Raw genomic sequence first — 72,089 nt, 5'->3', positions numbered from 1 at the left:
CCCCTCACACGGGAGGCAAAAAGCAGCCTGGATGGCACCGGGCACAGGCAGATGCCGGTTCCTGCAGACCTCGAGGAGGGTGGGAGCGGGGTCAGGCTCCAGTTGTCACCGAGGACCCTGGATTCAGAGCAACCTCCCGTAGGGTGTTTGCACCAGTTGTTTTCACGCACCAAAGCGCAACAGGTCCTGCCGATAAAGCTTCTGCTCTCACCGGTGTTTGGGACGGGAGCAGAGACCTGAATGTGGAAGGAGGCAGCTCCGTGGTGCAAGAGGAGGAGGAGGAGGAGGAGGACTGGATGTCCCCAGCATCACCCTGATGCAGCAAAGCAGACACCCGCCCCAGACATTGCTCCTGCCCCTCGGCAGCCACATCCCTTGTCTTGACCCTCTGTGCAGACCACGAGAGGGCAGGACCGAGACCCCCTGTGCCCATTCTCTGCTGATTCCCCTTAGCCCCACCTCGCCCCGTCCCCTGACCCCACAAAACAGCAGGAGAAAAAAAATCATTGGCTCCAGCTGCCACCCACCAGGAGCAGAGCCCCAGGAGGGCACCTGGAGGTGGCACGTACCTCCACCCATGGAGGAGGCACGTACCGCTGCCCAAAACAAGGGCCGTGAGGGTAAAGGTGGGAGGCACCCGCTCACATCTCGGGGAAGTTTAGGGCTAAGCTGAATGAGAGAAGCCATCACTGAGGGTTCACACGTCGTCTTTACAGGACTGGGGTTACACCAAAGAAGCTCCTGAGAAAAATCGAAGAAAAACAACAGCCAGGAGCATCCCTTGCAGTGTCCCGAGCGAGAAGGCAGCTGGGCTCGCTGGGTTTGTGCGTGACTCTTGTTTCTGTCGAGCCTCCTTGCAGCCCCCGTCCCTCCGCAGAGCCCTCCGTACCGCTCCGCCTCCCCCTTCTCTCTCGCACGGGGGACGTCGCTGCCACGGCTCGCAGCCGGGCGCCAACCGCAAGGTGCTACCAAATTCCGGGATGGGGTCAAGAAAAACCACTGCCGGCCGGCACTGGAAGGAAGGGCAATGTGCCCCCTCACTGCTCCCATGCGTGGCAGGACAGACACCCACCGTACGTCCCTTCCCGAGTCCAAACCGGACTACTGCACCACCTGAACCCGCCGCCAGCCTCCCATTCTAGCCCCTGCCCTCTTCCATGCTTCCCCAACCTCTGAAAGGCTTCTCTCCCCAAAACCCTTGCGTGACAACCACTTGTCCTGAAGACACGAAGGACCATGAAGGAACAGGCTCAGCTTCTCCCAAAGCCAAGCGTCGTCGGACCAGCTGCAGCATCGCCTGTCCCATTGCATCTCTCCCCCCATGTGCAGCCCTTTGGAGGGCTCTCCAGCAGCTTCCTAAAAGCCACCGGGCTTTGCTGCTTCACCCGACACCTATAATCGCTGGGACAACTGACTGAAGCAGCACACATGAGCCCTGAAAAGATGGTAAATCTGATTTCTTGGTGTCTGCTAATAACAATCTGCTTGAAACGCCCAGGATCCAGAACCCAGCATCCGAACCCAGCTCCCACCAGGGAAAAGAGCAGCACCCACTCACCCAGATCAAACCCTGGCGTGGGGAAAATTGCTCAGAGCTGCCAAATCTGGGGGTAAAATCACCTGTGGCATCAGCAGCTGCTGCATGAGTCTTTCGCTCGCCTTCTGCTCACAGGGGCCGGGGAAACATTTGTACTAAATACAAAATCGGTTCCCGGGAGCTGCTATAACACGCCAGGAATTTCTGGAACAAATCTTGCAGGCTTTAAGAGCTTTGTTTGCATTCGGGGTTGCAAACACAGGACCGGCAGTTGTATAGGATTTAGTGATGAGTCCCTACAAGTGCAGGTGTTTAACTGGTGGTGTCCTGAGGCGAGGAGCTCCAAAGTCAGGTGGGCTCCAGGGGGGACTGGGTAAGCCCATGGATGGTTACTAAACACATGGAAACGACATATGGCTAAGGAAATCCTGTGCTGACAATCACCAGCTTTGGGAGAACATTGCTACATCCCTGCCCCGGAGCTCTGTCCTGTGCTGGTGGCCACTGGAGACCGGGCAAGAGGCTTGGAGGGCTTTGGTTCTCACTCTGCCTGAAAAGCACTTTTTTTTTTCCCCCCTGAGGTGAAGCACAAAACCACAAATCCCCCCAGGGCTGAGAGATGTGCAATGGCACTGAAGGGCCACGGTTCCCCCACCGAAGGGTCCCAACCTGCTCTCACTGAAGGCATCTCTGAAAGCAACCGGGGCTTCACGCTGCAGGAGACAAGGGGCTACGACAGCTTTATTGTTTCCCCTGATGAGGAAGGAGGAGACCCACCACCTTCTCGCGTGGGAGCAGCGCTGAAGGGGAGAAGCGCTCCGCTAGACGGATGACTCATTTCCATCGCCACCTCCTCCTCCACTGCCAAGCGTCCTCAGAAATGGAGAACAGGAGGCAATCCTTCCCCTGCAGGCTCGCTCCCTCTTTGCCTACGAGAGGAGAAAAAAAGAAAAAAAAAAAAAAACAAAAAACCAAAGATGGAGCAAAAACCCCATCCCTGCAGCCACGAAGGACGCGTGCCGCTCCCCAAGGTCAGCAGCGATGGGGCAAAAGCTCTCAGGGCATCACCTGCGCCCACTGGCTTCGCCCTTGGGTGCAGACTCGGACCACACCAGCAGCCACATCGCCGCCCCCATGAAAGTGATGTCCCAGCCCCCCGCCTCCCCCACAGCAGCATCCCAAACCAAGAGGACGGGGGGACGACCCTGCTTACGAGCAGCAGCATGGTCTAGCCCCCCGAAACGGGCTCCGCAGAGGCACGTGCTGGAGCAGCCCCCAACTCGGGCTCCGTGTCATGATGCATCTCTGCCCTGGGCCAGCTGTTGATGAGGAAAACCTCTCTCTTCGTTACCGAAACAACTGGAAAAGGCAAAAGGGGCCGTAATTAAGAGTAGCCCCCGCGTTAACGCCGGTCACTGTTATGGCAGCCTCTTGCTGGCTGCGGGGCCAGGAGAGCCGAGACAACAGCACAGGCTGATCCTGAAACGTGGATTTAGGCAGTAAAAGGTGAGCCTGTAACACGGATATTAAGCCAAATGTAAGAAAAAAAAACATGCTTGGATTTAGCCACCCTTGGGGCATGTTAACTGGAAGTTAGGAACTAGCGCTCCTAGCCTTACGGGTTAAATACACATATACATCATATATATACACGTATGCATCGTCCATATACGTATGTGTATAGACTCATTCAGGTTGGAAAAGACCTTTAAGATCATCGAGTCCAGCCATAAACATAACACTGCCGGGTCCCACGAAACCATGCCCCCAAGTGCCACATCTGTCCCAGATCAGACCAGAGCCCCAGCGGGGGCAAGACGTGCTCAACAGACAGTCGTGGTGGGACCCTCTCCTGGTCTCAGCCCCGTAGGATTTGCCCCTTTACCCAGCTATAAAGGATGAAATTGCTTCAGCTTCCGAAAGGAAGCGAGACACTGGTTACGTAACGCTGCAAACAGACCGGCCAAAAACCCCCAAATACGGCAAGTAGGGAGAAAGAGGAGATGGGGTGTGTGCGTGTATATATATCTAAAATATAAATAATAAATCAAATATTTGTTATACACATATACACACACACATGCAAATATAGAAGTTTGCCTTCCCCGAGAGTCACATTTTCAGGGTTTTTCCCTACAAACACTTATTGAAGAGAGGGGTTGGATTCTCCCCACACACCAGTAACATCTTGCTCTTGCTGCTCTTTCCTCATCAGGTATCAAAAGCGCTTTGAGAGGAGAAAGGTATCCGTTTCTCCTTACTTCAGCTGGGGGAACGTGAAGCCTACGGTAACGAAATACCCTGCTGGGTTGGGCACGGAGACAGATCCCGCTGCTGTCCATGCAGCCATCAGGTTGCAGTCTCCTTAATCCAAGATTATCACTCTGTCACAGGAGCCCAAGAGCTGGAGATTTAGGAAAAACATCCCACAGGAGACAACTTACTGTTCAGGAGTCAAAGTCCTGCCGTACAGAGCTTTATAACACCAGGGACAAAGGACATAGACTGGGCAGCTTGCAAAACAACTGTTTTTTGCCACGTCTAGCGACGGGGTGGAGGCTGGTGGTCCCGTTCAGACTTGCTGAAGAACCAGCAAAGCGTCTCAGCGAGGCTGCGGGGGAAGCAGCACTTGTCATGTCGGCTGTTGTGCGTCCTCAGCCAATTTACAACTGCATCCATGGAATTGATAATGACCAGCCAGGGCCGGCGTTGCTGATACGAACCCACACCCTCTGCTCCAGAAATATTTATTGATTTTAAAGAATTATATCCCAGCGCCTGATTCAGCTCAGGTTGTTTTCAATAGGGTTGGGTTAGGACAAGCCTATTTGCTTAAGCAAGAGATCAGACCTTCAAGGCGGCATTAACGTACTGCAAAAACAGGGCTGGCTCTCAATATAAGCTTTGAGACGGTCTCAGGCTGTTTCTTCTGCGCACTTTAAGGCTGGTTGAGGGGGTGACGGGTGTTTTACCCAAACGGGTGCTGCGAGAACATCACTGAGCCGGCAGTGTGCCCAGGTGGCCAAGAAGGCCAACAGCATCCTGGCCTGTATCAGCACTAGTGTGGCCAGCAGGAGTAGGGAGGTGATTGTGCCCCTGTACTCAGCACTGGTGAGGTGACACCTCAAATCCTGTGTTCAGTGTTGGGCCCCTCACTACAAGAAGGACATTGAGGTGCTGGAGCGTGTCCAGAGAAGGGCAACGGAGCTGGTGAGGGGTCTGGAGCACAAGTTTGATGAGGAGCGGCTGAGGGAACTGGGGGTGTTTAGTCTGGAGAAGAGGAGGCTGAGAGGAGACCTCATTGCTCTCTACAACTACCTGAAAGGGGGTTGTGGCGACGAGGGTGTTGGTCTCTTCTCCCAAGTAACTAGCGATAGGTCAAGAGGAAATGGCCTCAAGTTGCGCCAGGGGAGGTTTAGATTGGATATTAGGAAAAATTTCTTCTCTGAGAGGGTGGTCAGGCATTGGAACAGGCTGCCCAGGGAGGTGGTGGAGTCGCCATCTCTGGAAGTGTTCAAAAAACGTGTGGATGTGGCGCTTCAAGACATGGTTTAGGGGACATGGTGGCGCTGGATTAATGGTTGGATTTGATGATCTTGAAGGTCCTTTCCAACCGAGTGATTCTGTGAGAGCAAAGCCCATGAACCTCCCCCCGGGTCTCGATCCATCTCGTGGCTTTTGGTCCCACAGCGATATGAACGGGACCCATGGCTGTATTTGATGGTGTCTATCTGCTGAGGGCCAGCCCGGAGAGCAAAAGCCCACCAGGACCCCTGGGCCCATCTGAGCTGGGTACTAACTCCAGATCTCTAGAAATTAACAGGATGCAATTTATTAGCCTAAAGCCTTAAGCCGTTTGCCTGGCCCCCATCCCGCATCCGCGGGGCTCAGGTGGAAGTTTAGGGGTTTGGGTGGAGCTGGAGCTACACAAAAGCAAGCGTTAATGCCCGAGCGCCTGTCCTTCCCGCAGAGGAAAGGTAAACCTCTGGCCCTTGCCCGCGCGGTGCGAGAACAACGTGGATCAGTGCAAAAAGGAGGAAAAAACCATCTTCAGCAACATGGAACAGGCCCCGCTCGAGGGCCTGCGTTGCCCCCCAGTTTAATTAGCTCCTCAGCGATGCAGAGCCAGCTTCCCCAAGGAGCCTGAAGATGTATTTTTAGGTGCAACCGTTCCAAAAAACAGAAACGTCCCCGCAGGAAGCTGAAAACAGCCATCGAGGAACCACGTGCGGGTCGCACTGTGGAGGCACCAGCTGGAAGCACAACCTGCACCCAGCCCAAGCGCAGGGGAGATCAAAACATGCTCCCTTCGAGCAGGGACCTCAGGACCTTCCCAAATATATGCTTGCAAAACCAAAATAAAATAGCAAAAACAATCAGTCTTTTGTTCAAATCTGAGTCACATCCCACCAGATCCACCCCAGAAGGGCCACGGTTTCTCCCGGACGTCTGCTGAAGGGGGGGTGAAGTGCCGCAACACCGCACGCCGGCGCTGACCCGCAGCAGCAGGAGCTGCCCGGCCAAGGCTGGGGGTGGCAGGACATCCCTCATCCCTGTGAATGGTGGAGAGCGGCTTAAGGAGGAAAATGCTGATGGCTGGAGCGTTCAGGTTGTTTAGAAAAAGCTGTTATAAATCGTCACTGCAGGTGTTTCAGAAAGAAGATGTCTTCTTTTCTTTCCTAGAAAGGACATCAGACATGAAGGAAAAAAAATAAACATAACTTTTTTCTTCCTCTTCCAACGGAAGAAGAGGAATTCAATCTTTTGAAGGGTTGGGGGTGGTTTAGGTGTTTTGGCAGAGTCATTTTTCACTTATAATTGTTTTCAGTTGACTTTTCATTAAAAGAGAGCCGCACCGTGGAGTAAAAAACACACGGGTGAGTTCTTTGGTCCTGACTGCAATTTTGTTTTCTTCCTGGTTTAGAGAAGACAGAGTTTTGGGGGAAAAAAAAGAATTCCATCAGCCTGGAACGACTGCTTTCCCAGCTGCTGAGACCAGGGATGCCTGCGACACCTGCCCCTCACGAGGGTTTTGTCACTGGCTCGGCAACACGGGCTTGGCTCGGGGGAACGGCTGGTGGCTGGGAACGAGGAGAAGCGGGCGTTGGACGGGGACACACCACGAGTGAGCTCCGCCAGCAATAGCCGAGCAAGTCTCGGTGTCCCCACGGGTTGTTCCTGTGCTCCCGGTCTCTCACATAGGAAACTCCTCCAGGCCCTTGCTGACCCATATGCTTAGGTGGAGTCTTGCAGGGAACATCCCGATGAAGTTGCAGCTGGCTGAGGCCACCCCTCGTCTCTAGTCCTGCCCCTGCAACAGGCAGAGCTCTCTGCAAAACCAGCACAATTCGTACCGTCAGGAAGCTGGTCCAGCCTTATTTTAACCAAGTCTGGGAGGGAGAAGATGTCCTCCATGATGAGGGGAAAAAAAAAACCCCACCAAAAAAACCCCCACAACCAAAAGACACCACTCACTGAAGGCGCTTGGCTAAACCTCCCCCCCAAGGAGCACCCCTCGCCCGTCACTCCCCCCGGGACACGGCAGCAGCGGGGCCCGGCCAGGGCTGAGGTGGGATCCACGGAGGCTTGTCAGGGCAAGCGAGGTCTCCACATGGAGGTGAAAGACCACCACTGCTTTTCCAGCCCTCGAGCGATCTCCGTTTCAGCCCAAAGCTTTTGGAGAATTCGCATCCTGTAGTGTTACCAGAGGCTCCTTCTCCCCAGGACTTTCCCTCTCCAGCCAGGGCACAGGCCTGCCCTGGACCCAGGGAGAAGAGTTTGCCGGACGATTATGTTTAACCAAACAATTCTGAGTACATCAAAGGGTCCAAGCAACGAAGGGAAGCTCCTGCCTGATGTCCACCCCTACCCTGGGGTTGGATTGCCTCCTTACTCAGCATCCCGGTTAAGTTTAGCCACGATATTGAAGCCAACACCACAGGCAGAAATGGCGTTTTTCACCTTCCGGGTGCTCCCTCAGGAACTCCCACCCGGCCAGCAGCAGCTCTCCCCCCTCCCAGCTTCCACCACGACCCCCCAGTATAACCCCACCCTCCGAGGCCGAAGGCAGAGCCCTGCCAAAACCAGCCTGGCAAGAGCCTCGGTGACCACCAAATGATTCAGGGACATTCACAGCCGGCTGCAAACAGCGCTGCAGAAGGCGGCCAAGGTCACGCACCGAGCGAGGGGCACACGGGGGCATAGACCACCGCGCGCCCCACGGCACCAGCGGCCCCGGGGGGAAGGCACAGCCGCGTCACTGCAACGGGGTTTTGCGGCAAAATTTGAGGCTGAATGAAAGCCGCGTGAGATTTCTTTTTTCATCAGAGTACTAAATGGCCGAGCGAGTCATTGCCCAAGAAAACCCAACAGCGGAGGCCGGCGGAACACCTTACTGCTCACGTCCGCCGGGCACAGCCGGGAAAGGCGGCAGGGTCCTGCTCGGGGATGGAGAAGAGGCAGCACAACTTCGGCAAGAGCAAAGAGAGCACGCCGCGCCTTCCCCTGCGCCTCTCGTTTCCGTGTTGAAGGGGCTGACTGAGAGCAGCAAGCAGGGGAAGCTGTCTGGGTGTGAATTCGGCTCAACGCCACTCGACAGCCAGCGCCGCGTCGCGCGCCGCTTACGGCGCACAGCTACGGCAAATCGTCCGGGCTTTGCAATTAAAAAAAAACCAAACAAACCCACAATTAAAAAAAGGCACAAATCCACTGCCGGCATCTGAACATCCCGGTTTGGGCTTCTTTCCAAGAACAGCATCTCCATCCGTTGGCTATTGTCTCCCTCTAGCGCGGGCAGGGGCCCAGCTGCCTCCCGCCGCGGCTGCGGCTCCCGGCCTGGCTGGAGACCGAGGGCTGAAGCTCTGCGGAGAACCAGGGGCTCGGGGCGGGCTGGGAAAACACGCCGAGCACCAGCTCTACCTCTGCATTGATGAATCAGCTGGTTTTTCAGGGGTTGGTGGTTTTTTTTTTTTTTGGTCTTCACATTTTATGTCAGCAGATGCTCAGAGCGGGAGGGATTTCTTAACTGACCAAATCAGCAAGCTAAAGCCTTCCAAATCTGAGGCGACTGCCAGCAGCAGGGCTGTCAAGGGCTGGAGAGGACACTGAGATGAAACAGCATCCATCCCCCTTCCCACTGCTCCTGGGGAGCCATCCTCACCTCTCCTCACCCTTCAGAGCACAGACTGGGGTTTGCTCAGCTGAGCTTTTCAGGGGATCTTTTCACAGCCGCCTTTAACACCTCTGTACATCTCCTAAAGCAAAATAAAAACCTGCACTTAAATTTCAAAATGAAAGGTCTGACATCCTCTCCTGGGAGGATTTCTGCCAAGAGAGGAAGGGAATGACACTGCAAATCTCTCCTCTTTTAAACTAAGCACTGCAGCAGCACCTCCACCCCCTGCTCCACAGCTTAACCCAACAGTGAGTCAAGAGCCTGGAGACATGGCCAGGTTTCCATCTCCACGCTCACCTGCCTTTGCCCCTCCCAAGGTCGCATCCAGACGCCCTTCAGGCACAGCTATCCCTTCCAGGAGTGTTTCTTCCTTGGGTGTGACACCATCAGCATTTGCAAAGCCATCTTTTTGGCGGAAAAGGGGAAGTCACTTTACCTGGAGACCCCAGTTTTCATCGGGACATTACCTGTGCCAAGCTCCAGCCGAGCTGTTGGAGAGGGAAGCAGGGTGAACGCAACGCGCTCTGCCTTCACAACACCGTGCTGGGGAGGAGCGGGCTGCCTCCAGATACAGGTACAGGTGAATCAACCCTGCTCCACTCGGTACCTGGGCAACCTGCAAGTCACCTACCACCAGCTTTCCCAGGCTCTTGCAAAGCAACTGCCCCACTCAACACAGGGAAGGAGGCCCACCACGGAGGGAATTCACTGGTGCCCACCTGCATGCTCCCCAACCAGCAACGCGTATGCACACATCTGTGTTACCCACAGATACTGGGAGAATGGGTATCTGGTGAGCTTGAGGAGAATGGGAAACAGCTCCTTGTGAAGATTCCCTGCTGTTCATTGCCCTCATCCGTAAGGGGAAAGGAGAGGAGCAAAAGACACAGCTGAGACCCAGATGCAGAGGAGCCAAAGGAGAGTATCTGATACAGGTGAAGGTTGAGCTTCTAGCCAACTGCACACCAGAAAGCAGGTATGATAGCAGAAACTCAGGTCTGCTCTCCAGCACAACCACCACAGCCAGCACTGCCTCCACAACCATGTATTTTAGGAAGTGACAGCTCCAAAGAAGAGCAGCTTTCCAGCTGTGATGGCCATGGGGACTTTCCAGATGGGCAGGACTGAAGTCAGAGCAACGCCACAACACCCCCAGCCCAGGCTACCATCGCTAAATCTTGTGGGTTACGTTCCTAAGTAGTTTCAAAACAGTCAAACCTGCATGGATCTATGAAGCTGCTACTTACTCAAAAAAAAAATAGGCGTCCAAGACATCTGCCAAAGGATCAGCCTCTGACCATGACCTGAGCAAGTGCAGAGACCCTCCAGGGCTCACATTTTCCTTACATCTAGTTGCAGGGGATGTCCCTGGCACTAGAAACACTTTCTACTTCAAAGCATCTAAAAAAAAGAGGTAGACTAAAGACATTTGGGTTTTTACTCAATGAAGTAACATCTCCAAGGAACATGACAGCTTAATGGCTACACAGTTGAAACCTAAGGGCAGCTTTTGTACAGAAATGCAGGTTTTTCAGTTTTCTTTCCCTCTTCTGAGCTATTTCATAGCTCTCAACAGGACTTGCATCACCCAGGAAACGACTGAGTCTACATAAGAAACTTCTTCACTGCCTGTCCAGTCAAGGGCATGGGTGATGAAGGACTGAAATATTAACAAAAAAATCCCACAAAGGCAAGAGTGAAAAGCTCAGGGTGAGCAGTTTGAAATACTTTACCTCTACAATTAATTCACTTTGGCTCCCAACTGTTTTGTTGCCTTCCCTCAGATGATCGCGTCGTCAAGAACTCTGCAACACCTAGCCTTGCTTATTGAAGAAGCCCCCACAGAGTTGAAGGGTTCCTCTAAGACACACTTAAAAACCCAAAGCAGAGGAGATCCACCTGATCTCTCCATAGCCCCAGAAGAAACCCTGTCCCAAAGATCCTACCCAGATTTGTTCCCAGTAACAGAGCATCCAAACTCCCACAAAGCTCCTTCCACCACAGACTGCCACCCCAGAGGCAGGTCCAGGGCAAATAGAGATACTCTGGGCTCTGCTGGTGGTCAGGCAGGCTTGGCTGATGCGCCCATGAAAGCTGGCTTTGCCTTCACAAGCCAATGTTTCTACCTATTATTCCCCCTTGTACTCCCTGATTTTTCCCAAAGACGATACACAACATGGAACCACAGTTCGCACAATGGTTTGCTAGGGATTTCTTGGTTGGGGGTGGGGTATAACCTTAGTACCTTTTCTTTAAAAGGAAGACTTGCTCTTAAATTTGCAAGCACACCAGTTTGCCTCTTTTCAAGCTTGTGCCTCCTCCTCTGCCCAAACACAAGCACACCGAGCGCAGCCTGATGCTCATTTTAGGGAAGAGAAAGGTGGAAATATCACCCAAGTCATCCACACTCAGTTAAAAGAAGAGAGCAGGAACACCTCGAATAATAGCATCCCTTTATTTGCTGACACCATTACAAAAACTGATTACATTAGCAACCAAAAAAAAAAAAACGGAGTGTTTACTTGAGGTTGAAGTCAGAGGCAGCTAATCCCAAAAATGTAATTAAGTAAAACAGTGTACAACATCAGTATTAAAATGTTATATCCCATTGCTGACTTTACCACATTGGAGTTTTCTGAACAAGTTTTATTGAGCAAAATAAGATAAAAGATTATGTGTTTACTGTCTCTCCAGGAATGTAAAGGTCTAATTATCCAAACAGGTTTGTTTTTATTATAAAACTAAACTCTGGAGGTGTCTACAGAGTTGGGTTTTTTCTTTAAATCAGTAGTCTAACAAGGATTAGAAAAGACAAAACTCTGTTCAGTGTTTCTGACGAAGTAGAAAGGGTGAAAACATAAATAAGGCTTTAATTTGGCAAAATATAATACAATGCCTTCTGCTATCCTCAAATTAACGATTCCCCCGTGACTTCATTCTGCAAGAGAAACACAAAATGCCATGTCAGCCAAGCAGTTTCCAATGGGCAGCGTGCAAGCAAATCCACGCCTCGCCGGTGCTTCAGCCGCCTCGTTAGCATCGGCCCGTGATGAAGCCCAGAGGAGCAAGCTGGGGTGGTGGAGGCTGAGCATGAACAGCCTCCCAGAGCAGAGGCCAAGGTGTGGGAAGCACCTTCCTCCCACGTGCACCAAGCCCATCCCATGAGACTGGGCTCACCCCACTGTGAACACCCTGCTACCAGCACTCAACGCCAGCTCTGCTGCCCACGCAGTATTACAGAGGCAGGAGCATAAAAAAAAATTACACCTAATTAGGAAAAGAGCGAGTCCCCATCCTCAGAGGAGAGGGAGTTCCGACACTTCTTGAAGCAGCTTGTTCAGTGCCAAGGCTTTGCTGCCTCCCATACTGAACAGCTCACAACCCGCCTTCAGACCCAGCTCACAGAACATCTAGCAGAGGCCCACAAGCCGCATCAGCTTCCTGAGAAAGTTTAGTGCCTCGGGTTTATCCAAGCATTAGCTAACTTTGGGTCAACTTCTTGAATGGTTTACCAGCATGATGCAGTCAACCACAAAGGCCCAGTTTTCCTAGTTGGCTGTATATTAAAATAAAAGCCTTGTTCCTGTGTCTATAATTGGATGAAGAGTTCATGCCAGACTGATGCTTCAGATATTCATATCCCCGTGACCACAGCAAGTTGTTGCTGTTAACTCAGTGAAAGCCCAGTGGGTTACTTTATATCCTCCATCCCAAAGCATCGGAGCATGGAAGTGTAGACGTTCTGATTGTGTAGCTGGGGCAAGGGAAACATGGCACAGGCAGTGGGAGAACAAAGCTTTGGGAAACCTGCTGCGTGATGTGGCAGGTATCCGGAGGGAGGGACAGTTACATGCCCAGAGAAGGACATGGGGATGTGAGATTAGACCCAGATAAGTGAAGTATGGATCCGGAGAGGAACAAATCCAGTGCCTACTAGAAGGTTTTGATGAATTGCACATAGACAGTTTCAGATTTTGACACCTGACTTGTTAAATCTGAACAGGGTCCCACCATCAGACCAGTGTCCTTCCTGACAGCCACTCAGTTCAACTAGATGGCCCCTAGCCACACCTACCTACTAGCTGGTAGTGTTCTCGTCCCTTTGACAGCATTTGGCTTACTGACACAAGCAGCTTCTTGAGATGACCTACATCCTGGTTAAGATTCATCACCACATTTAGTCTTTTATCAGTCAAATCCTGGAAGAAGGGGAAAAAAAAAAATCATTAAAAAAGTCATTTACAATCTAATTACCAAGAAAGCCTAGAATTAGATCCTCCATATAAAGTTACAACTCCTTGCGCAAATGGGAACAATTCCTGTAAGTCCGAGGGTTATGGCCACGTTTAAAGAGAACACGGTTCAAAGTCAAGAAGCCTATTCCAGGGAATTACCTGCACACGCCGAACACCAGTGAGAGCATCGCTGACCTCCAGCTCCCACCCTCCCTGCCTGAGTCACTGCTTCCAGGAATTGTGCTCATAACCACAGCTGATCCGGCCTCAGAAGTTATGAACCCACATCCCCACAAGCCTGGCTGAAAACCCAACGCAGACAAGAGCATGTACTTTACTACAGGGGCTGCTAAGCACAGTGACAGTGTACCCAGTGGAAGGGATGACTTCTGACCCCTGCAGCTGTAACAACAAGGCTGCTGGACCACCAAGGACTTGGTCAGTACTGGGGATGGTGTCCTCAGCAGTATGTAATACCCAAGCACAAGGCAGCTCCAGCTGGGAAACCATTTGAAACAGCTGGCTGGAGATACACACCTTTCCCCACCCACAACACAGCACCGGCGCTCCTGTTCAGACTCGGGACGTGGGCTGCTGCCCACCAGCAATCCCACGGGTTCACCCTCTGCTCTGAGCCCCGGCAAATTTCCTGCTTGCCAGTGACACCCAGACTTGGATGAGGGCTTCACAAAGCAGTCTAAGCACCAGTCAACACAGAGAAACAGAAGAAAGCAAGCTATCAAGAGCTAGAAAACCGATTTCTTGCTCTGGAATGAAAATGCTGAGCCTGCTTTTTTAAACAAAAATAAGTGCGCTTTTTTTTGTTTTAATGGAGTTCAACAGTTTATTAATAGGGAAGTGTCACAACTCAAAACAGCCTCTTCCCTTTTTGCCTGCTCTCCTCCCCAAAGTCAGTCCTGCTGAGCTAACCACACTATAATCCCTGTTTTATTACCTTTATTGATTAGCCCCTCCAGAGACATATGATGAACTCCACATCCAAAACACACATTACTACCCTGTATTCAGCTCCAAAGATGGACATCCAGCTAACCTGTAGGAGAGCTTTCCCTTGCAATTTAAGAGATAAAAATAAGCAAATCTGCCTTGATGTCAGAAGTATAACAGAAGTATCCAGTTCTGAACATGAGCACAGAGGGGTTCACAAGTGCTCAGCATCGGCCACCTCCGCTCCAACTGAAAGCGGTTTTACTAACGGAATGAGACTGATGCATAATGCTGTTGCAAATCTCTCCCTAGAGATTCAGGGAAATTAGAGCGAGTTCAGAGAAGGCCACTTTCCCAGCTCCCATTTGGCTGGAAATGCTGCTAGACTTGCTGTAACGCAGAGCGGGCAGTAAATCAAACTCAACCACCTGCACCATTACAGAAACTACTCTGGGCTGAGGCAAGAGAACAAAGCAATATATTGCTAAGCTCTTAAATGCAACTGGTAAGCATTTTTCTACTGTACAAAAATAATTGTGAGTCTGTATTAGAGTAGCCTTAACCTATTTTACCCTTATTATAGTAGAAAACCAGGTCTGTCAAGACTGAGACTTCGCTTAGCAATCTCATACAGATTGATGAAAGTGGAAAGGCAAATGCAATTAGCATCCCAGCAAATGAATGAATCGCAGCGCCGCCCGACAGCGCTGGGTATGGAAGTGTATGTGCATTAGCGTAGAAACCATCACGAGCAGAAGCAATGAAGGAGCCTCTCAATTCACTCTCAGCTTTCATCAAGGAGGAGCTCTCCTCTTCCTTACTTGCCTCCTCTCCCTTCTGTTTTGCAGCTTCACTAATCTTGGGCAGTATTTACTCATGAATTACAGACACATCTCCAATCCTCTTGGGGCTAATCCTGACCAGCTACCAATGGATTTGGGCTCAGCACAGACATGCTGCAGCTTCTGCTAACCCAGAAGTGCAAAGCTGCCTAGAGCAGTCGTTGCTGTGCCCCAGCACCACACTCTCCAGGACTCGGGGGAAACCATGTCTTTGGGGTATGAGGATGAAGAGAGGAAGAGGATGGCAGTGGGGAATACCTAATTACCCTAGTAGCTATGACAAACTTTCCCCTCTGCAGTTAAGATCCCTGAAGTTTATGCACACTCCCAAACATCCCATGGATAAGCAGGGGTCTAGAAGACCTCGGGACTATGTCTGCAATTCGGATGTGCCCTCTGAGAGGCGCTGAACTGACAGATTCCCCTCCACCATGGTTTACATGTACAGCATTCCCAGTTTTCAATGATGGAGTGTTTTACACTGAGATTTAGAGGAAAGCACATTAGATTTCATATAAGACTCAAAATAAGTTTATTGCCTAAGCCAGCTGCTGAATATAAATGACTTCCTTAAAGCATACTAAAAGGCACCCTTTAGACATCATCTAGTCCCATAAGTGACAAGGAAGCTGATTAGAAAAACAAAATGGTCTATTTTTAAATAGGAAAGGAGTCTAAAGAAAACACACAGAATATGTTTGAGGGTTTACGCAAGCATCATTTCTCAATTTTGTGGGTTGGTTCCAGTACCCAGAAGGAACAAATATGCTCATTTTTGAGCATGTGTTTTCAGGTCCTTCTTAAAAAAAAAAAGACACTGTTGCTAGGTGGAAGTGGCTGGAAGACTTTTTTTTAATCTGAGAGCTATTTTAAGCTAAGTTTTTAGGTTTCTGGGGAGACAGCTGCTTTTTTTTTCCCCTTCAAAAAAAAAAAGCAGCAAAAAGGGCTTAGAGAAGAAGATAATGTTCTCATTCCCGCCTCTGCCTATAGCTACCTGTCAAGAGCACTGTTTAGACAATTAACGCATTTTTACTAACGAAGGCTTAATTACAGGTTTATTAGGACTGTTTTTCCACACTCCTCTTCAGAATAAAACGATGGATATTCTGGAGGAAACCTGGTTAGGGTTCCACAACGTGCCCACGCAGCTACAGCAGAGCAATGCACGAGCCAGAGGGGCCATGCAAGGTAAGGCTAAAGCAATTAAATCAAACTAGCATACCCGGGCCACCGCAGGGCACAGCGGTGACGCTCGGCTCAGGAGGGCTCACCAGCGTCACCAGCCACAAAACGCCACATCGCTGTTCTGACTTAGACCACTTGGGTAAGCCACAGAGGCATAGCAGAGAGCAAGCAGTTTGGCACTGGTTTGAGGATGGCTTTTCTTCTCCAGCCTGCTGCAGACAGGGACACAGAGCACCCAGTTGTCACCGTCACCGGTCTGGTCTCCTGCTGGCAACACAGGAGAGGGCTCGGCAGACCTACCATCCCTCCCAGGAAAGCAGCTCACCGCATTTAGACATCCGTGGTCTCACAGGCCCAGCTGCACCTCTGGCTCAGACATAGTGAGCCCACAACACAGGGGTTGATCAGCATCCATGAGCGAGCACTCTGGAAAAGCAGTTTCACTTCTGCTAATGACTACAGAGGCAAAGGCTTTTCTACCGTACTCCTCAGAGGACTCCTAGCTTCCTCTCGCAGCTGATGAAGGTACTTATTCTCAGCAGCTAAAAGGAGTCAATATAAATTATTTGTCCTATCAGCAAGTGTTCCTCTCCCCCTCAAATGACAGCATTTCCTTCCACTCTATCCATCAGAGGAAAACGGGTAATGAGTTCCACTGACACCATTCAGCTATGTAAAACGTGCTGGGCAGGCATCTGCTTTAGCCTTTCTCTTCCCAACTGCCTTCTGGAAGGCTGTTCTGAAACTATTTTGAAGCTGGTGTGAAAGCTCTCATTTCCAGAGACAGAGAAGCCCAGTTACAAAGCCACAACTCAACCACTTGTACAGGTGATGTCTTTTTAGGGCCAGCACTCTGGGTACCAGCTACACAAAGCAGTTCAGCAATCAGCTGTGCTAAGAGTAACCCACAGGCTCAGGCAAGTCACATGCAAGCATGAAAACAGGCCACCCCAGACGGAGTACACCCAATTCCACACCCTGCAACTGCAATGCCAGTACTGGAGGATATAAAAACACCATCAATCTGGAGAGCTGCCTACCTACAGCACAAGGCAATGCTCAAGTCTGTTGCTTACTAAAGCTCAGGTTAGTAACATTTTGCTGCTGGACCACTTCTAGTGAGCCAGGACCAGCTGAAGTTGAATTCGGGCACATACCAGCAGCTAGGGACGGGCTCTTGCCCACAGCTGCAGAGGACCAGAAGGGTCAATGTTCTGGCAAGTGACATCACGTTGGGGTTACAGGGCATGCAACACTGCCTTCCTTCATTGGCTTTACAGATGTCAGAGCAAACAACAGTTAACATTTTAAACTCACTTAGAAATCAGCAGATTTATTTAGCCTCCCTTCTCGAAAGGGCAAGTTTGGGGATCTTCCCCAGACTCTTCCCACTTTTGCTCAAACCAACAACCCTTTGTAAGGAGAGATCTGATGTCCAGAATCTCTCCCCTTCCTCCTTACAAATTTGAGCTACAGGAAACAGGTCACAATCCAGATGACAGCAGAACTCCTGCTGCTTGGAAAGATGTCCGCGCCCTTGGGATACAGCTCCAGGACACCACCCTGACAAGTTGTAGGATAGGAAGTTTCATCAAGCCTTAATTTACCATCAGCAAAACACATCCTGTTCATTTGCTGGACCTCACTTCCCAAAGTTCACATTTTGCATGAGATTTGCATTGCCCCTGAGCATGGGCTCAAAAGAAACACTCACCGACTCTGTGCAAACATCGCTGTTTTCAATAACATTGGTGTCCCCAACAACTTTTCCAATTTCTCTCTCAAGAGATGCCAAAGACTCCTGGGCCTGCAGGGGAGGGAAACACAAAAAAACAGAGAGGCACAAAAAGTTAGCAAAGGCTGAGACGCAAACCCCCATCCCTCCAAAAGCACTAGAGACACAGGGAATCACTGTTCAGGAGGAAATCTGTTTTATGCCAGATTCACTCAGGGGACCAACACATTTGCCAAGATTGACATGTCTCCTTACAATCAGCACGTTGCATGTCAGCCTGCCTGCATTTGAAAGCAATTCTACAGGGAAGCTTTAATAGACTCATGTCAAGTTATTAGGTAAAAATTGTGCAGCAAATTTTTTGTGCGAGAGTAACAGCACAGGCAAGTCTCCAAAACCTTAGTCATAGATCTGCATTTATATAGAATACACCAGGAACCAGGGACATCAGCACAGCTCACTTCATATGTCAACATCCAGTATAATTGTCCTGAGCGAAATGTTTTAAACACCTTACTGCAGCAGGTCTCCTTAAGTCTTCTCACCTCCCAGCAGTGCTTTTTGTGATCATCTGTCCCTGGTCCCAGGACAAGACAAGCCCCACCAGCAGCTCTCCCCACTCCAACCCTGCAAGAACGCAGCCCAAATTCCTTACTATGCATCCGCCACAGAAGGAACAAGGTGTTATACAGTCTGCAGCCAGAGCTCAGCCACTCTGCAGGCTATTCTTGTCTCCATTTATCAATTCTCCCGCAAGAGGCTCATTTCTGGGGTGACAGACAGCAGTGAGACCTCTCACACTTAAAAGATTTCCCACTCCAATCCATCTTGCAAGAGCAGCCACTGAAGATGAGCAGAGGTAACCCACCTGCTTGTCTCCTCAAGCTTGCACAGAGCTAACTTTAAAGATTTGCAGTCTCCTGGGTTGTAGCCAATTTGTAACCACGTGCAAATGGGCAGATGGCTTGTAAATCAACATGTAACCCACTCCCATTTGACACTGGGTTTAAAAGCTTCAGGCTGTGGTGTGGGGCTGTAGGATGGGCTTTTTGTTAGGCTGGGTTTCTTTATTTAAAGAATTACTTGTCAACCCCAAATCACCACTCACTCCCACTGGCACAAAATTATCATGGACAACAGACTCAAAAAAGGCTTTTTAAAAGTGCAACTAACAGCTCTGTTTATCATTTCAACAGACATGCAGATACCTTATTTGAGCTCTTACACCCACAATCCCAGTCATTTGGGGAACCAGTGAGTAGCATGAGACACCCCACAAGGCAGACAGTCTGTACAAGCTGATCACCACGTTTTTCAGCACTGCAAAACTACAGATCTTGAGGGTTTCTACAACATTTAGACCTGCAACTGTTAAGGGTCTCTGCTTACCTTGGGCAAGTCACCAGCTACCTTCTGTCTCTCATTTTGATCAATTTTGAGTCTTGATAGTGTTTCATTTAGCTGTGTTTTCAGCTGCAAAATAGTAACAAAGAAAATCAGTTTCCCTCAACACAGAGATTTCATCTGTCTGTCCCACGGATTAACCCAGTGCACACTGACTGCAAAGGGAGTAAGATTACTAACAATCATTGCACACACTGGATTAGTCAACATGTATGATGAGATTTAAAAGGACAGTCAAGGAAGAGAGACTCCATCTGTAAAGATAATTGTAAAGAATGGAAACTAAAGAAGAGAAGACACAGGCTGGCATCAGCTTCACCAGAAGTGGTTTCAACTTTTAAACTATATTGCCAGTAAGAACATTAGCCATACTGACAGTACATAAGCCTCTCCAGCATTCTTATCACAAGTCAGTCCCGACTTCCACTTAATTCACAGCAAATATGCAAAAATGTAGATTGTCATCTTCCTAATTCAGGCTAAACAGTCACTTTACTGCTGAATAAACCAAAAAGCTTGTCATCTTAATAAAGCACCACTTACTACAACTATGTTGACTTAACCAGTCTGTTTATGTCACATCAAGGCATGAATCACTGACAGGGGTATATTAAGTTGTTGATTGTGTTTAGATTCAATCCAAAAAAGTAAAACTATTTCAGTCAAGAGGGATGAATATGTTGTACTGGCTGCCCTTAAACTACAGCCTTCCAAAGGATATAAATATTTTTTACAAAATATTTCTATTGCTCTTCAACACAGCATACAGAACCAGGCACAGCACTTAAGGCTTGAGCCTCAAATAGGAGTGCTAACAAGAAGCTCGAGTGCCAATTTTGTTGGATTTGTGCCTCTGAAGTGCACTGTGCTAATGTTCACTACTTCTGCTGTCAATCTTCTTGGGAGACAGCAGGGGATTAAAGAAGGAAACAATAGGCTACTCAGAGCCCTGAATTCCCACTGATTCCAAACCCACGTATTATATTTGTCTTGCCCTTGGCAGGTTTCCGCCTTTGGAGCACCTGTCCATGCTGTTTTTCTACATTTTGGGGAAGCACTGGTGAGCTCCTCTGCAGTTTCAGCTTCTCTCCTTGCTCACCTTATAAGTTAGTGGGAAACACATTTTGAAATCCCACCATTTCTACTCCTCAGCCTCCTCCTACCTACTGCAAAACACACTCATATACACTGGACAGCATTCCCAAGCCATCCGCATGAAGGTAGTTGTTTACCACCTCCTCACGCTCCTAACAGCACAGCATCATCAGATTGCAGAGTCGAGCGGCCCTAGCAGGGAGCTCAGCTTTTTAAGCTTTTGTTATTACAGACATAATAGATTGTTGCCTCTCATATTCAAGAGGCTGGCATTTACTGATTAATTCTAAGATATGCATTCAATTCCCATTTCCCTTGCTTTCAAAACGAGAGGCTTTGGTTGCTGAGGCAGGATGCTAATCAATGCTGTACTAGACTTGCCAAGCATACCATTAAACTTAAGCAGATTGTTATGGTGGGTTTGTTTTTTTTTACATCAACTATTTTAACCCTGTTACATTAGCCTGGTGAGACCAGCAGCTCAGCCTGCAGGGACAGCTTGTCCCATCAGCTACTCTAAAACCCACCAAAGACACGGTGACAAAAGACAACCTTCTCCAATCCTGGCTCAAGAGCAAGAAAGCACTGTTCAAACACAAGCAGAGGAAGAATTTGACTGCTCCTGCAGCCTTAACAAAACAAAACAAACACCACACACACATCACTGAAACAAATGAGGTGTGAAAGGACTCAAACTGGAAAACCATGCATCTTTGGGTGTATAGGTCTGGCCTCAGTTAATCCAACTCCTTCAGAAAACCTGATACAGGAGCATTATTGGCTGGAGAGCGTTTCTAGCCAAACACACTGTAAAACAGTGCATGCACCAAGCCAGAACAGCTATTCAGCCACACCAGGATGCCAGCTGCTGAATGGCTGGATACTCTGAATTAATCTAATGTTGGTTTTGGCCAATTTCTGTACATACAGACAAGGATAGAAAAGGCTCTGCGCAGTCAGAGCACAGATACCACAGCTGCATCCTCAAAAGCTTTAGGGGAAAGAAAAAAAACCCCACAACCAGAGAATTATCCTCAAGTTAAACTGATGAGAGCACAACTTCTGTTGCTCCAAGGACATTACATTTGCTGTTGCGTACGTCTACACTATAAAACATTGATTCTCAGGAAGTTTCAGGAATGAAAGTCTTGCAGACTTTGGAAAAGGTCTTAAGAACCAGACATGCTATTGTTAGGAGCAGTGAAAGAGACAAATTGTAAAAGTCAGACTACATAAATGATTGCAATGGACAAAAATATCAAGCTGAAGAGGTTAGCAGAACAGACAGATTTGAAATAAGTCTCCGCTTCGTAGGTATGCTGGGAGCCTAGTTTGTGCCCAGCGGAGAACAAGCTTCTTACCAAATTTAACTCTTCATTCTGTCTTACTGCTTCAGAATATGAATCATCAAGTTTTTTCTGCAATTCAGTCAACAGATCTTTGAGCTGAAATGAAGTTTAGAGTTTTAGGATTTGTCTCCTTAGGATGCCCACTTTTCTTCTGCTCAGTTATTAGTGTGTCGCTCTACCCTAAGGTCACAAGCATATACACTCCTCAGCCACAGGGGCTAAGCATTAGATTAGTTTGCCAGCCAACTGGTAACCAAAAGAAAAAGCACAGTTTGGTTAATTATGTTTACCTCTCTGACTTCTGAAACATAAGTAGATCGTTCTATTTCTGCCTTTTCTAGTTCACTTTCCAAATGTTCTCTCTCTTTTTTAAGCTAGAAACAGAAAAACAGAGTTAAAACAGATGTTTTCAGTGTTTTCTTGCAGTATAATTTTCTTGATTTATTATTAGCTATAAATTTCTATCAAATACTCCATGACATTTAGAGAGCATTTCAAATCCAGTGATCGCACAGCACAGATTTAAACCGTTACATTTCAAAAGAGAACAAGAAAAAGAATTAAGCCCAAGATCATCAACAAGCAGTAAACTGCTCAGTCTCACAAGGAAAAAGCCCCAGTAGGTAAGTACAGAAGTGAAAACCAGGACAATTTCCAGTATTCAGCTTCTGTCCTTAAAAACACTGGCCAAAAGATTCAGCTTAAACCACAGCACAGGCTGCACTACTTAGAGAAGTCCTAGGAAGTTCAGACTTGCAGCATAAAGCCTAAATCATGTTTTAAGTAAAAGAAAGCTTCAAAGACAAAAAAACACCTGCACGTACAGTTTCAACTTCTTTGATTTCTTCCTTTAACCGTTCTACCTCGTGCTCCAAAGAAATGACTGAAGAACGCATCTGCAGTTTTCAAGAAAGATAAATATATCATTTAGTTGGGTTGGTCTAAGACAAAGTCTCCATATACACACAAGCTTGCTTCTAGGATTTAAAAATATTAAGAATGAAATCACAGTGACTGAATAAATTAAGATGCACACTCAAATAATTCAACATACTGAGTCTCTGTTAGAACACCTTTCCTACCTTCTCCCAGCACAAGAACTTCTCTGATAGATAAGAGCCTAGATGCCTGAAAGATTTGGAATATAAGGACTAAGTCAGTTGTCCATTTGTCATGGTAAGGGAAATATCTTTCCTAGACAGGGAAGACTGTCTCCATCCGTGTACTACACGTAGCCAAACCCAGCATACTTAGTCTTATAGAGGCTGCATAAGCAGCAGATGGTAGCACATCTACAGTTCAAGATCTGACAGCCTTTTATATGCCCCTCAAAAAAGATGTTTATAAATCATCTGTTTGCTCTAGGCTCATACTTCTGCTTAATAAATCTGAGTGCCAGAGTACTTCAGAAATAATTCATTAAAAAAAAAAAAAGACCAGTTTGACCTACTTTAACTCTAGATTAGGAAAGAAACATAAAAGGCTTTTTTCTTACCACTTTTGCTAGTAACAGAGCCTTCCTAAAAAGGAAAGCTTTGCAGGCAATTTCAAGTATAATTACTTGATCACAACAGATTAAACAGTATTTTAACAGCTTCCAAAAAATTGTTATGATTATATGATACTTAAATTTTAGCACAAAGAGTCTATATCTGATCACAAAAGGAGTCTGAAAAAAACCAGGTGCTTAACAGAAATACAGTCTGAGTTGCCAGGATCAGAAAATATCTATTCCTGGGCACATTAACAGGACACACGTACATTCCTGAATCTTTGGCTTCCTATCCCATCAGCATTCACTATTACTACGGGCTATTTGGCTGCCTCCTGCACCACAGTGCAAGGACTGTAATGGTCAAAGACCTCACACCCATGCTGTGCATTTGTTCTTGCTACTCTAAAGATGGCAACAGGAATTGCCACACAAATCTAAAGACACCAACAATTCCTCCACTTTTTACGTTTTTTAAATGGAAAGATGTTTCTCAAAAAACTAGAAATCACTCAGCATGAAACCAAGTATAAAAGCACCAAAAATTCTCTCGTTGCAAGGTGGGATTATTCCTATCGTACTGGTTTCAGGCTTCACCTTTTTCATCCACTGGTCACGCACACAAACCAGGCAGCCGAGGCTGTTCTACACCAGCCTTCGCAAGACTCAAACACCCTCTGCAACTTCAAGCAGAAACTGGCTGGCTGCTGCAAAAATACCTGTTTAAGTTCCTTCTGTGATTCTTCAACTTTTATCTTCCATTTGCTTTCTTCCTCTTCCACACTCCTCTGTAGTCTTTGTAAAATCCCCTCCTAAGAGAGAGGAATTTGAAAGCTTACAGCAGAAGAAAAAGGCAACTTGCAACATCACAAGGCACAGGCGACCAGGCATCCTGCTTACCGTCTCTGCCAGCACCGATTTGTATTTCTCACACTCCAGTTGCAGCAGTATGTGCATTTCCTCGGCCTCCTTCAACTTCTGCTCCATAGCCTGGCAAAGGAGAAAAGGGACCAGAAAAGTCACATCTCAGCCGAGAGATCCGAGTTCTATTATTTATCTTATTTCAACAAGCAAGCTGGTATCATTCATGTTGGCAGGTCTTCCTTTCCAAACCATATGAAGACAACAGCAAGTGCCATGTTCACCTATAACTCTCAATACTCACAAATTTTATGAGTTATTGCACTAACTCTGAGTTGCCTTAAAAAAAAAACCAATTACTTGAAAAACAGAACAGGGATTTTGAATTTCATGAACATTTTCAAAATGCACCTTGTGGGGTTGTGAAGATGCAAATACATTTCTGGTTTACAAGATGCAAATATCTATAAAACAATTTTCTTGTCACCTGTTCACCAATTAGAACTTCACAATCCAGAGCACCATCTGCAAGATTTATTTTGCCCTTCTGCTCCACTCTGCTGAGACCCCCCTGAAGTGCTGCATCCAGCTCTGGAGCCCTCAGCACAGAAAAGACATGGGCCTAAAAGACATGGACCTGTTGGAGAGGGGCCAGAGGAGGCCACAAAAATGCTCAGAGGGATGGAACACCTCTCCTGTGAGGACAGGCTGAGAGAGTTGTTCAGACTGGAGAAGAGAAGGCTCTGGGGAGACCTTAGTGCAGCCTTCCAGTACTTCAAGGGGGCCTATAGGAAAGATGGGGACAGACATTTTAGGAGGCCCTCCAGCGCTAGGACAAGGGGTAATGGTTTTAAACTAGAAGGAGGTAGATTTAGACCAGATCTAAGGAACACATTTTTCAGTGAGGGTGGTGAAACCCTGGCCCAGGTTGCCCAGAGAGGTGGTAGATGCCCCATGCCTGGAACCATTCCAGATCAGGTTGGATGGGGCTCTGAGCAACCTGGTCCAGTTGAAGATGTCCCTGCTCATGGCAGGGGGGTTGGACTGGATGAACGTGAAAGGTTCCTTCCAACCCAAACCGTTCTATGATTCCATGATTCTATACTGGAAAAATGCGCCATGCCACACACAAGGAAGCTGTCTACCATTTGTGCCTACCTTGACATCTTCAGATCCTGAAGCCTCTCTCAAGTATTCTTTAGCCATCTTTTCAAACCCACATATCCACTCACTATGACTCTGTTGGGAAAAACATTCAGTTAAAGCTGAGAATAACCTCAATAAATTTATCTTCAGGACATTTGCCTCCTAACTGCATGCTTACGGAGCAGTCTTTCAATCCCCTAATTCCCTGGAGCTAACGTGCAGGCTGACAGCAGTTGTTCAGCTAGTACCACACGAAGCCGAGTAGAGCTGACAGTCGGCAGGCAGCAATCCAGGAACACGAGGTTACGAGCAAGACACAGTTCACAGGGGCTTGAAAGTGCTGAAATAGAACTGGGTGACAGATCTCCCTGGAAGTGTCGGGGCTCGACAAGAAGTATTTGAAGACTTAAGGGAATCTTTTCCAAAATCCCTGAGCAGTTAAAGCCAATGCCTGCCATGTAATTCTAGGGACCTCACTAGGGAGACTGAAGCCTTACAGAAACAGACTTTTTAAACACTATTTCTAGTTCATCCGGAGACTAACTTTAGCACATTTAGGAATATTTTTAAATATGGATATACAAAACCTCTACATGTTACAAAAGAAACACAGATCCCAGTTTTCCAGCCTCACTTCACATCATTCACACACTCTAAGCCACACAAACCCAGCGTACTTCCCTTGCAAACAACTGAAAGCCACAAAGAGTGTAAAATTGGGAATCCGTGGTTTTCAAAAGGAACTTTGGGAACAAAACAAACCCTCTCCATTTGTATTAACTGGCACCAAGGCAGCACAGCCCCTCTGGAAAGGAGGGGGGGGCAGCCACATCTGCACGGCCAGTGCGGAAAATGGATCCCCATCGTGCCGGACAATGAGCAAACAGGCAGCAAACCTCATCCACCCCTGAAAATTTACTATCTTGGTTAGACACAAGATAACACACACAGACGAAATACACTGGGGCAGTTAAACACACAGGATAACAATCACTTTTTTTTGTTTTAACACTTTTCTTGAAGTAACCACCTGCAGCTTTGCCTCTTTGCTGTTGGCAAGCACAGGTATTGCCAGCAGAAGACACTCATGTCCCACTGCAAAAACCCTGGGGCAGAGGGGACCGCAGGGAAGCGCTCCAGACTGCCCAGCACAGCAGGACCAGAGCTCCCCAGCCCCCAGCAGTCAGGTAGGAAGAGCCACTTCTCTTACCACGTTAGAAGGAAGAGAGACTTTAGGGAACAGCTTCTGGAGTAGCTGGCGTGTCTCCACCTCGGCAGCTTCCAAATGCTGTTGCTTCTCCTAAAAAAAGAGAAGGGCTCATGTGAAATTGGGCAACACTCTCCACAGACCTGGCAATAGCCTCTTTCTTTGCCTAGAGTAACTTACTTAACCCAGAAAGTCAATTAAGTGAGAAAGGCTCTATAGTCTCTAAAATTGCCAGTAAACTGCTTCAAAAATTGACACTGAATTGCTTCAGAATTTGGCCTTCATGTTCATGCTTTTAAGCTTTTATTTTCATTAAGTTCTCCTATCTAACCTATTTGTACAGAAAGTACACCATCACTCCCTTGTTCACAACACAAACTACACTGTGCTGAGTAACTGCATCCACAGATCACACCGACCCTGCCACTCAAGTTGAGCGATCTCAGAAACAAGAAATTTGGTCAATCAATGATTTTTTTAAAAATCCATACTTATTTTAAACAATTTTAGGTGGGGAAAAAAAATCACCATAAATTAACATCACCGCATCAAAAACGGAATTCAAGACAAAAGGAAACTTTGTGTTAATGCACATTTGAACCAGGCCAAGAAAGCGAGACTATATCTTCTAAACATTACTTTTAAGTACTCAAGGGGGAGACCATTAAATCCTCCCTCCCCAAGCTTGGATGCAATGGGAAATAATTATTAGAGCTGTGTGACAATCTCCAAGTTTTCTTAGTCATTGCTCTGCAAATATAAATACACAGAGCCAAGGGCACCACCGGTCCATCGTTCTATTTAACACTAAAAGCAGACCAGCCACAGGACATTTACTTGCTGTGCTTGTGGCAGATTGGTTTAATTTAGCCATATGACACCGAGGCTCTCATAAAGGTTAAATGCAGAAAGCCTGAACTCCTGCACAGAAGGCAGCTTTCAGCAAGAAACCTTCACTAATATTTGGGTTTTTCCTTCTTTGACATCAGCGTTACTGTGCCTTGCTGCTCCACATTCCTCTGCTGCAAGAGATCGGTGGCATTAGTAGGTTGAGATTCAGAGACAGAAACGGACAGCAGACATTAGGTTGTGTAGCTGCGCTAAGTGTGTTAATTTTCAGAAATTTAGGAACCACCAAGAAGTGGCAAATGGTTGTTTGATGAAGTCTTCTGACTGCAAGAGAAAGCAGGCAAGCGTTAGCACAGAGCAAAAGCAGGCACACAACTTCTCTGAATGCGGGGCCAAGCAAAGAGCAGAGACATCTCCAAAACACAGATGCACAATCCCAAACCAGAGCTCCTCTGCTTCTAGCTACCTGACTTGTGTTGTTGAAGTTATTTTGATGCTTTTTTGGAAATCTGCATAGTGACAATTAACACCAAATCATGTTCATAGCAAATGCAAGCTCCTTTTAGAGCCATTCACACCCTGTATCACTTTGAACATCGGCTCCGGATGGGACCTGTTGAGCTTCATATTCACAGCTGATACCATTTTTCTTGAGAAGTTCCCAGGTTTTTAAATAATAATCTAGTTCTAGTTCTCCAAGGGTCCAATAAGTTTATTCAAGCACAGTGAAAGCCCAGTAGATGAAAGCAGGTTGCTCACCAGCACAGTTTTTATTCTAGTGCTCCCCACAAAGAAAAAAAACAATTCACAACAGCTCTAACAATTATGCAAACGGAAATCAAAAAACAGCATGCCCACAGATTACGGATTAAAAAAACAAATAAAAGAAACCTAAAGACAAGAGGAAGAAGCAGAGGTGAGAGTATATGAATGATCACTCAGAACAGACTATATTTAAATTGCAGTAAAAGTTAAATGCCTCCATTTCATTTAAAAAACCAGCTGCAGATCTGCTTCTAGCTTAACGCATCATTTCCAGCAGTTAACATTACAACCTTGGCAGTCTTGTTCACTTTGTCCTGCAGCAATTTTTCAGTTGATGCCAATGCTTCCATTGCTTTCCAGTTTTTCTTCCGAAGGTCCTAATCATTTTTAGAAAGAATGATTTCAGTTCAGCCAATATTCAAACTGTTTCCGCTTTTACTTCAGAGATATATTTTGCATTACATTCCACCATTTGCATTTAAATGCTGGTTACTGCAAGATGATTTTGCCGGGTAAAATGACATACACTAGCGAAAACAAGTGTGATGTTCAAAGAGTTTGAATGAAAAGGGGGGGGGGAGGAAATGCCAATTTCTGCCCAACCTGCCCCCATATCCAAAACTGATCCAAGTGTTACTGCAGAGCATAACACGACAGTGACCCCACACTTTGACTGCACTTGTAAGAAGAAAGAGGGAAGTTTTCAAAAGTAGTGAGGAACACAGACACCAAACCACAGATTACACAGAGTGTTAGGCATGTCGCATTGCAGAACCCAGCATGGACCCCAGTATACATGGAGGTGTACACATTTATGCCCCTGATCTTGTCAACCAGATCTAGCTGCGCAGATCCTTCAGCCTCAGCCCAAACCTACTACGCCAGGGCTGATTTTAGAAACATAAAGCTCAGGACCTTGGTTCGCAGCATTCACCCATGCAGCGCTCTCCACTGTGCCCAAAGAAAACTGGTTTGCTCACCAGTGCCCTCCTGGGAGGTTTTGGGATTTCACCAGTGGCAAGCACACCCCAGATCCGCATGGAAACACCACCGTGCCGTGCTGCGCTCCTGTATCTTTCTTGGCGAGGTCATCAAACGTGTACTCCACAGAGGTCAACACGCAAGCTCAGTTAGGAGGCTGAGAGCTCTTATAAAAAGAGCCTCACAGCTCTTATCTAGGAAGGATGGTGGGCCTTGTGGGGAGGTGATTACAGTGCTTGGGATTTAGATTTTTTTTCAACTCTCACAGCAATCTGCTTTAGCAAAGGGATATTTTTGAAAGGCTGCATTTTTTTAATTCACCACGCAAAGTGGCATCCAAACCCTAGCGTGTACCTACACTAGTTTTACTTTACCAATTCCATTTGCCTGCTATCCTAAGGACTGTTTCACAGGACGTAAGAACAAGATTGGATAGAATTGCGACGTTGAAAAGCTGGGACCTACAGGCATGGTCTGCTCTCAGCAGTAGTCAGACTTCTGCTTCCACCACAAAGGGTACTTAGACCACGTAATTCCCCAGGAAACAGGTACACATATGCTCTACGTTTCCAGCTCACCTGTCTTCTGACACTACCCAGACACTTTCCCTGTACTTTTTTTCAGCTCTTAAGCAACACTACTTGCTCGAAAGCTCACATTTTCAGTATTTTTCTTGTGCCTCTTCCTTATATCATCCCATTTTTAAGTAATAGAGCTTATTGCATGGCATTCATTGGATTTTATAGGCTATCAAGGAGACAGGTGAGCTAAAACCCCTGTATTTTAACAGCTTTCTTCCACATAACTTAAAAGATGCCATTCTCTTGCCCTGCACAGGTAACGTATTACAAGGAGGTAACTTCACAGCTCTGTGATGGAAAATACAATCTTTACTTCCACCCACATACTTCAACCCATACTGCACCATCAGCAGCTGCTGTAAAGGAAGGCTTGCTGTCCTTCCCCTCTTTCAGAGGAGCAGGATTAGTCACTCTTAGGAATGGGAAGAGCCAGATCCCAGACCCCTGAAGGTAATGCCTCCTCCCATGTCCCCGCACAAGGGCCATAACTCAGTCAGAGCCCCCTTCATCCTCCCACCCTCTCTCCCCAAGGCCCCTCTTCTTCCCTTGGCAAAGGACATGTTTCTGAACAGGGCTGACAAGGCTTGAATCCAAGTCTGAGAATTTGCTATGGGATGTGTCCCCCAGCAAGTCTCCTCCCTCTCATCAATTCAGCAACTTGTCAAAGAACTGACAAAACTTGGAGCAGTAAAGTAAGGTAAGCTTAGTCACTCCCAAGAAAAGAGAGGAGCGTCCAGGGGACACAACACAGCAGACAACTATCAGAAACATTTTCTTAGCAGAATGCCCCAGGCATTGAGGAGTGCTGTGCACACAGGTTTGGTTGTTCTTTGAAGTTTGGGGGTTTTTTGTTTAGTTTGTTGGGGGGTTTGGGCGGGGACATGGAATTTCCTTACGTTGTTCTTTTTCCTCTGTTGCTCAAAAGCATTTCTCTGAGAGGTGAGCTCATTTTGAAGACTGGCGATTTCCTTCTCTTTCCCTGCAACCCTGAATTAGCAAAGAGAATTATAAACAAGTCAGGAGACATTTAAGACATTTCAAGTGAAGCACTGACACCCTTTCATGTACACTAACTTTCCTTCCCTGCCAGCAACACACTCTTTGAAAAGCTGCTCTCACTGACTTGGCAGTACTGCTTGCTTCCTACCGCTCTGTGAACTGTGGACTGCCAGAGCAAAGCCCATTGTAAAGCTGTTGTTTGCCTACAACAGGCATCTGCACACATTTATCAAGGCCACAGGAAGGCAACACATTAGATGAGGATAAGTCAGCCAGCCCACGCTATTACAATGCCACAAAACAGGCACTGCCTGCTGGATAAGAGCATTATTTTTCAAGCACCTAGTCCACAATTTATAAATCTTTTAACTTAAAAGAAAAATAATTCAGCCAGTCAAAAATGCATGACAGTGGCAATTTGCGTAGCACAGTATAAGCCAGCATGATACTAACTTCTACATAGTCCTTTAGTGCACTTCAGCTCTACATTATACCACACTTTTACCCCTGAGATTTTCCTTGGGAAAAGGTTTCTACCAGATGATTTTATAATATGAACAACAACCCTCTAAGCTGAAGTTCCAAGAAAAAAGCTTGTCACTTTTGCTTGAAACACCAACATTTAACTCTTCAGACACAGAGCTGAGCTGGCATACATTCAAAATTAAATCAATCATGGCTTCCTTACACTGTGGGCACGACATACTGCATACTGCAGAAGACTGCAGCTGAGGATTTTTAGCATGAGCAGAATCTCTATGTTTAAGTTTCCTTAGATAGTAAAGTGAGGTTTTTTTATTGTCCACTTCCAACTCACTGTTATTGTACATTTGGCATTTATTTCATCTTTTAAGTTTCCTGAGTGATAACTAAAATGAAGCGCTTATCTATTGCATTCAGCTTTTGGCAGTACTCACACTTGCAGAAGCTCCTCACTTTGGACAGCGAGAGATGCCTACAAACAGATCAGAAACACATTAGGAGCTGATCAGCAGCGAAGAGTGATGCCGAGGGCACGATCTGCCTTGTTAACCAGGCACTGCTGCAACACTAGCAGCTGCACTCTCGGCCTTCGAGGGAGTCCTGTCCAGCCTCTTTTGGCCAGAACAACCTTGGCCGTCATACAGCATGTAAAGACAGGGGTGGAAAGCTAGACAGGAGCACAGCAGGCGTGCACAAGACTGCAAACTCACATGATAAAGGGAAGCAGAAACAGATATGCAAGCCAGAAAAGCTAGCTGAGTGTAATCCTGAAGCTGTCCCCAGATTTGCATGGTCAATACAACTACTGGTTTTCCATGCCATCCATACAAGCTACCACCACCCCCTCTGACTTCACTCAGTAACACTGCAATTGGAAGCTCTACCTGTTTGCAGTTCTCCTGCTTTAATTCTTGAATTTGAACTTTAAAAGATTCATTTTCCTTTTGCACATCCTGTTGAAAGAAGACAGGCAATATATACATTCATGTATACATACAGATACACACTCGCGATACATACACTCCTTAAAAGACAAGGCCCTTCTATCAAAGCTTCACCTGCAACTGTTTTACTTGGCTTGCCATTTCTCTCTCTTTTTCTTCCACCACAGCTTTCAACTTCTTCATTTGTTCTTCTTCCCCTTTCAACCTGCAGAGATGGTTGAAAAGGAATAAAAAGGGTTAAAGCAAGAATTTATGCTGAAAAGGGACACACACTCTAGCAGGGACAGTTTTCAGCAGCAGAAGTTCAATACATTTTGTATGCTAGATATAACAATCAGCCAAAAGGAGAGCGCACACACACACACAGAAGAAGCCATTGCACTATGGCTCCAAACCAAGAAAGCCGACAAAAATACATGCCAGCTGCAACAACATGCATTGCAAACACTTGCCTGCTAAGAACTGGCCTGAAGCAAGCCAAGTCATTTCACATGTCAATCAGCAAACATATTTAGTCATAGCTGATCTCAACAGCTGATCTCCAGAGCCAAAGTGGGAGAGAAGCAACTGATCACCTGAGTAAATCCTGCAAGCCAGATGGCTCTGAAAGTGCCAGGGACAGTCTCCCAAAGGTGAGGCTGCCTTAGGTACCACACAACTGGCTACACAGGAGCCCTGCAGGGAGGGCAGCATATTACAAGAGCTGCATTGAAGACAGAGCCCTTCTTGGCACAGTCTCATACAACCTTCCTCTGACTTAGAGCAGCCAGACAAAGCAGAGTCAAAAGAGAGGAAAGTCTGGCAGCATTTCTCCATAAAAAAAGGAGCTGGAGAATTGGCTATTGCATCTCAGACAGAAAATGGCAAACTGTATCTGTTCATTGCTTTTACCGACTCAGCCACAGGCACTTAAATCCACACTCTTTTAAACACGCTAAACAGAAGGAGAAATTATCACGAGACACAAGAAGTAGCAGCATTTTCACTAGTTAGTGGAGCCCTGGGTGATCATTCACTTTTGCAAAGTGTATGAGCGCTACTACTTAGGCACGCCAGGCAGGGACGCCAGACGCTTGCTATTATACACGGCAGCAGACGCACTGGCTGGTGTACGTCCATCAGCACTAACAGCTTATTTTAGCAAAGCCCATAAAATTCTTGAAACCAATTCATACATTCCAATTTAAGATAAACGCCAGCACTGAATACATGTTATTCAGCAGGCACTTGAGAAACTGCTACTAAGCATACTCACAGGCTCTCCAGGTTCTGGACTTGGGATGCGGCAGGTACCTGAAAAACAAAGCAGTTCCCAATCTCATTTTGATGGCACAGTAAAGCTTTCAAATTAGCAGCAACTCTTTGTGTGAGCAGGGGCACCACACAGCTTGCAAGATACTTGCCAAGAAATACCAGGAACTTTGCATCACACATCACTCCAAGAATATCTATAAACATGATGCATTTCAGAAGCACAGCTTACACCAAGCATCCCAAACTTCACACCAGCCAACTTCTGTCCATTCCACCTCTCCCCTGGGATAAATGCCTGTCTAGACATCCACCCAAAGTAAGAGCACAACTCACTTTCTCCCCTTTAACATTGACAAAAATCCAAATTGAGCTAGAATACCACCTTATTGGAAAAATTCTTCCATTAAATAATGCCTGGCTTCAAGGATGTCCAGTTACCTGTTCTCAAGTCCAGTGCAGGAAATGAAAAGCCAAAATATTCCAGCCAGTTGCAACTTCTGCAACAGGTAAAGGCAGGAAGGAATCACAGCAAAGCCTGACCACTTCACGAGGAGCTGCTATGTTCAGTTACAGCAAGAGTTTCTCCATGACCGTGGCCCTACAGATATGCTATTTCAGTCTGGCAAGGAGGTACCTATGACACAGCTATGATTCTATGAGCTTCAAAGTTTTCAGACCACCAAAGCTACTCATTATGCAGAGTATCCTCATGCATAGTATCATCCAGGTTAAGGAAAAGCTCTCAGAACTTGTTACCCATGTAAAACCTGTTTTGGATGAAGACAGTTGAACTAGTGGCTCTCTGCACTGTAGATTAGCAGTTTAGTCAAGTAGGATTTAAAATAGCTCTGTAGGTTGAAGCCAATGCTTTGTGAGAGGTTGACAACAAAACCAACATCTTACAGTTCAACTAAGCAGCACTCCCAAACCACATCCACTCTGCAGGCCGTACCTGTTGGAGCTGTTGCAGGTTCTGTTGTTCTAACTCCTGAATTTTACTGGTCAATTGTGCAATTGTATCCTTCTGACCCTTTGGACAAAAAAAAAAGTTTAGAAGTGTAAGTGTAACTTTTCCACAGTCAGAAATACTGCAACAGAACTTATTTCCCTTTAGAATACCAGCGAAGCTTACCTGCAGCCATTCTCCTTTCTTAACAATCTCTTCCTCCTTCTCTTCCAATAAGGCCTCCATGGTTTTCACCTGCTTTTCCTTCCCCTTCAACCTGTACCATTAGACACACATAGACACACAGCATAAACCCTTGCTCTTTTAACCACCTGAAAAAAGACATTCCATGCTTTGCAGCACGTAACAAAAGCAGCATATTTGATCAAAGGCAGAAACACTATTCACCTGCTAAAAATCAATGTATGAACAATTCCACCTCAGTCTGGGTCAGCAGGAGATGCCCTTGATCAATGTTACTGTTCATCAAGTGAAAGAGACAAAGTCTGCCCCATCATATATTGCAGGAATTTCACACACATGTTCTCCTCATCTGAAAACACTTCATTCCCCCCTGCAGTTGGGATCACAAGGGACTGACAACTGTGGTAGCTCAATTCTCACTCATCCACCCAGCTACAACATAGGTATTACCAAAGTAAGTTTGCCATGGTGCCTTGCCTACATTCTTCCATTCTGACTTGAATTTAATCCCTTGTAGTTTAATTGGGGCTCATGAAGCCATGAAGCACTTCATCTTGTTTGCTGTCTCGGTAGATGTGTGCCCTAATTAGAAATACCTGGTCCTGCCTGAGACCAGCGTTAACAACCTGGATCAATTCATGCAAAGCAGAGACACACGTATGCTGTTTTTGTTACATGCTGCAAAGCACAGGATATTTCTTTTTTCAGATGGATAAAAGAGGCAAGAACATTTTGACTTAAAATAGACTGGAGCAGGGAAGCGAGGGGTGCACAGGGCAGCTCAGACATGTTAACAACTGTACTTACAGAGTCTGAAGTTCTTTGACTTGTGATGTAATCGACACCTAAAGAAAATAATCAGTACTTCAATGCACATGGGAAAGACAAATGCTATAAACTACTCTAGGAAGAAAAAGAGGGAAAAAGCCATTAGACATTATTGAAATAGGCACTATTTGTTACAGTTATGTAAGCATAAACATGCCTTTTTTTGTGGGAAAATAAATTATGAGAAGCCAAGTGTCTCCACTATTTACTTTTCCCACATTTAAAGTGTGACTTCCAGAGCAGAGAAGAAACCAGTGCAAATGGGAACACAAGCAGGCCTGCTGGAGCACCCTTCCACCACTGATGATGACAGCCACCTCACTAGCAACTGCAGCTCAAGTCGGAGATCATCCGTGGTCATTTAGACCTTTGCACAAGCAAGTGCTTTTTAGACGCTCTCTGCAATGTCAGCACTCCCTTAAATTCCCATTCTGAGGCTGAACATGGATTGAAGAAACAAGATTTAGTGGGAATATTTCCATTGAATTTTGTATAAAAGCCTGACAGGGGCTGTGTGTGTAGATACTGGCTGTCCAAACTGCTAGTTTAGTTTAGTCGTTTACCACAACATGGCAAGAGTTTCAAACGTTCCCTAAAACCTCTATTCTGCTTGCAGGAGACCAAAAGGTACATAATACACCACCTTTGGAGCAAGCATCCCTCATATGTAGCTTTCTAGAGACAGCAGCTCTAAGTTGCATTTTGTTCTGGGTTCCATGTCAGTTCCAGGGAAGGAAACACACACAAACAATTCCTCCAGTTCCTGGGAATTTGCTTTGGAGGAAAAGCCCAAGACAGAAACACATTCTATGAAGGTTTGCCTAAAAAGGACAAAACTTTATCACTAAGAAAAGAAAAAGGGGGTGACATGTTGGAATGTAGCTAGAAAGACAGAAAAAAGCACAGACCAAAAAAAAAAACAACCCCCACATCAACAAGCAAGCAAACTTCCTGACAGCACGATGGATTAAGCTGCCCACAGAATGGGCTCCCTAGGGAAACGTGGGTTCCCGTTGTTTGGATGCTAGACAGCAAGCATGCCAAAAAAGCCAATACTCCTCCATTTCTGCATTCCTGATAGCTAGAGTAAGCTTACTCTGCCAAGACAGGCTTTCTTTGGATAGCGGAAAGAAAACAGTCTTAAGTTTACCTGGAAACCAGATCCTATTTGGGCCTGTTGTATTGTTCTAGCAACACAGAAAGGCCAAAAGGAGAAGCACCTTCAGCACTTGAGATTTCTGAGTTGCCAGCCCCAAAGGATGTCCCAGGTCTTCATGCTTACTACAGTGACAGTATGCAATGTGCCCAGTCAGAGCTAATGCTACAATGCTTTAAGGTATAGTTTGAAGTTTGGCAAGCTCAGGCATCCAGAGGAATAGGGTTTCTGAAGGACAGCAGTAGCTATATTACATATTTATGGCTTTATATCCAAGAATAGTGTTGGCTCTACCATTAAAAACTTCCCCTACCCAACAGCATTCACCAGTGAAAAAAAACACACTAAAACAGAATGAGTGAGCAGTGCATCCAAGGCAAGGCTGTTTCACACTTCTGACACTAAGGTATTTTACCTGTTTTTCCATCTCAAGCTGGGAATTTCCTACTTCTTCTTTCAGAGCCTCTATTTCCTGTGTCAAAGCCTTTTCAATGACAAAACAGACAGGATTGGACAATGGAAACACAAAAACGCCACAAAAATGGATGCTACAAATTCATCACTATAGAATGCCATGCAGTAACAAATAAATGGTAGTCAGTGGCATAGACCTAGAAAGCAAAGTAGGTATCGCAGAGACAGATACCTGAACAGTCTTCTCCTTGCTTGCTACTTTAAGGATTTCGGCTTGTAGGAGTTCTTCCACCGATTTTATTTTTCCATCCTTCTCATGGATCCTTAAAAAGAGTAGGGGAACAACATTAGCTGGCTGAACAAATGGGTTACTTGAGCAAATACACAAGCTTTGGTTCTGCTACCACATCACCAGCCTCTGGGATCCACAGTGGGACCAAGCAGGAGAAACAAACAGGAGGATTAAGACTGGGAATAGTGCAGAACAAGCTGGCTTTCTATGATCAGTAGTTCACGTGCTAAATAGATATTATTAGTGTCCAAAAATGCAAATTTTATATATCAGTAGTCTCTAGAATGACACACACTTAACTTCAGCCTTCACTGGATATTCCAGCAAAGTATTTATCAACTTCAAATACACACACACACACACACACAGAGAACAAACTCACTCCTTTTAGAGCGCCTACTGAAGACAAACAACTATCTGACAATTCAGCGCAATACCTTGTAAGGCTTATGAAGTTAATTGCTTAGCAGAAAAACAACTGGATTTTGAAAGGGTATTGATCTGACACGATGTGTTTCTGAAGTGATAACGCTTCCTGCCACACACACACACTTCATCCAGTTAAAAGCAAATCATTTCAGGGAAGCAAAACACTTGTAGTCATGGAATTAAGACAGACAGAAGTAACAACCAGAAATTAAATCTGAGCAGTAACTTACACTTTCTGGAGTTCTTCCACCAGTGATTGGAAGGAAACCTATTCAAAACAGAGCTTCAACTTAGAAAAACAGAGGAGAGCAAAACTATCTGCAAGCTTTGAGGGGTAAGGAGTAGAGCTTGAGTACTCTGGCACTGGGTAAACTACGTAACAGCCTAACAATTTTATCTATCTGGCTGCTCCTGAGAAAATTAGCTGTTGGCCTCCAGTTCCTGGCAAATCAGTAATACCAAGTCTACTGCAAGTTCCAGGAAATCAACAGCAAACCTACCCCATCTTTACCAGGAGAGGCTGAGGTTAGGGACAAGCATTTGATCAGCTATCCTTTTCATACTGGCACTACTGTACACCTCTCCACAGTTACTGTGCTTCTCCTCTCCCATTAATGATTTTCTAGAAACTAAGTGCCCTCCCAAGTTGTCCAAGCAGAGCTGGATGTCAAGGAAAAGCACCTCCCCATCACACATCAAAAACAAATATTACTGTGACAGTACCACTGAACAGAGACATAAATAGAAGGGGGTTAAGTCACACCTGCACACGTGTGGACTAATATTAGAAGGCTCAAATTATTGCCTAACTAAAGCTGATGCAGCATGAGCTGCCTACCAGCCACGCTTGCTGCACTAGGCTTCTGGAAAAAAGCAATCCATGGCCATTTCAGTGCGTAGCACACTAACCAACCCAGAACTGCCACTGATCAGAACCTTTACATCTGCCATGTTTCTGACACTTATGCAAAAGTAGTATTTGACAGAAGTATCAGCTTCCAGACCAACACTGTAAGGAAACAGGATGCTTTGCCAACAGGCTTCAAAAGACATCTTCACCTTTTTCCCTTGACTTTTGCAACCACAGCAAGATTCTTTCAGATTTAGTTTAGGTGTAATAAAAGTCTTAGATGAAAAGTACTACCTGCTCTGATTGCTGAATTTGCAGACTTTGAAGTTCTTTTCTCAAGGATGAATTTTCCATTCGCAGTGCCTTTGAAAGCAGACACACAGATAATGAAAGACTCATTTGTTGGGGAAAAAGTGTTAAGCTTGAATGATTTCTTTTAGAGCAAGTGAAAGACTTTGAAAGTCTGAAAGAGACCCCCCACACACCTCTGCAGCAGTTGGAGTTAAAGTATTCAATGGACTATTTATTCATTACGGACAACTCGGAGTGGACTTCAATCTACAAAGGAAGCTAGAATCCAGGGAAACATCACGGTGACATGCTCACATCTTTGACTGTTTAGTAACCTGACAGTTTGCTAGTGTGCAACCCCTCCCCAGTACAGGGGTGTCAGCGATGCACCTGGAATTTAGGGACATTAAGACAGTGAGCATTGTCTGGGCTATGTCCAGGTAGCCAGGACACAGCTTTCCAGCAAAACCCAGCGGAAAATAGACAGGGATTTTTGTAGTGGCTTTCCAGACTTCTCATCACTAGCTTCATTATAAAGAGAACAGGAAGAAAATACCTTTAGTATCATCCCAGAAGGTGTCGCTAGTTTATGATTATTTTAACCTTTCAGATTACCAACTAAGCAAGAAGATGCAAGAGTCCCATTCTGCCACGTTTTTACAAAACACCCTTTGCTAAAGACAGAGTTGTTGCAGACTAGGCCAAGCATACAGCTCTGGAAATGTATTCACTTTATTCCAAAAGACACCAGGTTCAGATGCTTGCAAAATCTGCTCTAGACAAAGTAGAGAAGCACTTACCGTGCGCCATCAACGTTCATGCTTAGTCTATCTTACCAAAAGGTTTTAACCTTGCCTCCACAAGATGCTTTTCCTATTCAAAGGGAATGATCTCAGACCGCACTACGAGTGCTCAAACATACACTTTACACAAGAGCACTTAATCTCTGCTCCCCCATAAAAAGCTAATGGGAGATTTTACCTTCAGCTCCTCCTCTTTATTAGCCACCTGTATGAGTCCTGCCTCAAGCAGCTCTTCAACAGTCTTGATTTTATCATCCCGCTCTCTCATGCTGAGAAATCAAAAGTGTGTATTAGGAAAAAGACAGTGTAACCTTTGAAGGCATTTTAGCTATCAACAGCAACATTGCTGCCAGAACTGGATCTTTATTTAGGCTCCGATTCAAAGGAAAAGTTTCTTACCTTCTTTCCATCTGCTCTAACAAATCTTTGTTCGCCTATAAAAAAACAAACACAGGGTGATTGGATCAATAATGGTTTGGGTTTTTAAAACAAGAAATAAACTGAAAAGTTAACCAGAAGCTTAGTTACCACACTAATTCAGAAGGGAAAATAAAGTAAGGGGAGAATGTCTTCATGGCACATGTGTCTAATACTGATGCTGGAAAGATGTCAATCTTTCAGGGGAGGTACAGATCCACTCCACATGCCTTCATGATTTTACACTGATGGACTACAGGACTTCTGGCAACAAGATGTGGGACACAGGATCCCAGTGATCCTAGGGAGCGTCAAGCATGCCAAGCACTGTGCAGCATCTAATCCATAGCAGCCAGCTCAATACCTGAAAAATCTGCCTCTTTTGATCACTTATGGAAACCACAAGCTCCACCCAAGACTCACTCCGCAGAACATTTACAATTTCTCAACAACACATTGTGAGAGACTACATGAGAAACATAAGCCAGCTACCAAGAAAAATCAACCCCACTATTTCAGACAGGGCACCAAATCAGCCAGACCCAGGGGAATAAGGCTGCAAATCTGGTTCTCCACCAGAAAAAAGGGCTCCAGACAGGGAGCTGCTGGCTAGCAGACACCAGTGTAGAAAATCAAGCAGGTTTCCTGTCCTGCAAGTCTTCTTCCAGTGTTTCAGGAAGTTTTCTCATTCCACATTGGTACTAAGTCAGGTGCGTTCACTAGAGCTCTCCCAGGCAACACTTGTAAAGGAGATGGGGCTGAGCGACACAATAGCTTTGAGCCTGCAGCATCCTGTGTGAGTACCAGTCAGACTGGCTGCAGCAGGTGTGCCATGTACAAAAATACAGAAGAGGAGGGACAAAAGACATCACAACATAAATAGTTTTTCATTCCATGGGTCTGTTCTTTGTTTACTACTAGTTTGAGAATTCATTCCAGGATAGAAGAAAACAAGTAGGGTAAAGATCTTACTCTGGTCTCTCCACAGTCCAGTAAGAGCCCTCTCTCCTGGAAGGGCAGGTTGTTCTTTTTTTTATTCCAGAAAAAAATTGCCAATAAAAGTGGAGAGGCTGCAGAAATAAGTTCTTGCTTGTGTTAAGCTAGCATTCTTCAGGAAAGGAAGAAAATCCACATTAGGTTTGGACAATCCTGACTAGGTCTAGAAGACAGTCACAACTTCCTTACTTGAACCCTCCACGGAAGAGGAGTTGCCTGTCAAAGCAACAAGCTTTGACACAAACCAGCTCAGCCTAGGGCCAGCTTAAGAAAAAAAATACTTAAGAAGTTAAAAAGAACACAAGATATTTGATAAAAACTCAGCGAACACTGGCTATACCTGCTCAGACAGGAGAGTCTGCAGCTTCTCAACTTCAGCCTGCAGAGTTACGTTTTGATCCTTGAGAACCTGGAAGGAAATTTAAACATTATTATCAGTTCAGAACTGCAAATCCCAACTACAGCATTGTCATTATGGCAATGAAGTAACTGAATAGCACAGAAGTCATTACAGTGAGTTCTTTGGAAACTGCAAGACTACAAAGAGTCCTTTCCCCTTCTTTCTTGCTTTTCTGTATTAATACTTTTGTCCTTATGTTCCCATGAGAAATTCAGATGTTACCACCTTTACTCCCTGGCAGAGAATCAGACAGTACCAAGTATGAGAGGCAAGAGAAACTGCATTTTCCTCCTAAAGCACTATCAGCATTATGTCATAATTTGATAGCCGCCTCTTAAAAAACACTCATCTGGCAAAGCAAATTGTCCAGGATCACATCTCTAGTTCTCCTCAGCTGCCTTAACACTGAGTATGCACAGCAAGGAACTGGCAGTCCAGCACAGAGGTTTGCACAGCTCCCACACTTTGGTCTGACTGCAGGCTGGAAAGAGGCGAATTGGGAAGACAAACAGCCATACCACAGACCTTGCCTCCCCTCCAACATTCCTGCTCCATACAACAGACACAGCAGCCCTTAACTGACAGGCTGCCTGTCTGGGTTCCTCACATGTATTTTAAAATCATGGTCTGTTATTGCTTTTTGCTTTACAAAGTCTTTAAAAAGACTTGTTTGGTGCTTTACATAAGTAAAAAGTAAAACTTACTTTACATAAGTAAAAAAAAGAGACATGATCTGTGCTTCAGACCTTACAGGGACAACACAAGCAGGAAGGGACAGCAATGACAAGGATTAAAAGAATTACTCTTATTTGAACCTGGGTTTTCCCTTTTTCATGTGCATGGGAAAAAAGCAGCACTTCCTCAGATGGAAGCACTTAGTACAGAGCTGGTCTGGCTTATGTTTGGGATCAAAGACAGGAGAAAGAAGAGACTAGAAGGGCATACAATATTCATGCTGAGAGCAACTATGGATTTCCACAGTATCATGATGACAATTATCTCATTCAGTTCTCTATTCACTTCCCAAGAACTGCTAGAACTGCCTCCAGATGATTTTTGCCATTACTTAGCACTGAGTTGATCTGTAAGACCTCTAAGGCCTTTTTCCTGAGTAACAGTTACTACAGAAACCATCACACTAAAGGAAGTTCAGATTATTGCTCCTTTTAGTCATTTTCACCACTTCACCTGCCATTTTAAAATGTTCCACCATGCTGAAAGCTCTAAGTGTCACTAACTTGAGACTTGCTGACTTATTCAAGCCTGTCACCTCTTCCTACTCACCTTTCCAGACCATTTATGCACCCATTACCCAGCACACAGTTCACTGAAGATTCAGTTGATAGTTTTATTAAAAAAAAAAAAGTCAACTGAAGTTATACTTTGTTTCCTATTCTATTAATTGAACAAACTTCTTCCCTCTTATTTTCTGGCAGCTTAGAGAAACTAGAGTCTTCCAAGGGACTCTCATCAAAACTTCTTTGGAAGTGCCACTTTAATACATGAATCAAGTTTACTACCTGCTCAATAACACCTCCAAAAGAGCTCCAGGAGACTCGAGGCATAGCTTCCCCTAGAAAAGCATGCTGCCTCTGCCACTAACCCATCCACTCCGTTCCTCACTGGCAAACCTACCAACTTGACATAATATTATGAGATTCAGAGTGAGCGATCTTTCACCAGAAACATCAGAAGAGCAGCAGTACCCAACATGGGCTTTAAAGGAGTCAAAAAGATGGAGTCATCACCTTTCTTGGGAAGCAGGTCTATTTTTAACAGCTGAAGTTCATAAGAAAAAGCCTAGGGTGGCAGAGGGCAAGGAGTTAAGTTGCTCTCCGTGTATGCCATCTAGAAACAAGTACCAGCTTTGCTGTGCAGACCCCGGATGTAAGAACTAAAAGCTTCAGCAATTTAGCTACAGCCTTATGAGAGAAAAATAAGCATTTTTACACCTACCTTGACAGAAAAAAAAAGAGACCTGACAACATGATAATCCAAGCAAAGGCTCACAGCAAGGCCATGAAAGTCCTATTAGAAGGTGGAACGCAGGAAAACTGCAATAGCTTTAACTGAACAACCTCCTCTTCCAGATTTCAAAGACCTCACTCCTCACAATTGCAGACACAGCACTTGTAGTAACAGACTGTGCAGTAGAGTTAGAGATGGGGTGACACTACTGTGACGTCCCACATTACAGTATTCTGTTTGCAAGGCAAGAGGAATTTACCTTAAGACCCAAAAGTCAGTTTTCTTTTACAAATCAACATTCAATTGTATCAACCACTCTGCAACCTCTGAAGTCTGGAAAATTTACTGTAAATAAGCACAAGAATAGCTATTCTGTATCTTACCTTGAATTCTTCTTTTGTGTTTGAAATCTGAGCAAGTTCTTCTCGAAGCTGATCTTCAAGAGTTCTTATTTTGTCATCTTTGATGTGAATGCTGAGACACAGCAGAACAGTTAAATACGTTGCCTCATCCAAGTCTTACAAAAAGCATTGATTCAAAAGAACGTAAAAGACTGACAAACATTGTTTATCAAATCCCAGAGCTATTTACCTTTTCTGCATCCTTTCCAGCTCATGTGCTGCAGCAGCCTAGATATAAAGAGGATTAACACAGATTTAGGATACATCACGTGATTCAATCAACCTTTCATTCTACAATATTAAAAAGCTAGAACAAGTCAGTTGGCCTCTCAGCACACGACTGACCAGCAAAACTGAACAGGGTAAGTTTGTCTTCACGACTTTTACGACACAGATATATACCAGGCAAGCATGCAATTACGCAAAGGGCAGAAGATCTCCAAGAGATTCATTTGACAACCAGGATTATCTCTAATTAAACACTTCATTTCCACCTCTGTAATGAACAGGCCACATAGCAGTAACAGAGGGACAGCATTTTGTTTGATTCTAAAAAGATATCTACGGTGAGGCAGGGGTGGTTGTATGCTTTTGGCATTTAGAGGGATGCTTACGACCCTTGTAGGCAAGTGCCAGGACTGCATATTCAAGCACAGTTGTGTTCACTCCTTAAGTGTCCTACACTCTGCATGCCTGCAAATCTAAACTAACCAAGAAAATTGCTCCAGTAACTTGGATATCAAAGTAAGAAATATTTCGCTGGTGAAGGAAGGATAAGAAGTAGGCCTCCCACCAGCTATAAAAAAACTCCAGGGAATCACATATTAGCCCCCACTCAGCAGCCTCACACCTTTAATGTGCTTAAGCACAGCTCATTTAAAGCCAACAGATCTACATTTGCATTTATGACAGAATAGGTAGATTTAAGAGAGTAAAATTAAGTATTTAATGAAACAATTATTTTACCTGTTCATTTGTCAGAGCCTGTAACTTCTGTACTTCTGATTTCAGGGATAGGTTCATGTTCTGTAAGACCTGAAGGAAGAAGAAAAAGAAATGTATTTGCACTTTGCATAGAGATGGTATTTCTGGTAAGTTCACTCTCCAGTGCAAAGTATTTCAGGTTACTTTTTGAAGGACTCTAAAGGTAATGGCAAGGAAAAAACCTCAAGCTTTCCTATCAACAGCTTCCCAGCAACAAGCATTGCCCTTGCCTAGAAGAATAAAAGTCAGCAGACTTGTAGCTGAAGAGCTGTTTCTAGACCCAAAGGCAGCAGCCTTGTGGGCTTCATTTTGTACGCGCAGCGAACAAATCTCTCCCTGTATCAACTGGCATTTGCACATGCCTTTATTATACCTTGAGCTCTTCCTCCTTGCTGGTTAAGTTGGCATGTTCGTTCCCTAATGAGTCCTCCATCTGCTTTATCTGTTTGTCCTTTTCCGCAATCCTGTACAAATGAGAAGTGATGAAATATCAGTACTAAAAGGTCTTGGATAAAAGTGGTACATGAAGCATTAGGCTAACTACAAAATACATGCTGGCCTTTAAGTCCAGCTCCTACTCTGCATCCTGCTGACAGTACACTTTGGGTCCAAAAGCTTTTCCGTCTGTTTTAAATGCTGTTTGCTTGCCAAAAATTTATGATACATTCTCTACCTCTGAAACACAGGAACTATCCCATCTCCCAAAGGAAGAAATCTCCTGGCACAGCCATATAATCCAAATATTAACAATTCTCATGGTCACGCACATTCCTGCACGCTGCACTGCATTTACCATGCACATAGACAGTAGTAAACAAGAGGAGACATTGCCTTCTGTGTAGCACAGAGCCACGTACAATGGACTCCAAACCTGAGGCTAGACACAGAAGGGAAATCCGCAGGAAGCCGTTTCCCAGCTCCCAAGTCAATCTCATGGTGAGAAGTTAAAAGCATAGACAGCAACATTTCCTTCACCAGTCCCTCCCATACGCACTGCACGTGCGTGGAGAAAAGGTGGCATGAATTAAAAGCCAGTAACACCTCCCAAATACCAGAGGAAATGAATGCTCACACTTTGTGTAGCTCTTCTGCCAGGACCGAAGCTGAGGTCTGCAGAAGGGAAAAAAAAAAAAATAGCTGAAAGTAAACCAAGTCAAAGAATCATCATCTACAGTAAGCCAGGAATAGCATTTGTAAGATTTGTCCAGTTATTTTAAACTGGCACAGGATGCTTCCAACTATTTCCTGGCTAAGGAACATTGAAGGAATACCAGCACATACTAATGTCCCTTTGGCCTAAGGCAACATGAAAGGAAAAAAAGAACCATCTTCTTTGCCCTTTACCAGATTCAAACAAGCCAGGGGATCACCAGCACTTGTCTCCCAAGGATTAAGTGCTCTACAGGACATTCTGCTGACAAACCACTCAAATTTAAAAAAGAAAACCCTGCACAGCGCATCAGGACTCATATTAGGAACAGAAACAGCAGCATAAAAATCAGCAATGCAAGTGGCATTCTTCCCTCCCAGAAAAAGCCTATTCCTATGTAGTCACCCACAATGGGGCAGGAGAGACCCATCACACCAGTTATCAAGGCATCAAGGGACTGCTGCAGACTGTTTCACATCCAGTTTGATTGCAGGTGTGGCAGAACTTCATGTTCATTTGTGCCTCAGATACATGATTTTCCTTATCCAGTCTGACCCTCCCTCAAAATCCTGGCTCTCTCAGAGATTGTGCTCCTGGGACCCTCTAGCAATTCCTATACTGCCTTATCCAGATCATACTGTAGAGAACAGCATTAAAGAAAAAGAAATAAATAAAAGGCAACAAATAGTTCTAGTCCCAGAGAGTATTCTTAATGACCAAAACAGTTTCATCAACACCGATGTCCAGAGCAGTATCCAGCCCAACCTCACTTCCCCAAAGTGCTGTTATCACATCCACTGTCCATGGTGAAAACATGGCCTTGCATTTTCCTGGCCAGTGGGGCTACATGGGGAAAGCACACACCTCCTTCCAACAGCCTCTCTCTCTGTGTAACCCAGAGCTAAAAAGTAAAACTTCCCCAGGGATTTATCTTCAAAGTCCTTTTAAAGGACCGGGAGTAGGTCATGAAGATGTTGTAAATCTTCCTTCACTATTCTCCCCACCCAATGGCTTAGAGCACTTCAAGCAAAGCCAGATGACATGTTTTCTGATGTCAAATTTAATCAGACTACATCAAGTATGTCATTAATGAAAAGTACACAGCACCCAAGCACACAGGAACAGTCTCTACTCTCGTGCTCACAGAAGTTACGGCCTTTCTAAGCTGATTTCTGTGACCTAGCTCTACATGGAAGCAACTTCAGTGACACTGCGGTTTCATATAGTGTTTACAACAGAAATCATTTCAAGGAAACTAGTCAAACTAAAATTTTAGAGATCAAAAGAATTGATAAAGGCATTGTGCAGGCTTGGGGTTTTCTAGTTTTGTTTTTTTTTTTTTTTTTTCTTCTGCACAAAAATCAGCACTGGAATGAACAACCAGCTTTATATAGGAGCTACCATAGGACACTGTTCCTCAACATAAAAGATGTTGTGCATCCCTCATGCACAAGGAAAAAGCATGATCAGGCGGTTCACAGGAGGACTGCAAAAAGACCGAAGAACCACAAGACAGAGTTGTACACATGCAAAGCTACAGAAAACAAAAATGTATTCTAACTTTTGATTATAAATGAAAGCCATTACAGGAGGAAATAAGTGGACTGTTTCCCCCAAAAGGGCAGCAGAAGCTTAAGTTTTAAACCAGTTTGTGAAACTTTAGAAAAGAAGATGCTAACAAGTCTTTGCTTTCAGCATTACATACCATATATCCAGCTACAAAAAAAAAAAATCTGACTTCCATTAGAAGTTCACAATTTACGACTACAAAAGAAAGTCTGAGAACATGCTGTACCTGGGCTGCCATTTGTGAATGAAACTTCTGAAGCTGAGCATTCAAAGCATCATTCTGCTCTATCAGCTCCTTGTAAGAGAGCACAGAAAGAAAAGCAGGCTGAGATCTGCAGCTAGTCAACTTTTGCTAGGATTAGCTCTTAGTCATGATTATGTTAGTAAGAACAGTTTAGCATTTACATGTCAAACACTTTTCAAAGACACCATTTCTCCCCCCCACTAAGATCAACCAGTTTGAATGGAAGTATAAGAACCTGTTCCGTATCAAGAGAAAAGTATTCCCTGTCCCACCGTATGCCATTTAGTTTCCCTGAAGCCCCCAAGAGCTATGTCCACACTGCCTCTCACCACTTGATGCCGGGAGAAGAGAGAGAACTCCAGAAGAGCTCACACATGCATTAAAGGTACATGGCTGCTCTTCCAGGGTGTTCCCCAGACCATAGCATCATTTCACAGCTTCGGAAATTGCCTGGGTCAGCACATTCTCCTGACTTGCCTGGAGTGCTTCTCAGGTCTGAGACAGCCCCAGACCTCCTCACAGCACCACTCATTACAGGTCTCTCTTCAGAAGTTGCCAGACGATAGACTGGCACACAGTTTTCTCATTTTTCATTCAGTGGGAAAGCTTTACTAAAGCAGCATTTCAAGGACATTACTGTGTTTCCATAAGCACAAAGTGGGAGGGGAAAAAACCAAACCCTTAAGATACTTGAGCAATACTACCTGCACTTGCATTTGCATGGAGTCCTCTGCAGTAGCTCTCTTTTGCTCAGCCTCCATTAGCTGCAACATCCTCTGCTCCAGCTGCTGTTTTGACACCATTGTATCAGTAAGTTTACTGTGCAAGCTCTGGATTTCATTGTCTTTGGCCACAAGCTTATTCTGCACATCTGTAGCAGAAATGTCAGGATTTTAATTCAGAAATAAATATTTAACTCTGGGGAAAATAACTTTCACTGTAAACAGTGAAGCTGATTAGAAGCCTCATTCCAGCAAGCCAAGGTTCATCTCTCATCAGCATTCAAACTAACTGGTATCACAACATACTATTTCCCCAGGGTGCTGAAGCAGTACTGACTTCACCTGAGCTTTAAGCCACTTACTCAGTAATGCCCCCCACCCCACCCTTTTTTTTTTTTTTAACAATTGGCAATAGCCAAATCACTGCAGTAAGCATTATTTGGGAATTTTGTGTTACACAGGTATTTTGTGACACGTGCCTTGTTGTGCTGCTTCGTGTTCTGCTGTTCTTTTCCTGAGATAAGCCTGGATTTCTTCCCATCTTCTCTCCGCTTCCTGCTGCTGGACCTTCACATTGAAGAGAGAGTTGGTGAAAAGAAGTCTAACCTTCAATTTATTTTTGAAACATTCAGAGTGCATCTCTTCAGTGCTATTCCCAAAACATATGGCAGTAAAGTAAAATTGTTTCTTGTTTCCATTAGGGCACATCAGAGTGGCAGAGTGCCCTGTAATCCTCCTCCTAGAGTAGTTTAGCCTATTAATTTAAAAGGCAAATTTTGAACAGAATTTCATTATAGGCTCTTAACAGGATGGTTTCTGTAATGTTAAAAGTGTAGCATCTTTGCCCTGCAAGTTCAGAATTAACACTAGAAGCCAGACTAGCCATGCATCACGAATCTGCATCGAGTAATTAAAACATGTCTCCACTCTAGATACTAAGTCTCCACCTGTCATGGCTAGAGGCAGGGAGAACTTTTGGTAACTAAGACTTAATTGCAACTATGAAAAAAGTAATGAGCTCTGGACTGGCATTCTCACCCAAAAACACTAGGTTTCTCTTCTCAAAAAAAATTAATACAAAAGACCTTTTCTTCCAAAGAAAAAAAGATGCATCCAGAAGCCAATCCATTTACATTTTAACTCTTAAAAAAAGTATACTTATTTAAAAATGTAAACCTACTTTTAAGCAAAAGCATGAAGTTTCAAATAAAACACACACAAGGACAATGCTATCTGGACGAATGATCCCAAAGCACCAAACCTTGATGGAACTGTAAGGCCTTACGAACAACTCAACAAGCAAAGAAAACCCAAGTCACCTTTAGCTGAGCAACTGCCTGCTCTGCGTTCTTCTTCTGGAGCTCCTCTTGCTGCAGCTTACTGCTCTTCTCTCCCAGCTCATTCACCAGCCTAGCATAATCCTGGCGCAGTTTGTTCAGTTCAGCTGACTGCCTAAAAATAAACATTTTCACAGGTTTTTTTTTTGGTTTTTTTTTTTTTTTTTTTTTTTTTTTTTTTACAAGACACACTGGCCATAACAACAGCTACTCAAATATCAACACCAAGTCCTATATTCGCAGCCAGAGGGTTGTATTGGGCAGGGTTTTTTTGCCACACTGCTGCATCCTAGGAAAAGGATGAGGCTCAGGTACTCTTGGCCATCAGCACAGCAGCTTCAACCCACTCAGGAAAAAAAATTCAGCTATAAGCCACAAGCATCAGTTACTTTAAAACATTTGCAAGCTGATGGGCATAATTTGGACAGGCTTATATAAACTAAAGAGGCTCAGCATAAGGAAAGGTCTTGCATCGAAATTCACATTACTTTCCTCTTCCCACAAAGGATTATTGATCTCAGACTTACTCAAGACTATTCCTCGTGGACTACTAAACAGCACGTATCTCTTTGGACTATACGTTACCTTCACAAGTTAATAGATAAGTCAAGGCCAGGAGGCATCTGATGCACTCTCTCACTTCGGGAGAGAAAATGCATTTGAATAGCCCACGGGAAGAATTTTAGAAGGCTCCCCTTTGTTGTCTAAGCAAATAAAAAGCATTTTATTAAGGACTGTTTGAGATAACTCTTTAAGAGATAATGCTGTTCCATTTCTATGAGCAGGACACCTAAAATCAGGGTAGCAGTACCCTTCTCCAAGCACTCGTTACATCAACCTGCCCCAGGACACGTGCAGGGAAGAGAACACACGTCTACTGAGCTTTGCTCTGCAGTGCAGAAGCTGTTAACAGAAAAATCCATATAGAAGCAGCATCCCAGCAATAGCATAGCCAGAAAAGGAAGATACAGAGCCCTTTCCAAGCCTTGACAGTGGTTTTGACATTTTAGTCTCCAACAGTAACAAATATCTGACAGTATATAAAGTACCAGTTTTGCTTTCTACAGGCAGAAGCCCACTGGCAGCAATTCACCCATCTGACTATGCACCTCACCAGGGTGCTCAGCTTTTACCACAGTATACACAATCCTACCTGCCAGCTCAGGGGCAGCTTACATCATAACTCACAAAAGACAAAACCTTGAGATGCCTTTACATTTCTCCAAACACTTGCCACACCAACCGATAAATCCAAGTGCCTCTCGAGTGGTACCACTAACTGCAGCGTATTGATATTTTTTCTTATTGCAAGACTGATTTATACCTTTAGTGCTGTTCTCTCAGGAGGCAGAATCAGCACCTCTCCTAAAGCCCAGGGGAAAGGATACATACCCTGCCAAAAACACCAACTGTGGCTGAGCACTTCTGCACTTTCTGTTAAAGCCTCAGCACCCGCACTCCAAAAGCTCAGGCTTCAAATTGGTAAGAGACAGTAATTTTTTTGAAAGCCTTGGCTCAATGCAAATACAAATAGTTACCGCCCCACCCCAAAATCACTGTGTTCCTAGATTAACCACAAATTCAGAGGCAGCCAAGGAGATGGAAACAAAAGGAGCAAAAGCCAGAAAAGCTCTTCAGGGAAGGCTTAGAAACACACAGAGCACTGAGTAGCTGCTAACATACTTGCTCTCCATTTGATTGGTAGAAGTACTGACAGCATCTCTCAGGATACCGTTTTCCTGCTTCAGGTGGCTTATTTCTGCCTCCATCTGCTCACGGAGTTGCTGGAACTGATGGGGGGGGGGGAAAAAAATCAGTTCTGAAAAGATTAAGGAGAAGTAAAAAGCTAATAACGTGTAACAGTAGATAAGATATCACCACAGTTTAAGTAAATAAAACTATGTGGATTTTTTGGCCAGGGTCAACTTTACCTCCTTCCTCACACACCCATTCTTCAATTAAATTGTGCAATTCAGACAATCTTGCTCAAATAAAAGCACCAGTTTCTTTTTATACCAGTGTACCAACCTGTGCAGCAAGGCAATTTTTCATTTTTAAATAGCACACAAGTAGTACTTAGGATACTAATTGCTTAGCCATATAACTTTAGATATGTGTCAATAACTGGATATCAGTAAGTTATTTTTCCAAAAGCAAATAAAATAAATGCACCATGAATTAACAGTAGAAGTTTATAAAGCCTTTAAACAAAGCAGAAAAAGTATGAAATAACAATACACAGATTATAGCATGTAAACTGCAAAAGGCTAGTCCTCATGTAATATCCTGAAGTCAAGATTACAAAATAGATCCTTTATTTAGGCAATAATATGCTTTGATTGCATCTTCAACATGGTTCCAAACCCAGGCAGAAAGAAGCCCTGATAATCCAAAGTTGCTTCAGAATAGTGCAAACAAAATCACGACAGGATTCAATGGAAAAAAATGGACTCTGTATGTGCAGACAACAGCACAGCTGGTCTTACAGCCCAACAGCCTGCTTCGAAAATCCTCAAGCACATACAGCTACCATACCTTCTTCCCCTACCAGTGCCAGTTTGAAGATATGGCTGACACCATTTCCAAGACCCAGTTTCGTCAAATGGCTGAGTCACCAATGAGGATTTTGTATGTAAAAATATCCAAACAGATGTGTAACAACCACAGCAGGAGACAGCAGCCCCTTGTAGGGCAGCCACCTCCAGCTCAGCACCAACACATGTAACACCTGCTCCTGGGTTTTCCCCCCCAACATTTTTTTTTTTTAAATGCCAACAGATACACAAGATCCCAAAAGATGCCCATATAACTGGAAGCTTGGACAATTTTCAGCTTCTCTGAAAGATGAAAATGCTACAGCACATCAGCAGGGGGAGCACAACCAGAGCACTGGTTCCTCTGCACGTCTTTTCTCCGGCTTTGCCTGCAACAGCAGCGTTTGCAAAAGCCACCCAGTCATGCCCAGATCTCTTTCACCCTCCCCAGCCAGCAGTAAGACCCTCTCGTTATGCAGTTTTCTATATAGGTTCAAAGGAAGCTGTCTCTGCTCAGGAGAACGTAGTTCGGCTCCAAAACTGCAGAGATGCTACTCTCCGAAGTACCGAGACAGAAGATACAGTATTAAAGCTGGAAAGTTCACATATGCTGGGCTTGATGCTGTGACATTTATATAGGGAAAAAAACTAGAATATGAAAACTAAGTGTCAAGTTATTATAAGATGTGCCATTTTTCTTAGAAAACTTTAACTCAAACCTTTTAATCTGATGAAACAAACTGTTCTGATGTCACGCCATTATAATACAACTATCAGGAGAGCGTAACAAGGGTCTTAAAAAAATGCAAGTGTTGGCTCTTCAAATGTTTTTAGCAAAGCACTCTCACAAGCAATGGTATTTTTTGCATATTATGCTATGTTGTGACTCTGTACTATAATTTAAAAAATTAGATTTATCAGCTGGTAAATGATCAGCAGCATTAGTATCTCTCAAGTTGAGTAGTTCAATTAGATTTTCCACTTTAATTGAATAACATTTCAGCAGAATGCCACGAAAGAAAAGTAACTAGATCAGATGCAGGCAGTCTAGGGAGCACTGGTCTTATATTGATTACAAAAGTCACCAATGAGAACACCTTGTCTTTCTTTTAAGTCAGGAAACCACCACAAAGTTTCCTATCCTCATGCAGAGGTGTTACACCACCAGCTACCAGCACACTGCATTCAAGGCTCAGGGTAACTAGTAAAGCCAATTCGTCTGAGCAAACAACAAACACTGCACTCTGGCTAAAGCAACGATTTCTCGGCACTGATCTGCTCATGCATGAACATCACCTCAAACAGTTTTGGTAAAGCATTTACCTTTATCTTCATCTGCTGAGATTCCTGGTAGCTAACATGTATTTTACTCTGAAAAGTGCCGTGCTCCTTTTCTAGAGTGTTGATGCGCTCTCGCATTTTTGCTGTAAGCAAGCTGTTTCTCTCCTTTTCTGCAACCAGCTCCTTGGGTGGAAGTGAAAGGAAAAAGAGAAAGAAATCATCTACCGCTCCTCTCTAGAGTCTAACAGTCAGTGTTTTAGGGTAACTAAAAGTACAGCAAGCATTCATCAAACCAAAGTCAGCATCAATTTTCACTCAGAGAAATTACAGCATCAGACCTGACCAAACCTCAAGCACCTTTATGAGGTTTTAGAATCAGCATAATTTTACATTTATTAAAAAAGTTATCATCAGTTTAAACACTGGTCTTCTGTTGTCTCAGAAGAACTGGAGTCTTATTTCTATCAAGCTTGACCAAATTACAGTCCTAACAATTAAAACCACAGATATCACACAGGACAGAAGTCAGATTTTCATCCCAAATTTAGCAAAACGGAAGATCATAGGTAAAGAACTGTAGCAAGACAACAGAGCATTTTAGAGCAAATAATTGCTTTGTAGCAGGTTGCAAAGCCAACAGTTTTGCTAGAGGAGAAAGGCTGTTACAACCCAGCAACAGCCAGAGAAGCCCTGAATCCTACCAGCATGATGCCATATTATAGCTTTCAAATGAAAATGCACATTGCTATTTAGATTAATCATTTATTAGCCAGTAATTCAACCCAGACATCCGAGAAATCCATAGAGTTGATCCTCTGCAATATAAATGCACTTGCTGTAGTAAGCAAAAACATTAAGTGCAGCTTTTAGCAAGCTCCCATCACAGAACGAGGCATTTGTACCATCTAAGCTTCAGGTGTCTCCAGCTACACAGCACAGCATGCAGCTCCTTACAGTGCCAGGGAGCCTTGACACATAATTTAAGTGCTCGAAATCATTATCCTTAATACCCTCCATCTCTTCAGAGTAATTATAGCTTTGTTCTACATTTTAATTTAAATAAAAGCTAGTCTCTTTTAGATCCAATTTACTAGCTTCAGGAGACTGTTCCCCCTGAATGAAGTGACATAAGTTCCCAAGCCCATGTTTGCGGAGGCATTTAGGAACTTGAGTCACATGAAAAGTTTTAAGTTGCTTCTGCAAATACAGTATAAACAGCTTCACACAAAGCTTTCTCCATGTTATATTTGCATCTGCTAAGATGCAACAAAAAGAAGGGCAGCAGGACATACTGCAGCTTCCTTCTACCCCTCCACCAATTCCACCAGCCACCTGCAGTCCTCACCAACCCAGCTATGCTGTCAAGGCAGTGCCAGAGATCCTGGGCAGATTAACTTTCACCTAGCTTGTGTTTTGCCAAATACCTCTCAGGTCAGGCACCTCCTACCATCATTTATCCTCTCCAATTATCATCTTTATCAACAACCCTGCAGAAACATCTCTGCGCCTTAAAGTCCCTCCATAGCTTTTGGCAGTATTTTCAGAGAAACACATTAATTACAAGAGCTAATTCTGTTAGTCAAGCTGAGCTTTTCCCTTCTTTAGGCTGATACTTTAGCACTGTGGCAACTTTTCTTTTAGCCATTTTCTCCCCACTTTCAGGAATGCCCACTTATTTCTCCTTCTCCGTTCCCTCCCCCAATCCAGATGGCAAAAACCCCGATGACCCCCACTTCACCGCAGCTCCCGCCTTGCCTTCACAAGCACCACTTTGCACACGTTTTTTCCCAGCCGCATCTACTTCAGCAGCAGCAGATACCTCCCTGAGACAGTTTCTTTTTTCCACCCCCAAACACATCACAGGTGCTTTCTCCCTACAGTTACATATCAACTATCCCAAACTTCTTGATCCCACCTGCAAATACGCACCTACCTGTGCCTTGCTAGGAGCTCACACAACACCCACTCCCTTCTCCCCTTCTCATCTGCCACGGCTCCTGACTACCATGTCCTCTGGCCACTCTGTTACCGTCTTTAGCTACCCAGCTTTCCGTGTCCAACTACTGTCCCACAACACAACCTTCCTGAGCCTAATGCCTTTGTGCTTCCAAACCAGCCAAAAACGTAAGAATCCCCCCCAAGCATTTCCAATGCACTCCATATCTGCCTAATTATTTGTTCTACCATAATTGCTTTCCTCTGAAACATTCATAAAAAGAAGTTTCATAAACTAGTCTTGACAGTGGTGCATCAGCATGCCTGTAAGCCATCAGAGCTGCAACTCAAACGGTTAAGCAGGCAGTCCACACTTTCTGTAGCTTCCTTCTTGAAGAAAACTGATGATTGCTGTATCTAGAAGCACACAAGCATGTGAATGCTGGAGTAAGTACCAAATTAAAACTGCAATGCAGAAAAGGTGTTTAATATTTGCACCCACAAAACCATATTAGGCTCATGAAGGAAGTGTTTTTAAAGCAACCTTTTGAAAAGAAAAATAGTCTCAGCTTAAAAGTCTCAGCAAATGAACTCTCGGGAAGAAGTACTGGAAAATAACTCTGCATAAATACATTGATAGCATCATAAAACCAAACATAGCATCTTGGTAAGCTTTCCCAACACAAAAAATTCCACCTTTCAATTTATACTAAGCTCAGTAAACCAGCATTTGCTGGCTGCTAGTCCTACAAGCCCCTGCTCCTCTCCCACAACTCTCTAGGCGCATGTGCCTCTCTATATTTACCTGGGTGAGCTGCTTGCACTGTTCCTTTGCAACGGCTGCCTCCTCCTTCATCGCAGCAAGCATTTTCTCTTTGTCTTGTAGCTGATGTACAGCTGCAGCCGACTCAGCCTTGCTAGCCTGCAGCAAAAGTACATAAAAATGATCATACATGCCAGAAGTACTTGCACAGCACACTAGCAGACAGCAAGCTCAAAAGGCAGAAACACCTCCTCCTGCCCCCAAATCGTCCGTCTGCATGGTGTACATGGCACCACCAGTACCAATTCTGCTGCTAATGGATCCTGCAGTGCCAATTTCGTTAGAGGAGGGAATGCATTTTCGAACACGCTGAAACCGGTTAAGAGAATAAATGGGCTCTTAAGGTGCTTCCGCATTGGAAGAGAGCCACAGTGGTGGCACTGGGGAAAACAAAGAACAGCCATTAAGAGAAATAAAGGAAAAAGGCGCAGAGATGCTGAATCATTCAATAATCACGGTTGGAAGAGACTTCCAAGATCACCTGGTCCAACCCACACTCAAAGCAGGTATAATCCAACAAACGTAATCTCTTGAAATGTCTCACTACAAAGGGAAAAAGGGAATGCTGATCTGGTCTCTCCTTCCACTTCATGGGAGAGCCTCCAGTTGACATAATTATGTTTCTGCTGGCGCACTGACACACAACATTTGAGAGATACTACAGGGAACAGAACTAGAGGAAAGATCCCCACGGTCCTGCCACTTGTATACCTGCTCGAGAGTGCAGTAACTGCAGTAAAGGGGCAAACCTTCCACATGTTCACACAATGAAGTCTGATAACTGAAGCAGAGAAGTATCGGTCCCATAAATGCACTCAGCATTTGTTTGGAAGTTCTCCTTCAGTGGTATTGTGTATGAATGCAGTACAAAACACACTGTTAATGCCTTGCATAAGCTACAGATAGGAAAATACTCACATTTCCATCTACAGAAACCTAGATTTTTTGGTTGTATAAAAACGCAGGAACCCATTTTGATCCTAGAGGTATCGCTTTAACACCAAACCTCCCTTTAAAAGAAAAACTACAGAAGCAAGCTGGCTGCTGTTCCGAATAAAACAGGTAATACCATTGCAAGTGTACCACTATCGGCTTTTCAGTCAAGCACTGAAACAGGGGCCCAGAAAGAATGTGAAGTCTCTGTCCTTGGAGGTTTTCAAGTTCCAGCTGGAAAAATCCCTGAGCAACTTGCTCCAAATTCACTGTTGACCTTGTTTTGAGCAGGCGGTTGGACTGCATGACCCTCCTGAAGTCTCTTTCAACCTAAACTATGTGATATGCTACTATATTGCATTAACTGAATTGACACACATCCCGTTCCGCATTTCTGGTTTGGTACTATATCCACAGAAGATTACAGAAATGCAAGACTTCAAGTGTGAAAAACAGGATGTTACAAGCACAAAATGACAATCATAATGAGTCATGGGAGGGAGGAGTAGATATTTGTAAGACATTGGTGGTCACCACTCTCTTCTGTTTTAATACAAACATTTAAAAATTAAAGAACCACGAAGCACTGGCACAGGTTGCCCAGAGGGGCTGAGTAGTCTCAGTCCCTGAAGGTTTCAAGCCAGACTGGATAAAGCCCTGAGCAGCCTGGGCTGACCTCAGAGCTGGCCCTGCTTTGAGTAGGAGGTTGAACTACAAACCCCTGAGATCCCTTCCAAATCTGAATTACCTGATGATCCTATGAAAGGTATCAAAGAAGTCAGCAGACTAGAGTGTATACACCTGTAAGATGGAGAGTCTTGCAAAACACAGAATTAGCTGGTCGAGTGCACAGTCACAGCAGCTTTTTCTTGATTTCCACTGTAGTTTATCCTATCTACACATTTGTGAAAGGTCACTTCTGAAAGTCACCACATAGTCTTCCACAATGCCAACACACACACACACGTCAGCCGCAGCAGCAGTCCTACATTATATACCTTATCCTCCACGGTTATGTCTGCTATTTATGAGTGATCAAAAGCCATCAGCCTGTCTAGCCAGCCCATGGGATGGCAGATGGCAGCACACAGACATCTGACAACTGCTTTCTGCATGCAAAGCAAGCACAGACCAGCTGGAAAAAGTCTTCCAAAGACAGAATGCAGAAATCACAACAGAACATTGATATAGCAAATTTGACAGCATCTCTTATAATTTCTGCTTATCTAACGGTCTTCTCTCCCCGCTACCCACGGTCACTCACCTTTTGCAAGACATCATGAATTGCACTGGATTTTTCTTTTAACACCTCCACTATGGAACGAGCCTCGTCTTCAGTGATGATCATATTCTTCATGGCCATTACAAAGTCTTTAAATTTTACTTCAGCATTCTCTGCAACAAGGAGGGTATTATTTACTTTGGACTCCATACAGAATTATTTATTTTGCCTTGAAACAGCATGTGATGGGGTATCATTATGCATTATATTTAATTTCAGTCTGAAATGCCAAGAAGCAAGAGGTCATGAACATTCAGCAAAAACAACATCTCTCCAATTTAAAATCGGATAACAATACGCCAGCTAAATTTTGGGAAAAGAATCTCACCACTTTGTTTGTACAATTGGTAACATTTATAGTGTTGCTAGCAAGACAACAAATCATGACACAGATTTTGGGGGGAAAAATAGCATAAACATGAAAACTTGAAGAGTCCTTTCTAGTGTATTAGTATAGCAACTCAAACTGAGCTCTCAATTTAAAGGACAGCCTGGCTCCACAAGCAATATGCAAATGACAAGGTAATGAATTTAAAAACTGGCACATTTCTGACTACAGTATATGGAAACCAGAAAAAACATTCCCTCAGTCTAAGTTTGGAAACGAACTGCTGCAGAAGGAGATCAGCAGTAGGAAGATAAATCAGTAAGATCCTTCTTAATGGCCAAGTGTTTCAAAAGACACAAACAAGGAAACACAATTCAACTGAACTATGCTCTAACAGGAACAAAAAACATTGTTCATATAAAAAAACCAGGCTGCACATACACAGGTCATTAGGTGGCCCCCTAACTTCAGTAAATGGAAGCACAAAACCAAGGCATCCAGTACCTCTGTCAAATATTCACCAATGCACAAAAAGTATGTGAAGGGACTGGAGGGGAACACAAAACAAAAAAAAACACAACACAGGGAAAAGTGATGCTTGGTTCAAAAAGTGTCACAAAGATCATGGAGAAGGGTCCAGGCTCCCCATCACGGGTGCTAACCATGCCACTGAAACCAAGCTACACAAACCAAAACCTCTCCAGAATTTGAAAAATAAATGAAGAAAAAAAAAAATGGTAGTGATACTAAGCCAAGAGAAATTATTGAGCATAAAACCAGATCACTGAATCACAGAGTGCAGGGATGTGGCAGGGGGAAGCACTGAGAAATTCTTCCACACTGTCTGTTAGTCCTAGATCCAAATTAGTCTTGGCCACAGACTTCAGATCACATCATTGCTGCATTGACATCACCAATAATGCTGTTACCAGGAATATGCCAAAATCCTGAGACCAGAGTCTGGTTAGCCGGGAGTCTATATCAGCTTGGCCTGGACCAGCCTGAGCCCTGTGCTCCCTGAAGACAGGAGGACCTTGACCTTGCATCCAAGAAGCTTACAATTAGAATAGGGGAAGATTTCTATATCGGGAGGGCAAATCCCAGCTGACACAGGAGAATTAGAAGCTCATATAGAACGTTACGGCTTGCAAAGGAAATGAGGAGGGACAGCTGCATGTGAGAGGCTTTGATGCCATAGAGCAGCAATATGCCATCATTGAGCTAGAAGCACAGGAGGAGCCTCAGGCAAGTGTGAATCCAATCTAGATACTACAAAGAGTTGCCAAGAACCTTTCAAGTGATCATTTTAGAAGACAAGTCTAAAAAGAGCGGTTCAAAAGGGTGCAGTGGGTGACCAGACCATGCTGGAGAGCCCGCCTTCTGCACAAACCTGAGCAGGGAATCACTGCTCAAGTCATTTGGCTTCTCCTCTCTGGCTGCCCACAAATTTTGTGGGTCTCATGGCTCAGTTGAGCAGGTCAGTGGCCTACTTAAAGCTTCAGGGAGGGACACAATGCTCACGAATCACTCCAGGCCTCCGGGGACAGTATGAAGGAAGCTCCCCTGTCCCAAGCAATTCCAGCCACATTGAAAGGAAAATTCAGCATCTTCCTGGAAACTGCCAGGTTATCTCCACTGTCAGTTTGCTTCAGGTAACTCCATGTTGCACTCAAGATACACACTGGCTGGTCAGCCCCAGCTAGCTCCATGAACAGCCTTAGAGCATACAGGCTGCACTCCCAGTCTCAAGCAGATTCCAACAGCCTGTGCTGAAAGCTCTTGGTTTAGAGTCCATCACTGGTAGCAATGCCTGAACTATCTACTGTAAAACTAGCTTGCGTGCAACTGTGTGGTCAGCAATCACCCGTTCGCTCACTGTGAGGACACAAAAGCCTACAGTCAGCATTAAAAGGATTCAGATGGCGCAAAGCCCTTTCAACAGTGCCAAAGACAGGGGAGAAACGAGCACAGACAAAAGCAGTGTCCTGCAGCCACAAATGTTTTCCTCAAATCACTTCTTCCTAGCAAATAAGAAAGGATCCCCCTCCTCACATACACAGCATGTTTTCCCTGTTCGCAAGTTGTCTATGCCAGAGACAGATTGCATTATCGGTTTCTTACCTTTATCAGTTTCATTCTTCAGTTTTTTGCCACTGCTTTTCTGGATCCCCTCATTCACATTTTGTCTTGCTACTTCAACCGCTTCTCGCTTTTCCGAAGTGCCAGAGTCAGAGTTATCCATCAAAGGAATGTAAGTAGTTGCTTGAATAAGAGGTTCATCCACCAAAACTGTAATCAAAAGTCCACAGGATGGGTTAAAACTTTGTAATAATTAACATCAACATTTTTAGGAAAGGTGCATAACATATTAGAGTTGGATTAAAGCATCTCTAACCCCAGTAGTTAGTTATACTTTCTATTTCTGTTATCCTTCACAGCTTAACTCATTAAAGCTCTTCAGGTAAGTTCATTAAATAAAGGTCTCTAATGCATAGTAATTTAATAGTTTCAATTAAATTTCTATTTCCAAAGCTGCCTTTTAGCTTTTTAACAAGGAGCAGAGAAGAACCTTTACATTTTGACTTTCATTTCACTTTCTCATTGAAGTTGCACATAGCATCAATGAGACTGGCTTACTTGTGGCTGCGTATGAAATTATTCGGCATCCCTGAAGCATGAGTAAAGTCTTTTGTCCCTATTCTGTTAAAAGCTGGTACCTTACTGCCAGCATTTTCACCCAGATTACATCACCTGTGAACTAAACCATTTAGGCAGAACATGCAGTAGGGACAGCAGTCAAGCTTATTTCATATCCAGACTCAACTACACTTAATGAAGATACCTCAACTGTCAGAGCAGGCTTTAGGCATCATTAATATTCAGAAGTACCCAGAGGTACTGACCGACCTCGGGTCTCCATTCACACAGCACTGTATAAACGTTGTGAGGATCAGCCTCTGTCCAAAGAACTTTTCAGCCTGTGCTGCCGAGACAAAAGCAGGGGAGGGGAGAGGAAGAGCAACAAACCAGGGACAACAGATACAGCCAGAGCTGGATTTGCTGTTTGCCCAGCTCCTGAGCTTCTGGTCCACACTGCCTGAAGTATGCAAGATGATGTGCAGAGAGCCATGCCACAGCAGACTGCAAGCACACTGCAAGCTCAGAAGCGAGCTCTCCTCTAGCAGAGATGTCCACCACCTAATCCAGTTACCATCCTCACCTTTTCCCTTCCTCTCCTTATTAACTTCTCCTCCTTTCAAAACCTATTTAATATCAGTGAGGCATTTTGCAGCGTCAGTAACATCTGACAACCCCATAGTACTGTCTTGGCTAACCCAGATGCCCACGGCAGCTAATTTTTTGCTCTGTCATTTGGAGAGGTGGCGTTAAAAGAAAAGAGCTTGCACTCAAATAATGCATGAGCTATTCCCATGTAGCACTGACAGCTCAGCTAATGCTGCCTGAGCTGGTACTGACACTTATTTGCCATATACAGCCAAGTTTGTGGTCCATAAAATGGCCCCTCAAAAAAAGGGCAATGGATGCATCAGGAAAAGCAAAAGAACGTCCACAAAAGGCAATCATATCCTAGGTTCCCCATCAGTAGGTTTCTTCCAGGAATAATTTGAAAGTTTTCCAGTTGTTAGAGAGGAACCCTATGCTACTTGAACCCCCATCCTGGTCTGACCAGGGCCCACGACTGATCTGGACCCCAATGACCTGACCAAAGTATAAAGGAAACAGTGACCAACATTGTCTACTCCAGAAGCAGTCCATCATCCATCGACTTCTTCATAGCTGTCCCAGTAAAGAGTTTTGAGAAGCTAACAAGGTTGCCTTGCAGAACTTCATGATCACGCTCTTCCCAAAAGCCACAGGTATAACAACACCCATTGTAAAAAAAAACCAAAAAATGACACACCAACAAACACCACACCAAACACAAACACAGAGGCACATTGAGCCAAGAGGAGACAAGAAACAACATCTTGGCAGAGAATGAGGGATGACAAACAGTAACGGCCTTGACAACAAAGATGAACAGTTTATGTTGGAGCAACAGCTAGCTTACAAAAGGACAATAAGAGAAAAACGTAGTCAAAGCGACCTGCTAGAAAAACTACAGTCTTGTTCGGGGCAGATGACTGCAGCAGTTCCAGACACGTCTTGCTCAGAGCAACTTAGAATATAAGCTGAGTAGGCTTTTAAGTCAACACATGACTCCTCAATTCAAGCATTGGATCCAAGAGCGCTCAGAAAGGTTCACAGCATCTTCCCATGTTCAGTGATACCAGGTGTTCATAAAATTAAACAGTATCTCAGGCTGAACAATCTTTCCTACCTGGAACTCCTGCTTTTTCAAATTAAAAAAGTTACTCTTCTACAACTTTCTTTTCCAAAGGAAGGGAAACTAAAGTATGGATGGCAAACAGGTTTAACAGTCAGGTTTATCTGAACTAAGTCAGTCTGTATTCTCACCATTATCAACTTTCTGCTTCTTTGCAGAGACCTTCTTCTTTCCCGATACATTTTCTTGCTTTATCTCCTGGTGGAGCAGCACTGGGTCTTGCTTTTTGGCAGGAGGTACAGCAGAATCAGTCTTAGTATCTTGATCATCTGTAACAGACAATTAAGACAATATGCTCTTCTGTATATTCTCACCACTACTTTTAAATCAGCAAATCTGTAACAACCACCGACGTCCACTCCCAGAAAAAAGAAACTCATATTTTAATATCAGAACATGAAGTTATCTGTATATATATATGTACACACAAACACATATGCTTCCCGTATCAGATGAGACCCCAAAGCAATAGAAAGGTTTAGCCGAGACAAGAGCCACAGCACCTAGTGTTTTGACAGACAGGAATCTTATCTGCAAGCAGAACATACAGCAATGCAAGAAATGGTTTAACAAATCCAATCCAGGTTTTACTGCAACAAAGCAGACAGCACGTTACCCACATTAGTTTCTTATTTGCAAGAAGTATTTCCCCCCCACTCCATGAACCCACTTAGGCACTTTAAACACACACCCCCAATAGCTACTGGGACTGTGAGAAGCAGAAAATAAGTGTTTCACATTAGGGAACTGCTCTTAAAAGTTGTCTCAAGTAAGAAGTTTTTTATCTTTTTGGACAGCCTGTGCTGTATAATATTCTTGTCAGAGCTGACACACAATATGGGGTTATGGTGTTAGCTCCTGCAATCAAGGATAAGGGTTAGTTGTGGCTGCCCTCAGAACAGTGCTTGCAGACCACATTTGAACCATGCCACAGAGATTTTCAGAGAACACCCACAGCCAAGATTTGATTTTTTTTTTTGTTGGTAGTGGGTGGGTCTTTTCTCCCTTTTTTCAAAAAAAAATTTAAAAATCCACCACATCCAGCAGCAATGCTGTTTTTTCCCCTCACTCCCTAGCAAACCTGTTATACCTGCATCTCAAGAGGGTGATCTGCAAATATTTTGATTCTCACTTATTTCTGAAACTGTCATAGTCAGACACTGAGACAGATGAACTTCTGCTGAGGATATGGCCAAGACAGTCACAGGTGATTGACTAGAGTTCTCGGTCTGTTCTAGGTTGGACGTTTCAGTTATAGTGGCTGGACCAGTTCTGTTCAATTAATAGAGGTATAGCAGGTGGGAAGCAGCTGTAAGTGCTTCTTTCCATGAATCAGCCACCAAACAGCTCTTTATACATTAAGCCTGCATTTAAACAGTGATTTGTTTTACACAGTCTACTATGAAGTTTCCCTAGATGCCCTTTGTTATCAGAGCAACCACTCTTCGGACTCCACTTTTTCATAGCTTGACATTAGAATGCACACAGCAAACAACTAATGACTTCTTTTAGATAATCAAAGTTTTGACAGCTTGAGAGTAAAGTAGCCAAACTATAGAGCAAAGCAGAGATATTCTGTTTCACGCAACAACCTTTAGTAGAAGAAAGCAAAGACAGAAGGAAAACCAGAGCATTGCCGCCAGATGAAAAGAGGGAGAAAAATGCAATAGCTCGTTAAAAGGAAAAGGTTAGAAGTGAGCTTTGCCCCACAGAGATCAGGCAGAACAGTTGTGAGAGACACTCTGTGGCCTTGCAAAAAGCAGAACACTGTTTTGGCGTTCTGTGCAAGAAGCATATGCAACATCAGATACCCATTCCATTTTTCTGCTTCTTCTGCCCAGGCTTCTTCTTAGATGCTGCTGATTCAGATGGTGGAGTGGGCTGTTTTGTAACAGGGACTGGTTCTACTTTCTTGCCTGAAGACTTGGATCCTTCTGACTCCTTAGTTACATGATCATCTTGAACAGCCTTATGCTTCTTCTCCTTCTTCTTCCGTTCTCTAATGCCGGTAGGTGCTTCAGTCACGCTCAAGGGAACAGGAGCGACGTGCTCTTCATCCGTACTCAGGGCATCAGAGAGCTTAAAGTCCCGAGGTGCACTTTCAGAGTCAGATTCATGGATGTTCCCGTTCTGAGCTTCTTTCTTCTTGTTCTTCTTCTTCTCAGTTTTCTTTTTATCAGTCTTGGTAGGTGGAAACTTTAGGTCCCTTTTCTGTTTTGCAAGGACTTCATCATATAAAGTTTCTTTCATGAAAAGCCAGAAGAAGAGGAAGATTACTGTAATAACCACAGAAGGAATGAGGATGATAAAGTAGGTAGACTCGTAAAACTCCATTGTGCTTTTTCTTAGCTATATTTAAAAAACCTGTAAGAAAAAAGAAAAGGAAATAAAAATCAGGTTTTGAACAGGTTTTCCTTGGTATTACTTCCCCCACCAATTATAATAATAAAAAGAAGCTTTGTCATGGTTTTAGAGAAGCCTTACAATAGGTTATCATAAAATTACCAAACTGTATCAATCATGGAACAACTTCTAGCATCATTTACCATTTGCTTCAAAGTTGTTAACTGAGATAGAAAGAAACTGCAGTTTGCAACACTGCTCATCTTAGAAGACAGCAGTTCTCTTTCCTTACTTTTCTTAATCTTATTCATTCTCTGCTCCCAAGTGAATTTCATAAAGTTAAAGCTTTTGATTTCAGAAATACATGAGACAGCACTTTCAGAGGCTGTGAAATAAGGACCAGTACATGCAAAGCAACACTTTGGGGGTGGGGTGGGAGGGAGTGGGTGTCCATAAATCAAAAGTAACAAATTAAGATTTTTATCTTGGCAAGTGGGAGTTAAATTTCAACTTCCTTTTGTCCCCAGATTTATGACAGCTTCAAAAGTGGAATGAGGGAAAGAGGAGAGAGCGCCTTAAATTTTAGTCAACCATAAAGAATCAGGTATTTTCAAAACTGCTTTCTGAAGTCTAAAACCCTGCTTTAAACTCATGAAAATTCCACACATTTATAGGAAGACAGGGAGATCTGTTACTTATTTTGTGCATGTAACTGTATACAGCTTCCAGGGTACTAACAGACCAGATGACTCCAGGATAACTTGCTGAAAACACTACTTATGCCCCAAGCATTATTTTTTTTTATTTTTAAAAAGCAGGAATCACAGAGTTAAGTCAGAATTAAGCTAAAAACCTAACTTCGGGGCCAAGACAAGCCAGATTTTCCCATTTCAAAACTGATCACTATGAACAGACCTGGATTTTTGCAGGAAGAATCCAAATCCTCTCCAGACTGTTTGTTCCAAGGGGGGGAGGGTGGGGAAAAGCACCAACCATCGAAAAAACACAACCAAAACTGTAATTAAGCAAGCACAATTCCTGATTCACCAACTCAGTTTAAAGACCACCACTAAAAGCATGTGCTTCAACTACCTTTTCTTCCACAAAAGAAAAGACAACTCTTCAACTCAACTGTTCCCTGGGAGACCCATTCCCTTGGGAGGGAAGGGGTCTAACACAGGTTGCGTGTCTCAATCTTTGTCACCTTCTCTGCAGCCACTGCCCAACTGAAGCAGCCCCCAACACCACCAACGCCTGCAAAGGCCCCCAACACCACTTGGGGAAGCTTGTACTGTTAGTGACTCGTTTGCCCTTCCGCTTCTCCTCAACCAAGCTGAGGACGAGGGCTTCGCACAGGCTTAGTCATAAACAAAATGACCCCAAAAGAGTAGGGGAAGCTGCCCCACACCTTAAAGCAATATTGCTTTAACATATTTCTGTTGCCCCTTAGAAAAAGAAAATAGATGTGCCTACTAAGGGCACAGGGAATAAAGTCCATGTAGAAGTTGCTTGGTGCAGAGAGAAGACAGGCTCTCCTTGCTTCTGCACAGACAGAGGATTACTCTTTAAATACCTGACAGTATTATATGTAAGGTTGTTTTACCTCAACTCCTGGCTGTGCTGGAGGTTGCTATTATAAACTGGCTTGCCGTCCTGCCACACTGGCAAGAGCTTGGTTTGGTGTTTGGCTCTAGCTCAAGAGGGAAGAGTTATTATACGTAATAGTTTCTGGACAGAGAGGAGTTACTGTGATAATATATTTGTACAGCGCATTGAGCAGCACAGAAAGCAAGGAGTGGGAACTCTAATTTGCCTATTAAGTTATCCAAATAAAAGACTAACATTCCAATACACTAATTATTCATCAGTTGTCTTAACATTTAAGTCTCTTCCCAGTATGTACCCATTTTCTGCGTGTACACAGCTCACCAAAAAGGCTTGGGTCCAGAATTACATCCAGCACAGAAAATTTCAGAGGGACTGAGAGATGGGAGGAATAGCTTGTCTTTGGGGGAGAAAAAGCACAGATGCTTGAAACTAAGCTGGAGCTTTCAAAATGATTAGTTACAGCTACTTGATAAAACCAGCTTCCTGAACTAAGTGATCTAATATTAGTCAACTCTTGAAGGAAGCAGATCTTGAAAATTTGTCTCGGCCAAAGTCAATATTGAATGCTTATGGGAGAAACTAATCCCCAAAGTAAATATGTAATTAAGCAGATTTTTCACAAGTGTAATTAAGTCAATCATTACAATACATTACTGCAACAATTACAGTACCTAACCACAAAGAGCACAGAACAACCCACCTCTGCCTTGCTGATACGCAAGCATGCGACTGGCCATAAATTCATCTGATTGCTTCAGCCAAGCCAGGACAATCACACCCTGCAGCCATCCCTACACATTTCCCAGCACCCGACACCAGATGCTCAGGTCAGATCACATGCTCAGCAAGACACACGTTGTAAAAGTTGGAGACATCAAATGTCAGGAGGCATGGTGGTATCAAGGCAGGACCACGTATAAACAGAAAATGATTGTTCCTTTGAGACGAGAGAGGCTAGGCACATTTAAAAGCTTCAGCTGCTTCAAGAGCAGCCATAAATACATAATTGTAACAGGTAGTCCGAGTGGGGAATATGTACTGGACTAGATGAGGTCTGATCTCAGAACTGGCTGAGCAATGCAAGCTCTACCAAGCCTCCGTCCACCACCCTGCTCTCCCCTCCCCGCACTTCCCTCCGCTTGTGTAATGGGATCCTTTGCACCCCACGCCGGATCTGGAGCACATCACTGCAGCAATGAGTCTCAGAGCCTCCACAGACTCAGCTCCTGCTCCTGTCCTCCTCTCGCTCATCAGGACAAAGCGGAACACGAGCCAAATGAACACTTCTACCCCAAACACTGTGATAAGATGCACACAAATTTGATCCCCAAAGCAGAGCAGAAAATTTCACATACACAAATCCAGCCTTGCACATGGAAGCAGGGTTCAAAAAGAAAAAAAAAAAAACAAGTAGAAGCCTCAGGATGTAACTAAAATTAATTAAGCACACCCAGGAAATGTGAACAAAAGCTCTGCTCTGATGGCAATACACTAATTTCCACTTACACAATTTCACTTCAGAAGGATACCATTGCTGCTGGCTTGTATGCAGAATGACAAGATGACATCCTTCACCATCCGCCCCTTGTCAAGGCATCTTTATAAAAAGTGGCATCCTTGCCATAGGGTAAATAGGCAGTCTTTTGGCTCAGAGTTTCCAGTTGTTTAGTAATTGTTGATTGCTGAGGACAAGTTTCTCCATTCCCATTTACACTTCTGTATTACATTGACAAGCAGTCTAGGAAAAAACAGAAGCGATCTATAGGGGGAAAAAATCCTATGCCGTACAAAGAGAAACAGGACAAAAAGCTCCTTCTATTAAACCAGAAAAAGAGCAAATGCTATAGTAACTTTAAAACACCTTCACATACTTAACTGCTGCTACCATCCCTCCCATTCCTGTTAGCTATGGAAACATGAGACACTCTCACAAAAATACTGCTTCTCCCCCCTAGAAGTGCTGGCAAGGGAACTATCCCTCCCAGCCCTCCCTTGGGCTGCTTTCTGGGGCGGCTGCACCAGCTCCCTACCCACTCAAAGCTCCAACCCCCAGGCAAGGCACACCCGGCAGAAATTGCACATACATACCCCCTCGCTACTGCTAACAAGAGGCACAGGGACTTCAGCTACTTCTAAATTTCAGGGTATTTGGTTAAATACTCACTTTTCATCCCTATGTGATATTTAACCTGGTATTTATCAGGCAAGTTTCTCAGAGCCCGGCTGCCCAGTGCCCGTGCCAGGCTCCCCACTTGCAGCCACGCTCCCGTCTCATTCGTAAATTCAAGAACTCACAACATCCCTTTAGTCATTCTGAAAAAGGGGAACAGACAGCATCTGTCCCAGCCCGCACACAGACTTGGTTACTGTTCCCATCCCGGGTTTAACAAAAGAATTGCACTTTTGTTTCCCTAAACAGAGCCCATGCCACAGAAAATAACTATTTCTGAACTCCAGAGCAGTCCTATTGCTTGCACCTGACTTCCTCTGCTAGTTAACATTGCCCTGGGTCTTTAACACACCCTTCCCTTTTTGCATTTGAAGCTCAAGTTTCACCCTGCACAGACACCACATTTCACGGGATATTCATTCAGCTTAGGTCCAGGGGATTAGCTTACTTGAGAGGACAGAAATAAGTTATAGCTCCATCTGGCTAATGAGTCACTCATAGCTTAGCCCCAGCACATTAGAAGCGTGGCTTCTATAAATGCTTGGGTCCAAAGACACGCGTACTGTCCAGGGATTTGTGCCTCTTCAAAAAACTAACATTAAAGGGGGAGAAAGTGTAGCTACCAATGTGATTTTTTTTTTTTAATACTAAGCAGTTTAAGAGATACCACATATGATTTAGATAAGGCAAAAGCTCCTTTAATTGGGGTATTTTCCCTGGGACACTCAACAGTCATTAGGAGCATAGCAAGAAGTCTCAGAGGAGTTATCTTTATTCAATAAATTCCTCAAATAGATAACAGCATCTTTTTTTTTTTCCCCCCAAATCTGCACACAGTTAGCAACACACTCCATATAAGCCAGCTGCAAAGAGGATCGATCCTCTTTGAGAACAGCTTCACTCCTAAGCTCATCTTCCCCCAGAGCTCTCTGGGAGAGGATGCCCAGCAACTTGGGCTAGACAAGGCAACTAAACCCAGATCTACCACAGGTAAAATATAAAATTAAACAAGATGTTTAGCCACTCCATATCTATTCCTCATCCATACAGTAGGAGCAACCAGCTCTCTGACTTTGCTCATGAGCATTAACTAACTAAAGCACTGCTGGGCTCAAGCTCTAGGAAGGAGGACTGCCAGAAAAACCTATAGGCCGTTCGTTTAAGATCAGCATTGCTACAATATAAGAAAAAAATCTGCAGAGTGAGAACTTAGGTTGGTTTGGTTTTGTTTGTTTCAAGCAGCACTGTATGTCACTGAAAAAACAAGATGTGTTCTTCACGCCCCAAGACGAGACACAAAAGACAGCAGAGCTTCTGCGATGCGACACTAAGAAGCACAGAGTGAAAGCCGAGCTGTCAGGGCAGGCAGGGATTTCAGTCCATCAAACTTGCTGGAGTTCGTTAACACCTGGCTAACGTCAGCAGGTGAGCAACACTGGGAATGAAGCAATCAAGGGTTACCCATTCCCAAAAAGCACTCTGCCCACTGGACACCAGCGAGGCACTGACTACACTGGATCACTGTTTTTAAGATAGGAAAATAAGATATTATATATAAATCCCACCTGCAACCTATGTAAGGAAAAAGGCACAGCTTCCAGTAAAGTCACATATAACCTTCTTACAGGTCACTTAAATTCGCAGAACTAAGAGGTGTGCATAAAGCACCTACCACCTACAAAAGTTAAATATCTAAATGGCCCTGCCAGTTTTGACCTGGATGACAAAATTTTACCTACTTTTTTTACCTACATTTTTGTATTCTTTTTAAGCTCTACTTTTATAGCTATATTTCCATGTTCTGTCTACAGAAGTCCTTTCAAAACTAAGACTGGAGGGAAGCATAATAAACCACAGTTCAAGCTCCGAGTTTGTTTCATTTAAATACTTGCCCTGAGCATGATTTATGCAGCAACAGAAGAAAGCTGTAGACACTCGAAATTAAAGACCGAGCCATTCATGTATTAAAGTTACACTTTCCTGGGAAGGAGACCTGTTCAAGTGAAGCTCAACAGTGCTTGACACCCCTACAAACTGCTAACAGCAAGAGGAGAATGAGACTTGTCAATAAATCTTGCTCTTCTTCACTTGATTACGCTGATACAATTAAGCCATTTGCAGAGCACAATCTCAGTGCTTCAAATACCCTCTAGGTAAATATTTTCCATTCCAAACATGCCACTGTTTGTACCATCTGTTGGGCTCTGCCTGCTCTCAGTTGCTTGATGTTAGTTAACACAGACACGCTATTTATTAAATTCCAGAAAAGAGTAGCTTTGCTTCAGCAACAGCCTTTACTTTCAGGGTTGGGGTTTTTTTAAACACATCTTTAGAGCCAACGCCTGACAAAATGCAGTGGCAGTGCCAAGAGCAAGCTGGGAGCGCAATACGGCTACACGATGTTTCCACCACTATCTGGCAGATGACCTTGCTCTCATCCAAGTGTCGGCAGTGGTGAGCACCCGGGTACCTCCCGCAAGGGTTTGCCGGGAGCGTGCGGGAGGTTTCCACCGCAGCCCAGCCGTCCAGGCAGGTTCACACAAGCTAAGGCAGGGCAGGGATTCACCGTGTGGCAGCTGACGCCCTGAAACCACCGGGGCTGCGAGATAAAGCCCAGAGTTGGAATTAGCATCAGTGAAAGTGGAATGAGAAACCTCGCATTTATCCAGGGATAAAAGCGTGCACACCCGTCGTCGGCACGGAGCAAAGCCACGGGCTGGAAAACCACGCTCTGCTCTCCTGCCCAGCAGCTTGCCTGAATACCCCAAAACCGCACAGGTCCTGTCACACCAGCAACCCCCAGGGTTCACCAAAGCATGAGCACAAAGACACTCATGTCATCCAGGATTAAAAAGTCTTAGTAAACCAAAACATTTCTGGCAGCTTTTGTGAGGGGATGTTATTTAGGATTAAAAACTGGCACCCACCAGGGCCAGAGGAAATTCAAGTCTTTGGCCCCACCAGACTCCAGCAACTGCAAGTTCTCCCTCAAAATCACCAACTTCTAACACACATGTATTATCTCCAAAGTCAGAAG

The 72,089-nt window shown here is 44.5% G+C and overlaps 1 protein-coding gene across 1 annotated transcript; it reads right to left on the bottom strand.

Moving 5' to 3' along the window:
• Positions 1-12,405: 12,405 nt before the first annotated feature.
• Positions 12,406-65,265, bottom strand: KTN1 (kinectin 1; the record flags this gene model as incomplete). Its single annotated transcript, XM_082000640.1, has 42 exons — positions 12,406-12,910; positions 17,636-17,728; positions 19,046-19,129; positions 21,517-21,600; positions 21,795-21,878; positions 22,329-22,400; positions 23,716-23,808; positions 23,897-23,986; positions 25,016-25,096; positions 26,214-26,303; positions 28,115-28,201; positions 30,283-30,373; positions 31,303-31,340; positions 31,753-31,821; positions 31,927-32,017; positions 33,068-33,105; positions 34,019-34,096; positions 34,199-34,289; positions 35,024-35,061; positions 36,616-36,684; positions 36,847-36,937; positions 37,566-37,603; positions 38,480-38,548; positions 39,458-39,548; positions 39,679-39,713; positions 41,033-41,101; positions 43,444-43,534; positions 43,652-43,689; positions 44,428-44,496; positions 44,819-44,909; positions 45,518-45,555; positions 47,391-47,459; positions 48,113-48,279; positions 48,610-48,697; positions 49,450-49,582; positions 51,151-51,257; positions 53,325-53,465; positions 56,023-56,139; positions 58,238-58,368; positions 60,705-60,872; positions 63,063-63,200; positions 64,743-65,265. 42 exons carry the CDS (start codon positions 65,263-65,265, stop codon positions 12,773-12,775), a joined length of 4,101 nt encoding a protein of 1,366 aa, XP_081856766.1. The 3' UTR covers positions 12,406-12,772.
• Between the last annotated feature and the right edge of the window lie 6,824 nt (positions 65,266-72,089).

This window comes from Phaethon aethereus (assembly GCF_964289735.1).
Source record: "Phaethon aethereus genome assembly, chromosome: 5".
Taxonomy (NCBI): domain Eukaryota; kingdom Metazoa; phylum Chordata; class Aves; order Phaethontiformes; family Phaethontidae; genus Phaethon; species Phaethon aethereus.
This window is presented reverse-complemented; position numbering and strand designations above follow the sequence as displayed.